Source organism: Coturnix japonica, chromosome 1, assembly GCF_001577835.2.
Source record: "Coturnix japonica isolate 7356 chromosome 1, Coturnix japonica 2.1, whole genome shotgun sequence".
Taxonomy (NCBI): Eukaryota; Metazoa; Chordata; class Aves; order Galliformes; family Phasianidae; genus Coturnix; species Coturnix japonica.
Window position 1 is genome coordinate 8,326,990 of NC_029516.1, and position 65,408 is coordinate 8,392,397.

Here is a 65,408-nt window from a genome sequence, read left to right on the forward strand (position 1 = left end):
TTCATTAGGCCTCTAAAAAATGAAGTTCTACTTTCTAAGAATTATCATTCTTAAGCACTGGCTGATGAGCAGATAATTCACATATTTGGTTGCTTAGGTCAGTTCCATGTGCACTTACTAGATTGTTGTCATAAGATGTACAGGGACTTGCAGTTAAGTCAGTCACTAACATGCTTTCTATTTGTTGACTCTATATGATAGGGAAGTAAAGTTGCAAAAGGGGAAAGAAATACCATACATGAAACACCTAGACTTCCAAGTCTCCTTCAAAAGAAATGACAGTGCACCATGGACATTACCGAAAGTGTGTAGTATTTTTTCTGCTGGTGGTTGATGATTCCTTGTTCAAGGGAATTTCAGTAACCAGGGAGACGGTGAAGAATCTGGAGCACTTATCAACTAAACAAGACAGTGTCTCCAATGCTTGTATTTACGTAATGGGAAACAAATGACTAAACTCAACCTACCAATTTGCAATGCACCTCTATGCGCAAGCAAAAACTATGAAGGGAAGCCTAGGAAAAAGCCTATGAAACAATTGCACACAAAGAAGGAAAGGATATGGTCCTATAGTATGAGATAGTGATCAATCCATTAATCTCAGCAAAGTTTTCAATTGCTTGATGAACTGAAATCAAAGCCCATGATTGTCATAAAATGAGTACCACCCACCTACAAATGCCAGGGAAACAGTTAACATAAGAACAAGGAAAGAAAAAAAAAAAAGCAACATCAGCCTGAAACACCAAGGAAAACAAGCCAAATTCTGCTTATTTATTATACCAATTGACAAAGACAGAGAGAGGGAAAAAAAGTTTTATCATTGCAATCTTGTCTTCATTGCAACAATCAGTCCCAGCATGCCATTATCCTCAGTCTCATGAGATTCATTGCCAACAAAAGGACCATGAAATTACAGAAAGAAATACATGGCTCTTTGGGGGTAGGTAGGAGAAAAGATAAACCTACAAGCTTTTCATCTGCAGAAGCTTCTATTTTAACCTTGTTCACATCATGAAAGTTATGAGCACAGTGGTTTCAATCAAATGCTCTTATCAGTGAAGTATCACAGAGACCTCAGAGTCACAGGCCAAGAATGAAAACACTAAAGTTCTCAACAGAATAACCAAAATGTTTTTATAAAGCTATCTGGGGAAACTCAGGGCTTTTGTATTGTGCTTTTTGTGTTGGTTTCAGATATGGGAATATACTTGTTGCCTGCTGATCTAACGTTGAATGAGTGCCTAGCCACAAAAGTTACATTGTATTTCTATGGGCAGTAACCAGTGTCACTACTTTGGAAGTTTGTCAGAAAAAATAATAATAATAATAAAAAAAATAAAATTACAGAATTCTGATGCTATAAATGCCATCTTACCAAAATAATGTGATTCTGTAACTTCAATCACAGTGTTTGCAGGCACAGTATTTTGTCCATCAGGATAAGAAGGAAAGGGCACAGGGAATTTTCTAAAGTTTTTGCAATTTTCCTAAGGTTTCCTTTATTTTTTTAGGTGTATGTTTATTTTATTTTTTTCTACAGTATTTTCCTTGCCTGCTGTCATTTAGCAAAACTACTAACAGAAGTAAGAATTTCCCTGAACAGTGTCTAAGAATTTTATTTAACGGCAGAAAGGGCAGTACGAAAAGACACTACTTGAAACTGTAATATTCCGTCAAGTGAAAATGATTGTACATCTCAATTAACAAAAGGAGTCAAACAACAAAAGGAGGATCTTTTTTTTTTCTTTTACCCCCCCACCATATCCTAACTATAAAATAAGACAAATACTGATGTAATACTGCAACATCAAACACTGTGATGAATTTACACTGGCAAAAGCCTGGTTATATGATGACAGCACTCCCCCAGTGAATAAGTGCACAGTGCATTGTCCCTTCTAGAGCTCAACTTCAAAGCCCTTGAAAATCTCCTTTGAGTTTTGAAACTTCCAGATCAAAGCTTTGGAGTTCATTTATACTTTTAGGATCAGATTAAGGCAGTCAGTAAGATAGCCATGATTTAAAGGATAAATCACTTCAGAACAATGTCTATGAACATTCTCTATAGCATTACACTTGAAATTAGGTTTAGAATGCAATGCCACACAGGCTCAGATTTTGTTTCAGGAAAAAAAAAAAAGAAGAAGAAGAAGAAAAATAATAACATTTTATTTTATTTTTAACCACCCCAGTGAAATTTACCTTTCAGTTGTGCAACTTTGTTTACAAAATGATTTTCAGTATACACTAAGTCCAATGTCTTGGTGGCTCAGTCTATAGATAATGCTTTCTTTGTTCTGTTTCAATTGCTGCTTAGGACAATAAAGATTTGAGTGTTTTATAAAAATCTAAATCTGAAGAATATAATTTCTACTATCAAACAAACACTCTCTAGACCAAGCTTGTGGTTTGATGTGTATGCAAACTTGATTAAAGTGTGCCTTGTCCAATCCTGCCACATGCATGGTTGAAAAGTAACAGTACTATGTACAGTAACCATGTTCACACAGAACAATTAAAGCGTAAGATATATCAAACACTTTAATTTCAATATTTATAGACTTCTTAAACATAGGAAAGCAATAACCAACTCAGTGTGCTCTCCAGACTCAGAAGCACTTATCAGATATGAAGGAGTAAGTGTTAGATTTTTTCTCCAGATTGAGAGAATGGAAGATTCAAGTTCAAGGCTGCTAATGAATTGTGATCTTGAAGACTTATACTTTAAGAGATTGTTTTAACCATCAGTAGTTTTAATGAAATAAAAATTATACATTGCAATATTAATTATTTCCAAATAATAATTTTGTTCCTTCTGTCACTCAGGCTGAAATTAGAAAACATTTCTCTATCAGTAATAAGTTTTAAATGTTTTTTGTTTGCCTAGAAAATAAGACAGTGTGTTCAAAAGATCTGTTTAATTGCTACATATCAAGAAGCACTGCTACAAGTAAAAAACTTCTGTTTATGATTTGCTTCCTGTTTAATAAAAACAAAACTTGGAAGTGTTGCAAGCTGATCAATGAAAACAGTATGCACAGTTTGTTTATATATAAACATGACAAGGATTTACAGAGGTTTGGTCTTTCAATTCGTTCAAAAGAAGTACTGAAAACAGATGATGTTTTTGCATTAGTTTTAAGGGCTTCCTTATTTCTTTCATAAATTTTAATTGCAGTAATAACCCTAATCAAAGATACTGGCCTTCTTATGTAAAGCAAGCTTTAGGTAGTCTCAGTCACAACCATAATAGTATGTGTACTCCTGTAGGACTCTTCTATCCTTAAGCAGATTAATGCTTCCCCCCACAGCTTGGAGTCACCTGCAGACTTACTAAGGGTGAACTCAATCTCCTGGTCAAGATCATGAATAAATATTTTAAGCAGGATTGGCCTCAGCATTGACCCCTAGAGAACACTACTCAGGACTGCTTGCCTGCTGGATTTAACTCCATTCACCACCAGTCACCTAGGACCTCTGTGGCTGGTCCTGTCTTCTGATAAATGATGGAAAGTGACTTTGCAATTAACTTCTACCAACTTCCTCAGTAAACTTGCTTGGACCTCATCCAGCCCCAGAGACTTAGAATAGTCTAGGTGGAGATGCAAGTACTATTTCCTCCTATATTATTGGGGGGTTACTCTATTTGCATCTCTGTCTTCCAGCTCATGGTGCTGAGTGTTCTGAGGATAACTGATGTAGCTCTTAAAGATAGAAGAAAAGAAGGCAAATAAGGATGACAAAATCTATATATAATCTCTTGAGCCAGAATTTCCTGAGCATGGCAATCATTTAAAAAAAAAAAAAAAATTAAAAAAAAAGTTTAATGGGAAAAGGTACATGCTGATCTTTTGCTGATAACTTTTTAAACAGGAATATCTAAAGTAGCCAAATACACTGTTTGGTGGGTGTGGCAACAAGCCATAAAAGGAGCTCTCTTCTTGAATACTTGCCTCCAAAACACCTTTCCTCATCTTAGTCATTTATTTATGTTCATATCTATAATTCCTTTTGCTATTTGTCCAACCTCAGGCCAGGTCTGAGAGCCAAAAACCCTGAGATTAGTGCCTGTAATTAAAAGTAACAGAATAAATAAAGAAAAATATGTGCCAATCATCTGAGAAAAATGTAAAAAAAAAAATAATCAAAATTTGCTACTTGACTCAGGACACGTGGACTTTACAGCAAGAGTCTTAATCAAGTGTTAAAATATAACTGCATTTGTTATCTACTGAAAATGTTGAAGACTAATTACTTGCAAGCAGTCAGAGATCTCCTTTATCTTTTTGCTTCTTATATATCAAAAAGGATGGAGCTTTTAAGTGAGAGATTTAAAAAATAAATCATTTGAAACAGACAAAGCTTCAACTGCTAATAGACTACATAAAAACAGCACATGAATTATCAAGCATAGAATCCCCATTCCACATGCTTTCTTTTGCATGTAGTTCATGATCCCTCTTTCATTGTGTTTTGTATTGTGTTTTGTTGGTTTGTTTTAGTTTTCCTCTGTGCACACTGAACAAAAAGCAAATCATGTACGATTTTCATGGATTATCTCCTTGTTTTTGTTTCAGCTGAGATGGAATTGTTTTCTTCAGAGTGCTTGGTATGATGTTGCGGTTTTGGTTCTAGGAGAAAAACAACACTGATAACACACCAGTGTTTACAGCTGCTGCTAAGCAGTGTTGTAAAGAGCCAAGGCCATTTGCAGCGAAGGGCCCAAGGAGCTGGGAGGGAACAGAATTAGGACAGCTTAAATTTGCCAAAGGGATATTCCATACTATATGATGTCATATGAAAGTTATTTTGAAGGGGTTTGTAGATTACACTGCTCTTTTCTGCTGCTCAGGGGACATGTTGGGCATCACTGGGAGGTGGCGAGCAACTGCCTGTGCACCACTTGTTATATACATTCATATATAAATTTATATAAAGCAGAACTACTATCATTTTCCATTTGTCTATCTTAATAAATAGTTTTATTTCAACCCACAAGTTCTACTTTGTTTTTGTTTTGGTTTTTTTTCCTTTTTTTCTCTCCCATCCCATTTGGGAAGAGGGGAGAGAGAGTCAATGACTGGGTAATGCTCAACCAGCTGCCACATTAAACCACAGTGCACCCTCTGTCTTTTGCAAATAAATTTATTCTTTCATTCTCATTCAGTATCCTGAGGCAGATGTGGCTGTAAAACACTAGTTTTATTAAATCATAACATGACTTCAAACCTAATTAAAAGATGGGATCCCAACCATTCTGTATATTCTCTCCACTGATACACTTATTTCAAAGTATTGATAAATAATAAGGTGAACTAACCAGTTTAGCAACTCAGTTTCTAACCAGCTTTCACAGATAACTGTAACTAAAAGCCAAGAAGATAAGGGTGTGTAACTAACTAGCTCAGAGCAACTTGTCCCTGCAGGGAATACAAAAGTCAGTAATGAAGTTTTCTATGCCTCGACTTCATCAACACATTCTAGTGCTGCTGCAGTAATGACTTCAAAGCAACCTTGACTTACAAAATAAATCTAACACAATGCTTGTGAGCTCCCAGAGGCCTGCTTCTTTCTACAGTCTGCTGATTAGTCACCACCCAGACCCCAATGGTTTAAAAAAAATAAAGCTTAGAGATCAGGGAACAAGACAACTGACCTCACAAAAGGTCAGTTCTTCCCAGAAAGATGAGGGTAATGAAGGCTTAAAACTGTCATTGATCAAATATCAGACATGAAAGTTAGAGATGCCATGACTTCTCACATTCAAATTAAGCAAGTAGACCTGAGAAGAATGCAAGCTCAACTCATAATTTGACCAATGGGTTCATTTTTATGATTCACAGACCTCAAGAAAATCCATGTTTGGTTATAGACACTGCAATAAATACATCTCATGTAGTTACACTCCAAGGAAAGTATTTTGATGTACCTGAGAACCATTGGGTTCTGTATCTGCTTGAACACAAAATGTTGACTAGATACAGTCAACACACTGCTGTGTTAAATGGTGAAATATTAGACTAACTCCATGACGAAGTTTTTAGGAAGGTATAGTTCTTCCTACGTCCAAAAGAAGTAAAAAACAGTGTGAGTAAATTGTGTAGTGACTTAAAAAGTAACTGCATGATTTTAAAGCGACTAGACATAATTCTGGAGGATTCAGAATCCTAGTGGGATTAAATCCTGCATTTGAGTTCAAAATTAGGATTATTGTACATATAATGTCACTATAAAAATATTTTCCAGCTTTCAAAGTCAGCTAAGTGTGGTGCTTCCTGTTTATATGTAAGCACTAGTGCCAGATGAGACACCATAAGGCATCTGAAATGGTGCTTGTAGGCAGGAGAAAATATCTTCAGAAACAACAACTGGGAGCCAGGTGAGTCAACATAGAGCCTCAAATAATGGCAGAAACTTACATTTGGGTAAGAAATTTGCACCCTGAATGCACTTCCACTCCATGCATGTTCATTAAACTGTAACCAGACAGTTAAAGAAAGTATATCGAAGTGCCACCAATTTGAAATAAGCACCTCACTGAAAAGCTGGCACTTCTTTGGTATTGTGAAGGAATCACTCTGACAGGAAAGCAGATGTCTTTTTTTTAATTTTCTCTAAGATATTTTAAATTTCATTAAATATGACAGTAGATAATTCTAAAATATTTAAAGTATTCTGAAGCATAAACAAAACATCTGTTCCTGAAATATCAACCAGCTCTAATCATAATGTTTATGTGCGTAGTGACTGAATTAATACCACAAAAACAACTGAGTCTGGCAAAGCCCAGCTTCCAAACACTTGCCTCTCCAAGTATATGACTTTAATGTGGTCTTTGTAATGAATATTACTTATCTTTATAGCATCAGTAGTGTGCTATGTACCTCATGAACAAGTTAAGTCATGACCCCTGACAGTTCCAGACTGTCAGTGGGAATGAGACCTGAAATATTAAATATCAAAAAGAACAGTTCTGTGCATAAAAATCCTCGTTATACTCTGAGATAAACAACAGATGTATGGCTGCTGAGATCAGCTGCCAATGCGTCACGACCACATGCTCATGTCTTTTTCTTACAGTCCTGCAATGTACAGAAAACGCGAGAAAAAAAACTTTAACACTGAAAAGTGACAATCTGAGTATTCTCTGCTGTTCTTTCATTAACTTAAAAATCCTTACATACATATACACACACACAAACATGTATGAGTGTAGTTGTCATCGGTCACCTTTGCTTGGGAAGACAATCCTACATAAATAGGTCTTTAGAAAGTTTGCAAATGTTTGCATCTTATTCCTATTCTAAGTCTTTCACTTTTCCTGCACTGGACATCTAGTAGCCCATGTTATGGGACATTCAGAACCACACAGCAAGCAGATGCTGTCCACAGACAGAGCAATTGCCCTGTACTACCAGCTGTGAGTAACCTGAGTACATCTGAAGGAAATCACCCAACCTGGAGTATTATCAATGACTTACAGAGAAAAAACAAATTTTTCTCCCATTTGACAATACAGAGAAAAATGTAGCATACCAGTAATATTACAACAACAGAAGATGGGTTTGGATTGCAAGAGCATCCGGTACAATAGTTATTTTCCAAAGCACTCACTCTGAGTACAATGTAGAATACTCTAAAACCAAATGTATCTTCAAAGAATAAAACTCATAATACAATGGCTTTACTTAGAGCTGCTCCTGTGCAGAATATTTGTTCCCTAGAAAAGATCACATTTATACTGTGAGCCCTTTCTTTTATAGAGAGAAACTGAATTTCTCTCCACTGCCTTTCTGTCAATATCTGCAAAACCTCTAGAAACTTAGTATACACTCCTGCTCCTCTAGAAAATGTGATCAAACCTGGTCAGTAGATTTAAGTTACTGGCAAGGATTGAGAGACAGAGAGAGGGAGGGAAGAGAAGACAGACAAAAACAGAGACACAGAGGAGATGATCTCACAGACCTCATCTCCTTGGGAAACCATGAAAGTATGAGTGGTACAGTTCATCTGTGACACAGAAAATCTGTATTAGAGTAATAGGTTTTGGTCATTCTTTCACACACCACAAATATGGGATACTCACTTCTGAAAAATCCTTATGATAGCCTCTGGAAAACATATGAAAAAATGTTAATCACTAGGATACATACATATGGTCTGCAGACCATAAAAAGCAGCCCACTCTCACCTTGCAGATTGTATCTGTCAGCTCAGAAAGCACAAATGAAAATCAACTCAGCTTACTTATAAGTGTGCACAGAATCAATGGAATGGCAAGTGATTTTTTGTGAAGACAAAGATCAAAGGACGGAAAAGTATAAGGAAGGTTGGTGAGCACACGAACTATTTTCATCAAACCCCAATAACAGTAATATAAACACAGACTTTCTGAAGATGTATGACTTGGGATATGTATGTATGTCCCTACAAAACAAAATATTTTGGGGTGAAATATATTTACAATAAACAAAAAGTCAACAAATAAGCATATATTTTGTATGCATATTATTATATACTATTGTGATTTTGTGATTTTTGTTGCTGGCATTCCACATTAGAACAACATGTGAAACAATGGGAGTTAAAGAGTTAATGTTCTGGTTCTGTTTACTGCCTTTTATGGGCATTTTGGGTCTCTGGATGGCAAGGGCGGCACTCCCAGAGGACCTGGTGAGCAGGGGAAGAAATGTGGTTCTCCTGGTCAGCCACTGGCCCTATCTTGGTTTGCATGGAGTAAAGCATGTGCTTCCCCTGCAGTCTACTTGAGTAAGACTACTTCATCTACTATTATCTCATTTGGGGTAATCTCATCTCTCTCACTTTCTTTGATTTTGTTAGATTTAGAAAATTACCGTTCCTCCTCAGATTGTTGCCATTGTTTTTTTTTTCAGACCCATCCTTTTCTCCCCCTCTCTCCCTCTGCCAGAGCGCATGGTCTGCATCAGGGCTAATATGAAAGAAAAAGAGAAGGTAGATTGTAGATTTCTTCTCTCTCCCTTTTTTTTTTTTTTCCCCCTGAGATTTTTGCCCCTTGTCATGGACCCAGATAACTCTATGACAGGTATTCATAACATGAGTAAGTAATCCTCTCACTTAAAAAGATAAATCTAAACAAGCCTAAGTTTTGGGAAATATTTCTTCCACGTATCAATAGAAAAGGGTAACTTCAACCAAAACGAAAATGTTGGCAAAGATATAAAAGTTTAGAAAACATAATCTAAGAATGAGAACTGTATTTATCTCTCCTCTAGGTGTTGCTCCTTGTGCCAACTCTAATTATGAGGGCATTTCCAAAGACAGAGTTTTTAAAAAGCCAACAAACAACAGCAAGAAACCTGGCACAGATAACTGGTGCTACTCTAAGTCAAATCTTACTCTTCAGAACAGAAAGCAACAGATTTCTCAGTGTTGGATGCTGATCAGATCTGAAAATCTGGCTTAAATTAATATAATAAAATGAGAGAGTTAAATAAGAAATTTAAGTAAGAAATCCATTTCAGTTTTGATCAAGACAGATTATGTAGCCTAAATTTAAGAGAAGAAAAGAACAAGACAGCTTCGATCATCACATGGGGATGACGAAGGACTGCAGAAAGAAGTCAGGAAATCTTAGGTCATGTACTATTAGGGAAACCCACATTTGGCCTTACGTATCCAAATGCACAAAAATATTTTTACTTTAAAGTATTACATGAGTTGAACTATTCATTTTTAGAAATATATTTTTCATAATTTTAGATACAGTAAACCTAAGAACTGGAATATTCTACGCATTATGAGTATTTTGGATTTGATTCTTAAAACACCATTTCACTGAGATCCAGAAAGCACTTTACCTGTAGTTAAGCTTTCACTCTGATAAACAAACAAAAAAAACCCCTGCCTTCTCCAGAAATGCAAATGAGCCCTACAAACACTGCTTGCATGCTATCTTGAGTTTAAATAACATAAAAAAATGGGATATTCATGTGATCAGATATACATCTTCACTTGAAGGTGTAACTGCTTGTTCAGTAATCTTAAATGCAAAATGCTGGATAATGTAGTTCAATGCACAGATTCTTTTGGTGTCCACATCCTTCGAGTTGCATATTGGTTTAAAGTTCTGTATTAAATATACTTCAATCCATTTTTTTCTTCTTGACAATCCCACTCAGACATAATCAATTTTTGCTTTACTCGTGAATGAAAGTTTTCATGATTTTAGCCCATCTACAAAGAGAAATAACTGCAAAGTGACATGGTGACAGTTCATGACACTGTTATACGGCAACGGCCTTCACGGTTTGTTGCTGATCTTAACACACAAGCTCGCATACGGAACAGCCAAGCAGAACAGAGATACAGAACAGCCAGAACTTGCACCTCAGCACACCAGCAGAAACCTTTTGGGGTCCAGTTGCCAGCTACTGATATTTCCTGTGTCCTATTTCAAAACAGAGTATGCCACAGAGCAACTATTAGCTGGTACAAGCCAGAAAGTTTTGCAATTTATTATTATTATTATTTTTATAAGATGACTTATCTACATGGCAAATAGACAGAAAAGCAGAAAGGCACCTACTATATAGACTACTTGGAAAATATTTCAGAAGTCACCATTCTGTTTACCTTGTGGGGGCTTTTGAGTGGGAGGTTTTGGTTGGTTGATGAGTTTTCTTGCTTTGTTTGTTTGACTGTTGGTGCTGTTGGCATTACTCCAGGTACTAACAGTATTAGCAATAATGCAGAAACTATAATTTCAGCATCAAATACAGACACGAAAGAATGATCAGTTACCACCAGAAAGGGCATGTTAAATCCAACAGGTTCAGTTTTTTCCTAAAAGGTCTTAGCTAGCCATAAAGAAGCACTAATAGAAAGAGAATTTGAGCATGCAGGATTTTATCAGAGTTCAAGAAGTAAAGAATGCAGTGAGAATCATAAAGTAACAGGACTGGTAACTTTAAACAACAAAATAAAGTGGACAGCTGGGATGATTTTAATCTACGTCAGTGATTTTATGTACTTCACATCAATTTCTAAGTATGTGACTTATTCCAAGAAATTCAGTCTCAGACTCTGGAAACTGCAGAAAAGGAACTAAGTTGCTGAGGATGACACACCAATTTTTCCTATTGAGATACACTCATAGTATGTATACACTAATCTATTTGACACAGCCATCATATCTGAAGCAGTTAAAAAAAAAAATTAAAAATCCATTTTGTGGTACTTTTGTAAGAAAACACTGTTAGCTGAAAGAAAAATGTCAAAAGGCTGTGTTCACAGCAGCTATGACATCAGAAGTTTTTCAGCCTCAGAAAGAAGTGTCTGATAAAAAGGAAAACATTTGCTCTAATACCTCACCTGCTGCTATTTACTTAGCATTTAGAAGACCAGACTCAGTGCACACACTGCCTACCATGAAGCCTCAGTTTCCTCCAGTCATATAGAATATCATTCTCTTTCCAGACACACAAAAAATTACTCATCAACATTATTCTAGACAACAAAACTACTGTATTTTACTTAGTCATCTAAAGTGCTTTTCTCTTGGAAAGAACTCTCTACTTTCTGTGCTCATCATCAACCTTACAGGTAAGTTATGCTTAAGATTCTCTCTTTTCAGGAGCACAACTTGTCATTCAGTTGGCTAATGTATTCTGCAGATCATGGTCCAGGAGATCCTGACACCATAATTAATGGAATAACAGCATTACATTTTGTTTCATCAACTACTTGGAAAATAAGAATTCTTTGTATAAACCTTTTAGTTCTCCTTTTAATGTAGCATTTATGTAAAATTAAACAGAGACTACAGAAAGGTAGATAAAAACAAAAACAAAACAAAACAAAAACAAAAGAGAAAGGAGATTTTTTTGCTATATTTTTAAAACTTATTTGTAGTTACCATATGAAATATAATGAGACCAGTAGATTGGGTACACTACAGAAATCTTATCCAGCTACTAGTATTTTCAGATTAGAGTCTTCCTTTACCAGCAAAATTTGGTGCTCTGCAGCCATTTCACTGCTTGTGTATCTGAGTCACAGTTCTGCTACAGAAAGCAGCACAGTTTTTAGATTCAGATCAAGTTTTGTGGGGAACTGAGGCACACACATGGAAATGAGGACTGGCTGGAGCAACTACAATTTAAATTCTTAATCAGCTACTTGAAACTACTTAAGCTACTTAAAACAGAAACTGAAGGCAAGGTTTGCCCACTGGACGAAAGCACTTAAGTTCCTTCTGTCTTTCTTCCCCCATATTATATCTCTCTTTTGATGTGGTGTGCCTTATTTTGAATCTCATTATTAGCTCTTAGAAGAAAGAACCATGTTTTCCTATAAGTTCATAAAGCACACAGTACAGCTGAACCTGCAGGGATGTTTCCAATAACAGTTCACTCACTTAGACAATACTCTTTTGAAATGATTGAGAGTGATGCCAGCCATGTGTTGAGCAACATGCTTTCTATCAGTAAATAAGGAGCCCAGAGGCTACATGAAATCAACTTCCTAGAAAGACCACAACAATCAAACTTGGTTTGTTGGCTCCAAGAAGGCAAAGACCTGACATTTGCACTATTAATACTGAAAAAATCCTCTTCCTGTTTCATCTTGGAGTGCCTGTGGTCCACTTACATTGCCACATTTCAAGAGGGCAATAAACAGCAAAGCTTAGTGATTTTACTACTGCTGTATGTTATGGTGGAAGAAATAGGTAATATGATAAGTTCCTAGTTGTAGTTTTTAGGGTACTGTTACACACAATTCAAAGCAATGGTGGCCCACGAAACATTACTAAACACATTTGCACTTTTTATTGTTGCGCTTACATGGAGATTTATGTAGGGTTTTTACTAACCTAAAATGGCTGTGATAATTTATATCCACAAGATATTGCTTACAGAACAATTTTGAAACTTCTAGTTACAGACTGCCAAAAACCGTAAAATCTAGCTCTGAAATCTTTAAGAAAAGAGCAAGAAGCTATTTGGTTCTTGTGCTAAACCACATCTGTGTGCAACATACAGTAGAGTACTTTAATACTGAATGATTCCAAGAACAATCTGTACCAAAACAAACAAAAAAAATCCCTTTCCAAACTTCTGCATCTCATGCATTATATCACATTACAAGGAGCCTGTTCCAATTCTATAATTATTATTTTAATAAATCCAAGAAAATTTATCTCAAAAAACCTCCTTCTTGAACACCCACATACAAGTTGTAGACTTTCCATATTTTAAGGCAATAACTCTGTTTTTGTCATAAGCTGAACTTTATATCAAAACACAGTATCACCTGAAAAGCACTCTCATAAATGGGAGCTGAGACTTAGGAAGTCACAATGCTTTACTGAACCATACACAAATTAGAATGACATGAGTTTCCAATGACAACATTCTTAAAAGCACAAAAAATTATGTGAAAGCTGCATACTGATTCTGACACTCCTGAACCACAACAATGATAGTCCACTAAAGATTTCAGGCTTCATGAAAAAGTAAATTGATATATTCCATCTTTTCCTGCCATTTGCAGGTACAGAGAGGGAAGTCATTGGGAAAAATATTTCTTATTCATAAGTATTAAAAAAACCCAAACAAACAAACAAAAAAAACCCACCCATAATTAATCAGATGAGTTATTTGTACATTATAACTTAATAAAGGATGGCAGATTTTACCTTGAAAATAATTATCTTAATTTATTTTTACCCCTTTTATCACCTTTTCCCTCAGTTGACCACACTCCTACCATATCACCTTGATCTCTTCCCTTTTCTGCATTTTGTTTTGCTCCGTTAAACATCCCACAATAAATTTTTCACAATCTCAAGATTATTTTTTCCTGCATCCCATTAAATGTTCTAGGCCCCCAAGGCAGTAACTCCTAGGAGTCTGCTAGGTGACCCAGACATACGTTCACATTGGCTCAGTTTGATGGATGTCACTGCTAGGTCACAGGGCTGATGCTCCCCCCTGATGCCCTGGGAAGAGCCCAGACTGGGGACTACTTTCTCTGCCTGGATAACTGGGATGCAACTGCAACTGTCCTTCTTGTTGTCTGTAGAGGTGTGCCTTTTTACCACATAACCAAACAGGTGGGAATGATTAGCAGCAATACCAGAAAATGGCTACAAATCACTCCTCAAAATGATAGGAGGCAAATGCCATAATTTTTAAAACAGCATGGAAATTGTAGAAGGGACTTTCAGTCATAGGCAGAAAGTCTCTCCTTCTCTCTCCTTTCCCCTTTCCTTTCCCTTTCTTTATCTTTTTCCTCTACTCAAGAGCTCCAGGAAGTAAGTAATCCTTTCTCAAGTCTCCCAGAGTGGTTTTAGCCCGCTTTTCTGCACACAGCTAATGAGCATATTTAAACCTTGAGCCTTACCTAGTCTGAAAGCTTGGAATTATAGAATATGTAAACTATCCCCCAATACAACCAGGTTCCACTGCTGAGCAGACTCAGTGTCCTAACACCAATACATTTACAGTTACTTGGTTTACCTATATTTGTCCTTAAGGATTTTTCCCACCAACATTCTTGATGAATTTAAAATCAAGAAAAAATGCAGGCAAAATCAGGACTTTTAGTGCATAGGAAGCCTAATGTCTCCTGATACACAACAGATCTTCCTTAAACTACAAAGGTTAGGTGCTATTTTTTTAAAAAGAATAAAACACCACAATAAGTCAAGATTTCCTGGATAATAAGAATCAACATAATATGCAGCCACAGTTGCGCTGTCAGCCTTTATGTGATGTTTGAGATCACTCTCAATAATATATGAGTCATGGCAATCAGGTGGAACCCCCAGTGACTGAAAAAAAGGTAACATCACTCTCATTATTAAAAAGGATAAAAAAGGACAACCCAGGGAAATACTGACCCACCAGCCTCACCTCTGTGCCAAAAAAATCCAGGAAACAACAGATCCTTCTGAAAGCTATGCCAAGGCACATGCAAGACAGTGATGTGATATGAAACAACCAACATGCCTCACTAAGAACAAGTCCTGCTTGACCAACATAGTGGCCTTCTATGATGGTGTAACTGCATCAATGGACAAGGCAAGAGACAGTGATGTCATCTATCTGGACTTTTGTAGGGTTTTGACATGGTACTTCACAAGATCCTTCTCTCCAAATAGTAAAGATAAGGATTAGATGGGTGGATTTGATGGATGAGAAACTGACTGCAGGATAGAAAGCAAAAAATGCTGGTCAGTGACTCACTGTATGGATGGACATCAGTGACAAGTGGTGTCCCACAGAGGTCAGTGCTGGGATCAGTAACTCTTTGCTATCTACACCAATGACATTGACAGTCAGATAGAACTCACCCTCCATAAGTTTGTCGATGACATCAAGCTTTGTGGAGCAGTGGATATGTCTGAAGAAAATAATGCCTTTCAGAGGGATCTAGGTAGGCTCAAGAAGCCAGCCCAGGTAAATTTTATGAGGTTCAACAAAGTCAAGTGCAGGGTCTTGCACCTGGATCGTGGCAATCCCTGCTATCAGTACAAGCTTAGGAATGTAAGGACAGAGCACGGCCCAGACTAAAAGGACTTGGTGGTACTAGTGTTCACTACATGTTCAGTGGCAAGCTGAACATGAGCCAGCAATGTGCCCTTGCAGCCCAGAAAGCCAATTGTATCCTAGGCTGCATCAAAAGAATTGTGGCCAACAGGTCAAAAGAGGTGCTCCTGCCCCCCTGCTCTGAGCCCTCACCTGGAGTGCTGCATCCAGATGTGGATTCTACAATACAAGAGAGACACGGACCTGCTGGAGTGCATCCAGAGGAGAGCCACAAAAGTAATCCAAGGGATGGAAAGCCTTTCCTATGAGAACAGGCCGTTCTGCCTGGAAAAGAAAAGGCTCCAGGGAGACCCAATAGCAGACTTTCAGTATCTAAAGGGGATCTACAAGAAAGTAAAAAAAGAAGGGAACAGACTCTTTAGCAAGATCTGTAGTGATAGGACAAGGGGAAATGGTTTCAGACTAAAAGAGGGAAGATTCAGGTCACAGATGGAAGAAAAAAATACAATTTGCTTCCACCTCAATAGTGCATGGAAGCACAGAGACAATACCAGCTTTTAGGTTTACTGACTTCCAATATGCCAGATCTGCACTTCCTGGCTCCACGTCTTCAGTTATCAGCGAGATGTTTGTACAAATGTTGTCCTTGCCTCCTCTGCCATCCCAGCTTTCCATCTTCCATGAATGTACCTAGCAACAGCATAAGAGCAAAATTGGAAAAAACAAAACCGTTACAATGAAAAAAACCCTCTGGCCCACATTCAGTAATTAAATATCCTCCAGGTTCTGCTCTAGTCAAGCCTGTTTTTTTTCCCCTGCTGTTGGTTATTCTGCCCTGCAGAAAAGGGCTGTTATTGTGCTCTGCACAGGTGCATAGAAAGGCTCCTAAAGAGAACTCCCAATGAACACAAGGCATAAACAAACTCAAGTGTGGTCTTCTCTTCGAGAAAATAATTCAGCCAATGTGAAACTCCCTCCTTGTAATAAATTAGCTCCTAAGAGTATTCAAAAGCTGACCTCTGACCTTCCCTCATATTATTCTCGTGACCACCAGTGGGAGTGGAGGTCAAGTTGGTCAGTTCTTCTCACCAGTCACTGATGCCTCTTTAGCAGAGGAGGGCTGGGGGAGGGTAGAGAAGAGAAAGAAAAGGAGCTTGGGGGTGGGGAGAAAAATCAAATTTTCTTCTCCATTGAAACAAAGGCTTAGTAAGTAAACCAAGGAGGCCTGAGCCTCTCCCGGCAGGCGTCCAATTTTACAACACATTTGTAAGTGTGCTGCTGTCTAAATACACTCTAACAGAGAAATTCCACACCACAGCTATAGCATTTGGGCCAGCCCACTACAGCCAGCTGCTGCAGGAGTTTTCAGTGGAGGTCTGGAAGCTAAAAGTATAGAAAGCTGATGGAAAGGCCACAACTAGCAACTTGTTTTGACTGCTTCACACACATAAAACTCATCTCCTAATTGAAAGAATATGAAGAAGGCTAGGGAGCTAAAAATAGAGCAGTTTGGTAAGTAGCACATTCCACCAACCCGTGGCTGGCACATGTTAAGCATGTAAAGTTCATTCATACTCACAGTACATTTCTTGCCAATTTGTTTTAACATTTTCCACTTAGTGACCAGTGAAATAACACAGAGCAAAAGATAACCTTTCTTAATAAAAATCAAATGCTAATTTGTTTCATAGGAAACCCTTATTTTGCTTGTTGGCATATGGAATTCTCTAGAAAGTATTTCAGCTATCTGTGGCCAGCCCTTGATTTATTTTGCCAGCATGTGCACAAGTGAAAAGAGCCCATTTTTATTTTTATTTGGAGTACAAAAGCTGTCCTGTAGTTTCAATACTTCCCATTGCCTGGATACTTCTGTCACCTTTGCACTTTGCATTGTTTAAGGGAAAGATTGGGAGTTTCAGCAGAGAAATACATTGCTTATTTGATTTGTGAGAACAATATTCATCTGGAAGATAATTTAATTAATTTGCAACAAAGACTAGTGCTTTTATATCTGTATTCAGTAACATACAAATACCTCTACTTGGCAAATCATGGCTGCTGTATCCTAACTTATCCTTGTAACTTCATGGAAAAATTTTCTGGGGAACAGTGTTACAAAATACTCCAAACAAACAATCTTTTTTCTTCCAGCAAATAAATCAAACTCATATCATTCAGCTCTATTTGAAATGATTGTGCAGCTGACTAGAGGGGGCACCTGAGCATACAGGAAGTAGAATAAGAAAGTAAGAAATCTACAAGAAGACAAAATGAATATAAAGGTGCTTTTCCCAATATTTCTAAAGTTTCCAAACATCTAATATGGAAATTCACATGCTGGGAACAGAAGAAAACAAACAAACAAACAACAACAAAAAAAACAACACCCCACAGAAGCCATCTTTTATTCCAGTTTTTAATCTATACAAATCTTGCAACGAGTTCATGTTAATTATAGGTGATAGCTGAGCCACTTTCCATCATCTATCAGCACTTCTTGTTGACTAGTGAGGTCCCAGAAGACTGGAGGCTTGCCAACGTGACTCCCATTTACAAGAAGGGTCATAAGGAAGATCCAGGGAACTACAGGCCTGTTAGCCTGACCTCGGTGCCAGGGAAGGTTATGGAGCAGATTGTCTTGAGGGAGATCATGCAGCATGTGCAGGATGACTGGGGGATCAGGCCTAGCCAGCATGGGTTCATGAAGGGCAGATCCTGCTTGACCAACCTGATCTCCTTTTATGATCTAGTGACCCATCAAGTGGATGAGGGAAAGGCTGTTGATGTGGTCTACCTAGACTTCAGAAAAGCCTTTGACACTGTATCCCACAGTATTCTCCTGCAGAAGCTGGCAGCCCGTGGCTTAGGGGTACACTCTTGGCTGGATAAGGAACTGGCTGGAGTGCCAGGCTCAGAGTGGTGATGAATGGAGTTAAATCCAATTGATGACTGGTTGCGAGCGGTGTCCCCCAGGGTTCGGTGCTGGGGCCTGTCCTCTTCAATATCTTTATTGATGACCTGGATGAGGGCATCAAGTGCACCCTCAGTAAGTTTGCAGATGACACCAAATTGTCTGGGAGTGTGGATCTGCCTGGGGGTAGCGAGGCCCTACAGAGGGATCTGGACAGGCTGGAGAGCTGGGCTGAAGCCAATGGGTTCAACAAGACCAAATGCCACGTCATGCTCTTTGGCTACAACAACCCCGGGCAATAATACAGGCTTGGGGCAGAGTGACTGGAAGACTGTGTAGAGGAAATGGACCTGATTGATGCTCAGCTGAACACGAGCCAACAGTGTAACCAGGTGGCCAAGAAGGCCAATGGCATGCTGGCTTGCATCAAAAACAGTGATGACACCAGGAGCAAAGAGGTGATTGCTCCCCTGTACTCAGCACTGGTGAGACCACACCTCGAGTACTGTGTCCAGTTTTGGGCATCTCACTACAAGAAAGACATTGAGGCCCTGGAACACGTTCAGAAGACAGCAACAAAGCTGGTGAGGGGTCTGGAGCACAGGCCATATAAGGAGAGGCTGAAGTAGCTGGGAATGTTCAGCCTGGAGAAGAAGAGGCTCAGGGGAGACCTTATCGCTCTCTATGATTTCCTGAGGGAAGGTCATAGTGAGCTGGGGGTTGGCCTCTTCTCTTGTGCCATTAGTGATAGGATCAGAGGGAATGGTTTTAAGCTACGGCAGGGGAGATTCAAGCTGGACATTAGGAGGTATTACTTCACAGAAAGGGTGGTCAGGCACTAGAATGGACTGCCCAGGGAGGTGATGGAGTCACCGACACTGGGGGTATTCAAGGAACGATTGGATGTTGTGTTGAGGGACATGGTTTAGTGGGAGCTATTGGTAATAGGTGAACGGTTGGACTGGATGATCTTTTAGGTCTTTTCCAACCTTGGTGACTCCATGATTCTATGATTATTTTTTTCTATCTTGCCTTATACTCCATGGCAGTTTTCAGTTTGAGTATGTTGTATGAATTGTTTAATATCACAAATTGATACTGTTGACCTAAACATGTGACTTGTCGTAAACAAAACTGATGACTTTTCCAGAACAGCTAAGAGAGAGTGACAGTTATATCATACCACCAGTTACCATTACTGATATGTTTGTTTGGTTAGTAGTAGCAATCAGTTAGCTTAAGTAAAACAACATAAGTCAACAACATAAGTAGCTGGATGCACTTAGGAACATGGCAAAGAATGTTTCTTCCAAGGGATGTCCATACACAGAATGATTTCTAAGCATTTCTTGCTGTCATTGTGGCTGAGGACAGACTTATATCCAAGTTCTTGAGTATATATGCAAGTTCTTGTCTCCACAACAAAGGGTATGAGATGAGGCAATGCACTGAGCTCAGAATGTGGTCATGCAATGCATTTCTCCTACACTTTCAACGCCAAACAGTGGATGACTGAGATACTGAAAGTATTCAGTACATGCTATCACCAGCAAGACAAACAGTGGCTCAGCTGTATGATCCAACTGCACCACACAAAGAATTTAACAGCATACATAAATGTATCTTGGCTGGAGAGAGAGCAGAAGACTCCTGTATTCAAAGAGTCATAGAACTGATTGAGTTGGGACATTTAAAGGTCATGTAGTTCTACCCCAGCTTTCTCAGCCTGTCCTCATACGAAAGATTTTCCATACCTTGGATTACTTTTTGGCCCTCCTCTGGATGTACTCCAACAGGTCCTTGTCTCCCTTATATTGAAGGCTCCACATCTAGATGCAGTACTCCAGGTGAGACCTCACCAGCACAGAGCAGGGGGGCAGGAACACCACCTTTAACCTGCTGGCCACACTTTTTTATTCAACCCAGGATACAATTGGCTTTCTGGGCTGCAAGGGCACATTGGCTCACATTCAGCTTGCCATCCACTAGTACCACCAAGTTTTTTTTAGCCTAGGCTGTGCTCCATCCTTACATTCTTAAGCTTGTACTGATAGCAGGGATTGCCATGACTCAGGTGCAAGACCCTGCACTTGACTTTGTTGAACCTCATAAAATTACCCTGAGACAACTGTTTGAGACAGTCTACGTCTCTCTGAATGGCATCCCACCCCTCAGGTATATCAACCACAATACACAGCTTGGTACTATCCATAAACTTGCTAAAGATGCAATCAACCCCACTGTAGATGTCACTGATGAAAATACTAAAGCACCAGACCCAGTAATGACCTCTGAGAATACCTCAAAGTCTCCTCACTTATTCACCCCTAGAAAACTTAGGAGAGGTACTAAGATTAATAAGGATAATGTGGGGAGTCCTCTGTCTCTCCTGCTTCATGGTAGATTGTATTTGTCACGACACATGTCCAGAACCCTGATGTTCTTGTCCCATTTAATAGCAATATAACCCAGCAAGTGCTCTAACAGGACTCTTCTTCCTTTCAGCCTGTGCCCTTCTATAGGAATTCTGCAATCACAACAGCCAGGATAGAACTGAGATATGAGCTAGTAGCTATCCCTTCTCTCTCTCACCTGATCTGAAACGTGCTTATAAAATATAGCTTAATAAAAAACAGGTGTAAAATAAATGCATCATCACCCATTAAATTAAAAGAGAAAAATTCTACCTTTTTTCACAAAAAAAGATGCATTCATAGAAGGTCCATGAATTAGGAAAGAAGTTAAAAAGAAGAAAATGAAGAGCTCCGATAAATTCTGAGAAAATACAGGGAAAAGCCTCACTGATATTTGAAAGATTTTTGGCAATACAGCTGAAGCAAAACTTGCCCACAAAAGAATGTATTATTAAAAAATATATATATTCCTGTAACTTTTTGAAAATTACATTTGGCTGTACAGTACAGTGCAAAGAATCACACACATATAGAGAGGTGTGTAGGTGAGCTAGATAATGTTCAGACAGAATTAAACCTACCCCTCTATGAAGAGGAACTATTATCTCCTCTTTACACCTCCACTTTCAAGCCTTCAAAACTAAATCTGTGCAGCACATACACACTTTACCCTATTGTAGACATATTTTTGCTGTATTCAGAATAATTTCTACAAATCTTTGGTATTCTGGCATGTGCAAACATTACAGGTGTAAGTTTTCAATATCCTTTACTTGTGTTGTGCTTTTCAGAAAGCCAACAGGATTTAAAACATCTAAAGAATTATCTGTTTTTTTTCCAGAGACCTGAGGCTCAAAGCAGAAGTACAATTTACATAGATTGCTGAGGATCGATTTCCATGCTCACTGCTATGTGAGATAGACACATTTTTTTATAAGTAGAGAGCGGAATTCATTGGGAATCTTTGTATAGGTCCTCTTACTCATGTTAAAAAAGAAAAAAAATTCATATTTAATCTTAACATATTTATTAAAAAGTTCTTACTAAAAACATTTGATCATTTTGCGTTGATAAGTTTATTTCAGCAGATTGTTATTTCTCAGAAGTTCCAATATTCAATAAGAAGTGGAGCATTATTTAAAATGGAATCACTGACAACTTCTCGGTGCTGGTAAAACAGCAAAGTAACTCTTAAAACTGAAGACTGATTTTTAAAACTTTGTTAAATCCACAGCACAGAAACTTGTATGTGGCTTTGGTGAACATGCTTGCTTCTAAAGCAAAAATAATTCAGTAAACACAAGGCTACCTGAAATACGCTCAATATTACACCATGTTATAACTGAAAGTATAAAAACAACTCTGATTGATGTATAGTTGGAATAATACAAGGGTATAGTTGCAATTACAGAGTAAATAGATATCCAGAGAGTATCTAAAAGTTAAGAGACTCACCAATCTCAATAGAGGCTTAATCAGTTTGAGATGGATGCGGCTCACCAGCATCGAGGCACACCACAAAAGCCACTAGAAAGGAGAACCTCCAAAAAGAAAAATTAATACCTTAAATGTCGGCGTCCAGCCCTTAAAATGGGGATCTTAGGAGAGGTGGGAGACAAAAGCTCCAAACCCCTACCAGCTAGACAAACTCAAGCTGAATTTACTTTCATACCTAGAATACATGCTATCCGCAGCTGAGCTCGCTGTAGCTAAATAGCTTCACGGTGACGTGCGTTAATCAAAGGTTCAGGCTGCTGACAACCATTTTCCCTTCATAACCTGGGTTGATCCCAGTCTAAATTAGCATCACTTTCAAATTAACCTTTTTCTTTTCTTTTTCTCTTTTCTTCTTCTAGTAGCTTTTCAAAATGAAAAAAAAAAAAATATTACAAATTTTAAATAATGCTGTGGCATGAATAATCACCTCTGACAGACAAACTACTTGTCAAATACATGTCTGAAGTCTGAACAGGTAGAGATTATTATTATTTATTTATTTATCTATTTATTCAGTTTTCTGAGAAAGTAGTCCCTATTACTAACAGACTAAGGCAGAACAGCACATTTTACCAAACACTGAAAATTTTCAGTATTTTTAATTGGAAGTGATCTAAGACTGAACAAAAGTACTAAAACTGTAAATTGTAACTGGGGAAAAAAAAAAAATTATTTAGATGTGTATTTTGTTTAACTGATCCAAAATTCCATCCTTAAAAGAAATAAAAGCACTTAAGAAACACAAAAAATGCTCAATATTTTGTGAAGAAAAAAAATAATTGTATATTACTTTCAAAATCCATATTCTAGGACTCACAATTGGTTTAAAAACAAACAAAACAGCAACAAAAAGACTAGATTTGCTTGATTTAATTCTCCTCTAGGTCACAACTGAATCATGCCACATTTACATAAATATTCTTGATGGAAGAATTTACATTTCTTCTTGATGGAAGAAACTGAATCACAAAGCTGATATCCTTCCTTCATTCACTCACCGAGCACAGATACTAAGAATAAAGGGCTGATCTTGTGTTTAAACCCATTTTGCTCAGCTAAGTCCAGCACTGTCGCTCATGGTCAGACATACTACTGCTCAACTGAAATAGCTAAACATCTTCTCCCCTGCATCATGTGGTACAGAGGCCCATGCCATGACAGCTTGTCTGATTAAAAGGCTTAAATCCTAGGTGATTTCTAGGTGAATTTAGACTTCCTTGTACACAGCTCTTTCACAGTCTCAGGCTCTATCTCATCCATTCATCTCAGACTTTGAACTAAATGTCTCTGACTTTTGAAGGAGATAGTGCTTCCTTTCTCAAACCTGTTATAGCTACCCAGTCCTTCCAGATTATCCACAGTGACATCATGGGAACTAACAGTAAATAATGCCATTTAGTGAATGAGCAAAAATAAAACAGTTTCTCAGAACCTCACAGAAATCTGTTCAGAAAAATTGATTAGCTGTTTCTGAAATTTGCATCATACTTGGCTTTGTCAGTGTGCAGTTACTAACAAAGAATTTTTATCTGTGTTTATAAGCAGTTGTCAACAGCCTCTGCAACAGGGAATCCGGGGCAAATATCTTCTGCTTTGAAGTAGCAGTGAAGCTAGGCAGCATCCTTATTTATGAAAGGGTATAGAATCCAGTGAACTAGAAAACAACTGTGCCGTAACAATCTGAACAAGAAAGAAGACAAATATTCTCTATGCTGAGTGACCATACTCTGCGTATAATGGTATGCAGTGTTTAACTCCAAATATCTGTTACAATTAACTACAAAGGCTGTTTTATTTTTCTAACTTCATTGGATTTTTATACATGCTTTTTTTCCCACTGTGGAGTTGTTCTTTTTAGAAGAGTTTGTAGGCAATTGGCTTTCAAAAGGCTCCAGGGGGCTTTTCCCTACTGTGTTAAGCTGTTTTGATATTCTTTTACAAGCACAGTCTTAAAGTTGTTCTCCCAGATGCATTGTCTTACTAATCAGCTTTATGAGGTTCAAGGTCACCATTCAGCATTAATTATTCATTGTACAATTCACAGCTGGTGATGATGCTTCAAATGGTAAATAATATACATGCTCAAAAATGCCCTGATAAAGCACCTTCTCCAAAATGCTTCAGAGTAGGAAAAAAAAGAAATTAGAAGGGAAAAAAAAGAGAGGTAAGAATAGCACAGCACTGTGGAAAGGAGATACTGAGATCACCCCAGAAACACCTGGGTTTTCTATATTTTCAGTGATCTTAAAGTTAACTACACTGGGAAAAGGGAATGTTGTGGCCACTGGTAATAAAATAAATAGTGCAATACTTAAGCTAAGGCAAGCCATAACAATATCGCAGAGAACAATCTTGAAAAGCATTGTTCAAAGATTTACAAAGTCAAAATGCTTGAGGAAAAAAAAAAAAAAAAAAGAAGCTATTCCCAAATGAAAACTCATAGCATGAAACAGGGTATAAATAGCTTTGTAGTAGTCCTTGTATGTGTTTTAAATCTATGTTGTGTCAAATTTAGAAAGGGTTTTTTCTTCCTTCAAGCAAGCCAAGACTTGTCACACTTTGACAGTGGCAGGAATGATGTCATCAGCAAAAAATAATCCTTATTTAAAGAGCTATTTAGATTTTGGCAAACTGGTATGGGCAAGCTGCTACAACAAATTCTGCCTGCTCCCTCCTCTCTTGTACTCATGCCTTGACTTATTAAGAATTCAAGAACAGTTGAGGATTTGAAACAGAGCAGAACCAGAGCCAAAACTCCTATTATAATTCTAATTATACTCTGTTCCTCCCATACACATTCTAACAAACACAGCACTTCTCTGTGTACAATATACTTTCTTATCTGAATCTTTTTTAATGATAGTGCCATATTAAAGACCTTCTGTTTTCTCTTCTGATGTCCTATTCTACAGTTAAAATAGCAAATGCTTGCTGCCTCCAGTCAATCACACTTCTGCAGTATTTTGTGCCTCCTGATAGTACTTCAGCAATTATTTTTATCTGCAGCTGGAATGCTTTTTTTTCCTCTGCATGCTAATTTCTTGACTTGTTTAGACAAAATATGTTAAGCTGATTTCAAAAATCTGATTTACAAAGTGCAGGTCACTACCAGATGTTATTTAACACTTTCAGGCTGACACTGTATTTGGGAAAGTAGGCCCTGTGATGATTCTCTTCCCAGTATTTGCTGAGTCGACATTTTAAAAATGGCTCTGAATCAACAAATATTGAAATTGATGTCTTAATTCTAACACAATGTATTGTTTAGACTCATTTCAAAAGTGAGAGAAAGCTTAGTCAAGATTTTACATATTACCAGTATTTAAACACTTCCACATGCATATATATGTTAATAAGGGTGTTCATATACAAAAACCTTATTCAATTGCATTCCCTTTGTCTTCATTAAGAATTGTTAATGATAACTTCCAAGAACGTAAAGCGAGCTTTAACTATACACTTTACGCTGGCCACATTCTGTGTTTCTTTTTCTAAGAGCTGAACATCTGAACCACAGTTTTTAAATGCCAGCAAAATTGGCACTGAAATTAACAACATGAATACATTTCTAAAAGACAAACCCACTGTTATTTCCATCTTTCTTTTATGCAGGAATGAAGCTAGGGAAAACATATTTTCTCTGTGTGGACAGAAAGTAATTGTTAAACCATTAAGAATGTGAAACACTATTTGTTTTATATTCTTTGCAAAGCACAATAATTTTGCATTTCCCCACCAACTTCCTTTAATTTGCTGGCAAAACTATGTTACTTCCCTCTCTGTTTCTGAAATATGCATACATCCAAGACTCTTTGTAAAAGACAATAAGACAGCCTGCAAGATAACCACCTTAAAATTGGAATTACCCAGTCTGCTTGTTTTCTTTTCTTATTTATAGTTCTTTTATTGCCTTGCAAACTGAAAGCATCACTGACACTTGTGCTCCTGCTATCAAGAAAGTATCACTTGCATCTTAATTATAGAGTATGGATGAATAATAAATGATGCACCAGCATCTATTTTGAATGTAAACAATATTAACAACACTGAAGTGTAAGATAATGACAATGACTTGGTTTCAGGAGACCACATCCCTACCTCCAAGTCTGCCACCACTTTTCACTTAGCAGATTTAAGAAAATCGATGTCTCCCTCTACTCACCAAATTATGCATTACTCTTTGAATAGTTTCTGACCTTTGAGCACTAGTGATCAGTTCCTCTTACACATTAAATCAGAAAGGATAAAAAGAAGCATTAAGTTATAGCCTATAGCAAGAATCTTTGTTCAGGTAGCCACTCAGCAAAATTCTGCTTCATTAAAGAGTCACAACAACAACAACATCAAAAAACACTTGAAAATTATTTTTTGTTTTTTATACACTTGTCACATATACAGGACTACGCCATGACCAATGTGCAACTTAACCTTTCTAGTTCAGTTCTTCAGCTTTCCCTTTGATATCTGTTGACATGACATAAAAGGCATTAAGTGTCTGACTTCAAAGAACAGCCAGTGTGGATATTTGTTGTACAGCATGGTGGTCTTTGTTCAAATGGCTGCTGCTTTTGTATAGCTTCTTTTTTTTCCCCTTTGATTGACTTACTATATAAACATTTTGATCTTGGCCTCCCTGTCACAGTATTCTCTATTTCCAAAAAAATTATATAACTTTGTATAAATTATTCTGATAGCCAAAAGTAATATATACCAAGAATGAATTCTATTTATATAAAGTTGTAAATTTGTGTTTCCAGAATTATCTACACTTATGTCAGATTTTATTCTAAAAACTGGCAAATTATTAAGGCTTTATAGTTGTACTAACAATTTCACTCAGACTTACAAGTGATAAGTATTAAAAGGCTAATTTCCTTTCCAATTTTCATATGATGCTACCTATCTAGAAATGAAAACAGCCATTCTCTACTCAAATTCTTCTTACTACTTTTTTAACCATAGTGATTTTCTCCAATATTTATCATCCTCATATTAGTTGCATCTAGGATATGCATATCTAAAGTATTGTTCCTTTGTGTAAAACAAAGAGAAAGAAAGGCAGAAGTAACGTGACTGCAAAGGCTGAGAGGTAACATAGCAGCAGCAACCCCTGCTCCTGCTGACAGAAATCTACGCTGCCATGCACTCTCATGCTGGACCAGCTGGTGCAAAGAACTCCCAAAGCTAATAAGGATGTATTAATTATGTCAGTTGTGAATCTTAGATTTTTGGACAAAGTAATTCCTCTGCAAAAACTATGGATGAAACACTCCAGTCTGAATTCAGAATGAAAGTGTTTCATTTATCATAAATAACATTTCTTGTGACTCCCTTCCATAAAATCAATGTATTGCACATTCACAGCACAGGAATACACATCAAGTTAGCTGCTCTCGGTTTAGATTGATGTTTTGGTGCTGTACTGCAACCACATTGCATAGTGTTTGTCGGTGCACTGTCTCAAAGATCACTTCCTAACTGAAAATGCGCATATATGCCTACTTTAAAACAAACAAACAAAAAGAATCATGCAACAAAAATAACAACAAAATGCTGTTCTACTTCACTGCTGCCTCCTCTTGGTTTTATAAATGAAAAATAAATTTCCACTAAATTATCAAGCAAGCCTAGCAAGAGAAAACAAAAACTCTTCCTTAATTTTATAAGTTTCCAGTCAGCTAGGAAGCGGAAAAAAACACCTTTTAAAAATTATTATTCTGAAATATTGTTGGGATGGTAACAGGGAAACAGATTAATATGAATTTCTTGCAATTCTGTCCTCACCTGCATTGAAGTAAATTGTAACTTTCCATAATTTACACATGCATTTGTGAACTGTGATTTTATTTTTCCTTGTGAGAAAGACAAGAAATAGGGCAGCAGAATTAGCAGCCATACAACACCAATCTACAAAATCTGGCAAAGAAACTCCTGATCTTACTCCCACTGGACTGCTACATGAGTCATACATGCTGTCTGAAAAGAAAATAATTACTGTTTGTAAGCTGGTGTGACTCTATCTGGCAAGAATGTTTCTTGGATGGCATAAGACAAATGGGGATGAAGATAACATGTGCATGACATTGCATGAGCCTAATTACTTCTAGTTCCAACAGTTTTAGATCAATTTATAAGCAAAAGATACAGACCTACTTCTAAAAATTAGAAAGGATATAAACTCTCTCATAATTTCTTCAACTGCTCTTTCAGAGATGGGAGGAAAATGGGAGAAAAGTAGAGGAATAAACATGGGAGAAGGTGCACACATTGAATAAATAAGCCCCTGTATCATAGCCTAGTGAGCTGGTAACACGGGAAAGATTGCATCCCATTTCCAGACCCTCCTTGGGGTAAGCTATAGAGAACATCACCTCTTTCTGCACCAGATTCCATCAGCAAAATGGTAATAAGAACAGAATGCTCTTCTGTAAAGTGTTTTAAGTTCTACTAGTAGACAAACAAACAAACAAACAAAAAAAAAAAAGTATAGTTCCTTCGTAGATGTTTCATGAAGACAGTGCTTGTAAATTTTGTGAATAATATTTCTAACCATTAAGAAAATACTACTCCTAGTCAAGTTGGACTACAATATTGACTAGTGGGTTTTTTGTGTACCTTTGTAGTCTGTAAATAGCAAAATACAAAAGAGACTCTTGATGTTATTTCCATTATAACTCTTTAATGCTGTGCTCAATCTTGTGTAAACAGAAAGGGCGGAGTAAGAAATGCCCTCAAGACAAGACAAATCAATACCAAATCCAGGTCCAGAGTATAGGAACTTATTGGCTAGTTTTGTGCTCTAACCAGAAGAGGAAATGTTTCTCAAATTAAAAATTAGTATGACTTTTCCCCTACTCCCCTCTACAAACCAAAGCAGTAAAACAGGCTTGTGTTAGTCCCTGGGAACTTTTCTTGTTCCAAGTCAGTTTTACACTAGTATTTGTTAGGTGCAGCTGTTCTATAAAAGGATAATATTCAACACCAGTTCCTATGGGGCTCTTATTTTTAGTTGAAATTTAAATGTTATGTCTGTGTTCATGACAGCAGAATAGGGAAGAAAGTGGAAAAACAAATTGAAATTTAGATGAGTGAAAAGAACTATTACCTACTGCCCATGTAGAGTGTGACACAGTAAATATAGAGTTGCAGCCCATGAAAGGAGTTTGCTCATTGAGTAATATTATAACTGTTCTAATTATTGAAGGAAGTGAAAAACCAACAAATTAAACACATTCAATCTACTATATTTACACATCAACTCTGATGTGACATGATACAGCTTCTTTTTAAAGCTTTATTGGAAAAAGAAGGAGTAAAAATAAACAAAACAAACAAACAAACAAAACCCCATTGATTTCCTCTGTTTATTTTGTCTTCCTTTCGTATTTCAGAAAAGTCTCTCTAATTCATGGCAGCAGATGTGATCCACAGAAAAGAAAGACTTTACCAACAGTGGATTTTTGTTGATTTGATTGCTGGAAAAATAAAACCCTTTGAATATTACTGTTTTCATGCATTTTTAAGCCAGGATTTTTTCTTCAGAGAATAATCACATCATTTAATTACTATTGCTGTTATATAACAAATCTAGATCTACTTTTTACTTAAAGTTAAGCCTTAAACTGAATCCATTTCATTTATCACGTAAGAATGGAAACTCATATGGTATCTGTTATCTCACAAGAACTAGGATCATCTGTAGTAGGTCTTCTAATGTTTAAAATGCTGTAGCAGTGAGAGTAGAATTTTCTTGTGCAGCCTTATTGAAAAAGGATTTAATGGACAGCATGGTTGCCAAGTGGGACTAGATTGTAAAACAGATTCCAGTGTGCTTTTTTACTGCTTTAAGTTTAATATAAAATATGCATACATATATATAAATGAAGCTGCTATTTTTTGTGCAGGTTCTTGGCCAGGAGGTGTTGCCCCTTAATGCATAAAGCCATTTCAGTGGCTAATTTAAAATAAACTGCAACAATCAAGTCTGTCATGCTCTAGAACTCCAGCTAGCAGAAGAGAGACTCATCAATTTTCATTAAGACAAGCCATGCAGAAGAAAAACAAACCAAACCAAAACAATTTGTAAGAAATGAAGGATCACTTAAAAGAATAAGTACTGCATTGGAAAGAACAATGACAAACAGTTTACTGTATTATTTGAGTTCTGACATACTTTCTTCAATGCATGAAAAATGATGTCATCTTTCCAAGTCCTTTGACATGGAAAACCTTCTTAGAATGGACAAAAGAACAGTAGATTACTTGTAGTTGCTATACCCAGTTTTACAACATAAGTAAGACTACTATTGCTCTCTGGCTAAGACAGGCAAATCACTCTGGTTATCTTTCTTTCCCCTCCCCAAAAAGCTACTGATCACAGATCTTCCTTGTGAAATTTCCCAATTTTCTGAACCAGCGTTCTTTTCTCCAAAATTCACATGAATTAAAAGGAAAACCTCACAGTCAGAGAATTTGGAGAGTTAAAAGTGAATGCATAAAAGACACTTACCTAAATTTATATGTTAACAGTGATAAGCCAGAAAGAGGCTCCACACAGTACTCCTATAGCATGTTGATTCCCCCAAGAAACTCAGCATTTTATTCCATTTTTTTGCCAATAAAATCAGTTAGCTTGTGTGTCACCTACCCCAAGGAAAACAAGATGTTCATTTATTACAGTGAACAAGCAATATAAATACACAGATACTGCACTTGCCACTTGGAGACTGGGAAGCACATACACTGGTAAGCACTCATTAAACCCCCTCATCTTTTGGAACTACAACAGTACATCAAGCTTCACAGGCTTCACAGTATACAAGAAGACCTGCAGTCACTACACAAAGTCTGCCAGGAAAACATGTTCAAATCTCAACAACATTGTCTTTGGGGACAAAGATTCTATTTTGACACAAACACTCCTTATTCAAAAGCCTGTCTGTAAGGCCTGTAGCTGTTATGAGTGCTAAGTACAGACCATAATTTACTTCACCCATTGTTTGGCTCCCTACTTTTTGAATAGACCAGTAACCAGTTTCTATTTTTGCTGGGACGCTCAGTTTATGCTTTTTGTAGAAAACTGAAGGAAGTCATGCTTTGAATTATTTGTTACTATTGTGAGTCTACAGAGTAAAATTGCCTTTCTCCACACACATGCTCAGTACCTCTCTGCATTGTTTGCAGAAATCCCTCCTGATCTCCCAGCTCATAAAACACTGCAGACTCTTCCCCAGAGAAGGACTCAGTATGGTTTCCTGCAAAGCTGCTGCCCACAGAGGGGCAGGATTTATCAAACCAGGCACCAGTACCAATTTTACAATTTTACATTCAATACAAACATTACAGTTCCTGTGAAACCTAATGTAGGAAGCGTGTATGAATACACTGTGCTTCCACACAAAGACAAACGATTTGAAGTTAAAGAAAATCTTGCCATGAAAGCTTCAGATACTAATGGAGTTTGAAAAGTCTGTGTCTTACTTTCAGCTGGGATGGAACAGTTTTTTCTTCAGAGTGTCTAGGATGGTTCTAGGACAAAAAAAAAAAAAGAAAGGCAATAACACACCGTTGTTTACAGTTGCTGCTAAGCATTGTTGTACAGAACTGACACTGTTCTCAGGGAAAAGCCCAAGGAGCTGGGAGGGACCATGACCAGGACATCTGACTTAAACCGGCCAAGAGCATATCATACCCATAATACCCATATAATACCATATAATGTCATTGTAGAAGGAGTTCTGAAGGGGGTGAGAGTTTATCCTGCTCTCTACAGATGCTCAAGGAGCTAGCTGGTCATCAGTCAGGGGATGGTGAACAAATTGCTTGTGCATCACTTGCTAGTTATAATAGCTCTTGAGTATTTTGAATATCTGGTGGATGTTCAAACCAGTATGTCCCTACTGCTACATGTCATGAATGTATTTCAATCTATGTTTAAGATCAAATGAATATTTAAGAATATCACCCAGAGATCTGTCCCAAGGCGGGATAGTTCTGAGTGGCAGGGAGTGTGGGATGGTATGGGCAGATGCCTAGAGCAGTGGGCACCCCCAGTGGTTTGGAACTTCATCTCCGAGCAACTGCAGGATCCTGAGAAACTGGTAGAATATTGGAGACAGGTCTGCTGTGGCACTGGTAATCCTAAAAAGGCCCAAATGACTGCAGTGTGCCAGGGCCTGGCCCACACCTACTGAGCTGTGTTCAACACTATTCAGCATCTTCAAGGGGAAGAAAATATCTCTGGATCTGATGACAATACAACAAGCCCTGTGGTTGCTCCAACTTCTCTGACAAGTCCTGCAGTTGCTCCAACTCCTGCAACAAGCCCTGTGGCTGCTTCAGCTCCTGTGATGGAGCTTGAAGCTGCTCCAGATCCTGCAGCAGGTCCCACAGTAGCTCTGACGTTTTTGACAGACCCAGCAGTTACTTTAACCCTTCTGATGTGCTCTGCAATTGCCATGATCTTCACAACCAGTCCCATGGTCACTCCAATCCCTGTGACAAACCCCACAGTTCAATCAGAGAATCTATTAGTGCCAGTAACAGTTAACCATATAAGAAAGATGGAAAAATAAGTATATAAAAGTCATAATGTTTGCCGAAGAGATGAGCTTGTAAGTTCAGAAAAGATGATGAAGATCGAGCAAGGCCATCACAAAAGCAGATGAAGAGGGAGAGACAGAAACCATCTGATTCCTAACACTGTGTGAGCTGCATGGTTTGGGAAAAGATTACAGCCATCAGCCAGGTTAGCACATTGCCACCTGGCTTTTCTGGCTCTGGGATGGTGAAGCCAGTAGCCTGGATGTAGTGGGCAGTGAAGCCAATCAGTTGAGAACTCTTTCTTGGAAAAGTGGCATTGACAAACAACTGGAAGAGACACAGTTTTTCACTCTATGGTGGTGACTCTTTTCAGCCATGAGGGAAAGATATCCTATAAGGAAGACCTGTCATTTAACCCAGGCAAATGGATCACCATGGAGAAAGGTATCCAGTACTTGTAAGAAATGGCTATAGTAGAGATGGTATACAGAGTTAACCTGGATGATAATAACAACTCCCAAGATCAAGATGACAGGAAATGTATGTGGCCTATGTGGCAGAGATTTGTATGGAATGTGCCAGTATTGTATGTCAGCACTCTGGCAGGCATGAACTGAAAATATAATGAAAGACCAACAGTGGATGAAGTAGCTAGCCTTGACAATATAAAGATAGTCTTTCTTCCTCCCTACAGGCCTGTGTTTCAGGTGTGGGGAAAGTGTCCCAGAAGTTAATGCAATTCAAAGACAGTGTGTCTTTCTTTCCACCTTTTAGAACACAAATTTAATCCCTTAGAAGTAAGTATTCTCTACTTGAGAGAGAGAAGATAATGTGGGTACACACCACAAAACATTCCATTTTCACCTGTATCACTGTGGAGAAGAAATAAAGAAGTGAAACCCACCTCAGCCCTACAGGCATGGGTAAACCATCACAAGAGGGAGTCCTTCCAGGAAAATGGTGGCTCCAGTTTCCAGCAGGCAGTTCTCCAGACAGAGAAGATGGTCTGATCTTATCTCTGAGGTTGACAATGAGCCTTCTGGTTCTCACACATGAGAGATGAGTAATGAATACAATAACCAGAACTAGAGGGGCCCAGCCTCCAAAAATTGGAGAAAATAAACAATTGGATTTATAGGACTGTGGGGATTCAATGGCCTGGCACATCAAAAAAAAAAAAAAACAGAAATATGAGGTTCTAGTGAATGTTGGTGTACAATATACTCTAATGCCATGAAGTTATAGAGAGGTAAAACCCACCCATGTTTCTTGTGTGAGAGGGGTATCTTCAGAGTTAACTGTATTAGAAGTGAAAGTGAGACTAACCAGAAATGTAACCCATTGTGTCTGCCCCAGAGTTTCTGTGCATCCTTGGCATAGATTATCACACACACGAAAAGAAGCACAGAGTTAAACATCAAAACAAAACAGCAATGTGAGTTTACAGACATACTGAACTACAGCAAACACAATTCAGCAGCAAGGATGGTTGAATGCACAGTGATATATGAGAGCTGGAGGGGTCCGTACTTTAGAGAAAAGTTAACAGTGCACATTACTGTCTAATAACAGTTAGCTCAAGACTTATGTAACATCTCTGGTTTTAATATCTGCACTAGACACTGCCTGTATCAGAGCTGCATATCTTTAAGATATACTAAAAAAAAATGAATGACTCACCAGCCCAGTGTCATTCCTGAACTAAAACAACAAAGATTTCTGTTAATGAAAAGGTGCCCAGACTGTAACAGTTTGAGTGCTGATGCAAAGACAGAAACAACTGTCTGCAGACATATTAGAAAATATTAAATCATTGACAACTACTTTTGAAAAACTGATGTTTTTGTAAATTTGCATTTCAAGGGCTACAAGAAGAAACAAGTAATGTTTTCATGCATGTCAGACATCTACTGGTATAAACACAGTGCCTGCTTCTGCTTATTAGTGTAAAAATTGTTTAACTTTCATGGCAGAGACAGGAGAAAGAGGAATCCTGAATCCTTAGATTTGCTCTAATAGAACAATCCCTATTCTCTCAAACACTTCTCTTGTTTTGTTTGTTTGCTCTGGATTTTATCAGTCTTATTCATGCTGGTCAATCATGTCTCTGTCACAGCTGATTCCATTTATCTATCCTGAGAGAAAACAAAAGCTAAAAATAACTCTTTTGGGGTTTCTGCTGGGTTTTTGCATGAGAAGGAACAGAGTTTGTTCATTCCAAGCTTCTGCATTGCTTTGTCTTTTTACCAGGACTGAGTTAACCAGTACCATGTTAGAATGAAAAAAAAAAAAAAAAAAAGGCTTTGCTTTCTATAAAATTGCAAGTTGGCTAAAATTTAGCAACATCTGTGGCAAATGAAAAATAAAATATTCTTAACACACAAGTTTGTCCTATAATATTTTATTTGCAATGAGAGTTTTTGTTTCCCTTAAGTGCTTTGCCATGTCTCAGAGCTGTGGGAGTGGGTTCAGAAGAGAGCAGTGGGGATGATGAAAGTGTTGGAGTGCCTCTCCAATGAAGATAGCATGAGGGAATTGGGCTTCTTTAGCTTGGAGAAGAGAAGGCTCCAGGGAGACCTCACTGTTGCCTTACAGTACTTGAAGGGAGCTAAAAAGCAGGAGGGGGACCATCTTTTTACATGCTTAGTGATAGGAAAAGGAGGAATGTCTTTAAATTAAAAGATGAGAGATCTAGGTTAGATATAAGGAAGAAGTTCTTTTTACTCAGAGGGTAGTGAGGCACAGGAACAGATTGCCCAGAGAGGTTTTGGATGCCTTCGGCAACCTAATTTAGTGGCTGGCAACTCTGCCCATGGCAGGGATGTTGGAACTATCACAGATCACAGAATCACAGAATGAGGTCTTCCAACCAGGTTGGAAGGGACCTCAAGGATCATGAGGTTCCAACCGTCTGCCTGGCAGGGCCACCAAACTTCTACAATTACTAGATCAGGTTGCCCAGGACTCCATCCAACCTGGCCTTGAACACCTCCAAGGACGGGGCATCCACAGCCTCCCTGTTCCAGGACCTCACCACTCTCCTAGTAAAGAACTTGCCCCTAACATCCAACCTAAATCTATCCTCTTTCAACTTATATCCATTTCCCCTTGTTCTGGTATTATAAGCCCTTTCAAAGAGTTTACTCCCCTCCTGAATATAGGTTCCCTTCAGGTACTGAAAGACTGCAATGAGGTCACCCCACAGACTTCTTTTCTCCTGGCTGAACAAGCCCAACTCCCTCAGCCTGTCCTCATAGGGGAGGTGCTCCAGTCCCCTGATCATCTTTGTTGCTCTTCTCTAAACCCTTTCCAACAGCTCCACGTCTTTCTTGTACTGAAGGCTCCATATCTGGACCCAGTACTCCACGTGGGGCCTCACAAGAGCAGAGTAGAAAGGGAGAATCACTTCCCTGTCCCTGCTGGCCACCCCTCTCCTGATGGAGCCCAGGGTAGCATTTGTCTTCTGAGCTGCAAGAGCGCACTGCTGGCTCATGTTAAGTTTCTTGTCCATCAGTACCCCCAGGTCCTTCTCTGCCGAGCTGCTCTCAAGGATCACTCCTCCCAGTCTGTACAGGTGCCTGGGGTTCTTCCAGCCCAAGTGCAAAACCTTGCACTTTGCCATGTTGAACCTCATTAGGTTCAACCGGGCCCGCCTTTCAAGTCTGTCAAGGTCCCTCTGAATGGCATCCCTACCTCCCTCCATATCAACCGCACAACTCAGCTTGGTGTCATCAGCAAACTTGCTGAGGGTGCACTCGATTCCATCATCGATGTCACTGATAAAGATGTTAAAGACAGACCCCTGGGGGGCACCGCTTGTTACCGGCCTCCACCCGGACATAGAGCCAACTATATGATCATTAATGTTCCTTCCAATTGAAGTCATTCTACATTTCTATGATTTTATGATAATGTACAACCATGAAATGCACAGCTCCTATCAGGCTGGGATATTTATTTTTTTTTCCCCACTTAAAAATAGTTCCCTGATTTAGAAGACCATTTCAAGCAATAATAAGCCTCATAGAATGAAAATCATTTAGTCTGGGCTGGAATGGAAGTCTTGCAGGAATATTTTTTTTTATGATTCCCAGTGCTTCTCTCTCCCACATATTCCAGACACACCTGACTGCCTCACCATGAACGCAACCCCATAAGAAGCTTTTTGATATCTGTGTCATTCAGTGACATGCACTGGATATATCCATTTCTGGACTGCAGGAAGTTTTGAGGTGAAGTCTACCAGGTATGCAGGGGAACATTCAGGTCATGATAGTTGTATTCTATTATATCCTAAAAACAAACAAACAAAAAGTGATGTTTGAATGTTTGAAGTCAAAAGACTGAAGGAATATGAACAATATATTCAGATGGTTTATGTAAGCTAGTCTGAATCATTGAAGCATGATCACTGAGACACATGAAGAGACCAGATGATTAATGGTACCAGGAGCTCAGAGACCAGATGAATAATGGTGCCAGGAGCTCAGAGACCAGATGAATAACAGTGCCAGGAGCTCAGTCCCAGTGTATCAGCCAAATTACTTTATCCTGGTTTTGACTATTCTATTGCAGTTGTTCATCCCAAGCTCTGTTAGCTTGAGATGGAATCCGTGATGGAGGCAGTATATATTTCTATAGGGCCTGCAGACACAGCCTATGAGGATGAAAACATTTGAGCCAGTAGTTACATTAACATTTCTGGTATCACTGAAGCACTGTGTACAGTCTTCTGGTTTCAAGTTACCTCACAATGTGATCCAAATTACAGTTGTTGGCAAGCTTGCTGTAAAAGATGAATAAACCATCAGTGTGACAGAAAGTATCCAAAATATTTTTCTGTAGATTTTTAAACACATTTGTGAGATGCAGAAGAAAAATGTTGGAGAAAAATTAAAATAAATTCAAAAAAAAAAAAAAAGTGAGTGTAATTTTCTTTTTGGAAGTTTAGTAAGATTAGTGACTGCATCTTAAGTAGTCACTTGCCAAAATAAGAGATGAGGTCTCAAGAACCAGCAGGGAATACGTTCCCTAGCGCTAAAACAGTTCATAGATAAGAGACACGTTTTTAAAGATCATAAATAAATAAATGAGCAGAAGATTAGGGCTTCAATTATTATACGGCTGGATGTTCTCTGATTTTTCTGTTTCCAGATGCATCAAAAAAATTCAGACCGAAAGTCATAGGCAGTGAACCACATCAAATCAAGTGAACCATCTTGAACCTTAGAAAGAAATACTGGAATGGAAGCACTTCCACGTTCTACAAATGAAATCTTCAGTGTTCTTCTGTGCTGAACACTTCCAAATGCAATGTCATGAAGTATGAAAGAATTTCTGAAAACAATATTCATCAAACAACAAAAAGTTATTTCTGTAAGTCACTTGGCAAAATCGCCCATGATATCACCACATTCCAAGCTTCTTACACTGAGTGAGCTGGAAGCATTTAAGTTCATGAACTCCAATCTCTCTTAGCCGCTCCTAGTACAGTTATTCTAAGTGAGGCCACAATGTGCTTCACAAAATGTTCCTAACCTATCCTTGAAGTGAATGTACATTTCCCCTTGAGGAGGAATTGCTTATTCTTCCTGCCATCACCCAGTACCACTACTGCTCTGTTCTGCATTACATATTAAACAGCAGATTTTTTACATGCATCCTTGAACATGTGAAGATGTAGTGACTACAGCTTCACTGGGCTGTGATTGTTGTTGTTGCTCAGCTGCAAGCCATTTTTTCTTTCAAGATCAAAACCAACAGCAGAGGAAAAGAAAGAACAAAGTGTTGCCTTGTAGAAACAACAGTAGCAAAATACTGAAAAAAAAAATATTAATTTTATCACCATAAGGAAAGTGATTTGCAACCCAAGAACATTTAAAATGTATGCTTATGGAAACACAAATACTGTATAATGCTGTACTGAGGGACACGGTTTAGTGGGAAATGTTGGTGTTTAGCTGACGATTGATCTTACAGGTCTTTTCAAACCTTGGTGATTCTATGAGCCTAACATGTAACTTCCCATTTCATTTGTTCAAACATAGGTCACTATGGGTATTGAAAGAATTTGCTGTTGCATCACTGAATGCAACAAGGCAAAATATGATACTACTACTGATTTTTTTTTAAGAAACATTTACAAGATTGATCTAAAAAGTTATTCAGTGGGAATATTTAAATTGCTACTGAAGCCAGGAATTATTCTTGGTTCCAAATGCCAAAATAGAAAGATTGCTACCTTGAAGCATAGCTGATCTGCAAGCTGTCTGAATTTAAAATATTTGACATATTTTTCTTGTAGTTTTTAAGCTTTTGCCCATCAGACTTTTACAATAGATCTGTGGAGGAGATATAGGTGCTCATTCATTGTGTAGCATTTGGAACAAGCACAGCTGGTCTATCACAAGTGTGACATAGGAAGCAACATTCCAACACTAGCATTGTATTTAGCTTTCAAAGTGAAAAAGATACTTATGCACTTGCAGTGCATAGTACAGGAAGAAAATAAACATTTTTATTTCAACCTGACTTTAAAAATACCAGCTTACTGCAAGAATAAAGGCTCCTACTTCCAGTCCTGAAATTCCCAACATCCTAAAAATGAATGTTTATTATGCTGCAGCCTCCCTCTCTCTCTCTCATAGTGGAAAGCATCTGGTGCAATGAAAGTATTAATAGGGCCAAGACGGCAAGTTCAAGTAGCATAGAATCACCTGAGCCTGCAAAGGTTCAAAAGGCACGTGATGGGGCAGAACTGCATCTTAAAGCTCAGTAGAACACAAAGAATAATTCAAGAAGAAAGTTAGTACTTTCTGAGGTGAGACTGAAATATCTTTAAATTGAACTGGAAAAATGACATATCTTATTTTCACTTATGTTTCCACCGAAAAACAGAAGGGTGCTGAGAACGAGAGGGCATTTTAAGTCTGTTAAACACTCAGATTTTTCCTTGTTACTCAATGCACTGTGCATGCAGCTCCTGTCTAATGCCTGGCTCTCCTGTACGCATACTGTTCCATATTTTTGGCTCCCTGTTCTGCCAATCTCAGAACATCCCTATTTGTTCTCTTCCTCTTCTGAATCATGTTTTGGCCAAATGTCTGAATTAAATCTCAGAAGCTGAAGTTCTTTATTATCCTGGATTATTCACTTTAAAATAGCCTAGCTTTTGAATTCATAAAAAGGTCTCATCACTAGTGAAAGTGGACAAGTGTTCCCAGAAATACATTGCCCCACATTCTGGAGATCACACAACAATACTGCTCTTTTTCCTGGAGAAACTTGTTTTCTTGAGCCACACTGTAAGGTTGAATGATATGAAGAAGTTAACAAAGATGATAGCAAATATCCAAAAGGTTATTTGTAAAGGAAAAACTCACCAATGTCAATGCCTTAGCTGTAAAAACTGGGGCAATCTCCACCAGGGAGCAATCTCCAAGAGACACTGCCTTTGTGGTGGTCAGCCCTTAGATGAGGTCTTAGAGGAAGTGGAGTTGAGCTCCACCCCTTCAGGGAGCACAGCTAAATTACTCTCACCTGTGCTCCCAACAGCTGACCCAACACTTGCCTCAGCTAATTAATCAAAGGTTCAGGCTGTGATTTCCCATACACACACATTCCCTAAAACTAGTTATGGAAAAAAACTGTGGTTTTTTTTTTCTTCTAAAGGAAGAAATAAAGAGAAAAAAAAATGTTTCTGATTAATCACTCTTAAGTGTGTTATGTATAAAAATGCTGAGTTGAAAAATCAAATTTCAGTACACCTGTGGCTTTTAATTACTTTTTTTATCTGAAGTGTACTACCTTTCACTTATTGGTACTATGATTTACTTGCCGTTGCACTCCTCACTCCTTTCGTTTATTGACAGTTGACAAAAATTTCACAAAAACTTTTTGCTACGTGTCAGTTTATTTTTAAAAGACAATTTTACTCCTCTATTCCCATTTTAGGCCACTTCTACCATATTCTTAATTCAGTTGTAAAAAGAGAGTAGCAATATTAAAACGGATTTGGAAGTTACACTGGGTTATGTTTTATTTCAACAGTTATCATTGTTAATTTAAAAATTCCAGACCAAGACCAAGCTTTTGCTACAAAGGATAGATCAGCTTATGTTATCAGTCTTCCTTTGAAATAGAAAGAATTCATCTTTACACAGATAAATAGTCATTTCTATACCATCAGTTGAAGAAGAGCTTGTTTGCATTTTCTTAGGAATATTACTAGATAAATATTTACTTTAAGGCGTAATTTTTCATCTGAAAATCTCAGACTATCTTAAAGGAATCTATGAGCTTGCAGTAACCTTATTGTAATTCCACAAGGTACTTGTTCTGTGTGCTTTTATGAATGGGTAGAATGAAGGAGAATGACTTTCCCACCATAGAATAATAACTAATCAATAATAAGTAGTGTCTTAGCAAAAAGTATGCTACCCTTTTACGAGGGTTACAAAAACTGTTGCACTTTTTAAACTATTTGACATTATCATTTATTGATCTGGTCCAAATGAGCATAGTAAGGTCTGACATACTTACATAGAGGAACATTAATTACTATGGTAGATCATAGCAATTGACTTTCCTCCTTTGGCATGGCTAAGATCGCTATGTCATCTGGCTGTGAATCTCACTAATTATTTCTGTATTTTTTCTTCAATTACATAATCAATTTTCCATTGGGATTTATCAACCTAAGTGAAGATAAGGAATGTCTAAAGGGAATTTCTTTATATAGAATCATAGAATCATAGAATTATCCAGGCTGGAAAAGACCTTGAAGATCATCAAGTCCAACCACAGCCTAACCACAGTACCATAACTCTAAAAACCATCTGCTAAATCATATCTCTGACCTCCACATCCAAATGGCTCTTAAACACATCCAGGGACGGTGACTCAACCACCTCCCTGGGGAGCCTATTCCAGGGAGTGTTTAACTGCTCTTACTGTAAAGAAGTGTTTCCTGACGTCCAACCTAAACTTACCTTGTCGTAACTTGAGGCCATTTCCCCTCATCCTGTCACTTGTCACCAGTGACAATAGACCTGCCTCACTCTCACTGTAAGCACCCTTCAGATACTGGAAGAGAGTGACAAGGTCTCCCCTCAGCCTCCTTTTCCCCAGACTAAACCCCAGTCTGGGTTTAGCCCCAGCTTCCTCAGCCTCTCTTCATAAGGAAATATAGGAATACAGGGAAATAAGAAAACACAAAAAATATCAGACTGAAATTTTCATCCGGGTGGTCATATGTTCCTGTAGTTCACCAAGTTCAGGTGTCATTTTTGCAAATTAACTACAAACATTTACCCTTTTACCATCATTTACTTCAATGTTTACCAAATCTTAAAACATTTTTCCCCCCAAGGAAAACACATCATCAGCATAATTTAATACGCACCCAGAAGTACTTATAGTTCAACTTTATATGCAAACTTTAGACTACTGTTCTTTCAGAAAACACCATTCCCTATAGCAGTGAGACACTTAAATACATGTTACTGACTAAAAGCAGACAGACATAAACAAGAACCTTCCTTAAGATGCTCATTTCTAGTCTTCAAAATCATAAAACATTTTCTATACAGTAGTATGGATCTAGATAATTCTATAATCAACTAGTGAAAGACACAGGTCAAATGGCAATGATTAATACCATAGCAATATTTGCCCCTGTTTGCTATTAACAATAAATTTCCTTTGACTTTGCATTACAGATTCTATGCAAAATGGAACACACATAAGAGAAAAAAATATGGCATCTGCAGAAAATGCAAACTAACAGAAACATCAAAACAAACATGTAAGCATTGCTTTGCTAACTAACAATCAGACACTATGTTTATATGCCAATAATCATTGGGAGGAAATGAAAACCTGTTAGTTTGTTAGTCAAAACTAACAGATTGATTTTAAGACAGATATAATTAATGTTATCTAACACACTATTTTCCTAAATGAAACATATATCTTAAATTCACAAATCTCAACCTCAGCAGTGTTACAGAATGTATAAATTGCAGCAATATCAAAGTAGATACTTCATGGCCTCACACCTATTTCTTATCTCTGATGTGAAATTTCTGGGTTTTATTTTTACAAAAGTTGTCTTCCCACAGATCATTGTACGATAGTCCCAGACCCTTTGCACAGCTTCTTTGATGTCATACCTTCATAGGGATTCAGGGCCCCTCAGAAGCTGACCATGTAGTATCTGAAATCAGATGGACTGCAGCTTAGAGCAGCTTGGCACAAGCTCATGTTTAAGCAGTGTGGTTTATAATTTTTTAACAATTTGGGTGCAGAGCCTACATGGTGAAGTTTCGCCGTTGCACTCAGAAAGAGCTTTAGGGTTGACCTAACATCCTGTGTCAAGTAGTTCCATGAGTTTCTTCCTGATGCCACAGACTGGCTTGAACAGTAGAATGACAGAAATCACTCCCCAGGTTGCTAGTAGCTTTTATTTAAGCACTCAAATCAGAACAGTGAGAGCCAAAATATCTTGAACTTAAAATGCTCCCTTCAGTGCTACCATGTCACCTTCTTGAATAAACAAAGCATTTTTAAACAAGCAGATAAGGAGACTGTGGTTAGCATAATCAAAAATATTTGCGAAATAAGGATGAGTGAGGTAAGCCATCTGAATTGTCAGACAGTTATGTGCTATTTCTTTGTTATCAAACAAAAAGAATACAGAAAGTACTAAACAAACAGGAATCCCTTAACCAGAATAAAACAGAAAGCTCTTATCTAGGCAAGGATGTAACTGTTGTCAAGCATTGATAGTTCAATTTATCATGTTCAGCCACTGTTAGAAGAAATGCCATTTCAGAAAAGTTCTTAGGGGAACAGAACAGAACCTTGAACAGAAAATTCTGTAATGAGCTCATGCCTCTTCTATTCGTGAAAGAGGTAAGAACTTACTGAACAAGGAACAGCTAAAGATACAATTAAACAACTTTAGCCACAACTTCAGGTCTTCTTTAGCTCATACATGAGAGCACTGGTCTAAAATCTCTGAAATCGGAGATCTTAGAAATGTACATTATGTCTGCTCAAACAGAAAGAGGACAACAAAAGAGTAATCACTCTTAAGCAGTAGGTAAGGACTTCTTTTTTTCTTGTTATTAATTCATTGTGGAATACTTACTTTTGAAGACTAAATGAGTAAGGAGAGGACTTAACATTTTGTTTTGTTATTTTTTTTATTTAGTTACAAAGATTTGAGCTTGTGGCAAAATCTTTAATCCAAGCATCCGAAATACTTTGCTCAGATATAAGTTCTGAACAATGAAGGACTCAAAAAAATTTTACAATATTGCCTGTGAGCACCAAAAAAGGTTTTACATTCAGCTGTTGGAATATTTGTTTGTCATGTCAAATAAACCAACTGGTAAAATCTACTAGACCATGGCTAGGTGTTTATGTATTGAAAGTGAAGAAAGCTGCCTTTGCAAACAAGCACTTAAATTTTATTTTACCCTAGGCCACCCACAGTCTGTTTGCTCATCACACACACAGACTTGCTGCAAAGTAAGCAGGAAAGTAACTTGGTCTTAATTTTTGTATTCAAATACTATGAGTAAGTAATAAAAGTAAATTTAGACACCAAGTATGCAGATGTTCAAGTATATATGTTAAATAAGAGCTTTTGCAAGCAGGACAACAAACAACAAAGGAACACATGAAGGTTTCACATAGTATCACAGATAAGAGGGACCTCAATAAGACATTCATATGTTCTTTCACAGAAATCTATTGGCTGCATACACGATTCTGACTCTAAAGGTATCTTTAATCTACTATACACCAGTCTGTTCATTGTAGTAGCTGACGAAATTCAAAAGGGATGGGGATACTGTAAACATTCTGGCTTATTGACAACATCTGCTCAGCTGGGAGCTGCTGCAGTGATACTAAAGAGATACATTGATAAAGAAAGATAAAGGCATCTGGTTTTCCTCCAGTTTTTCAGAATCAAGTCACTTTTCCCAGAAAAAGTCCAAAGACCTGTGCTGCTGTCCAAACTCACACACTTGATTAGCTGAAGAAAGCCATAAAATTCGGGCACCTGACTATTTAAATAGATGTCAGATCTCAAGATCAAGAAATTTGCAGGATGAGTAAAACTGAATTTTCTATTCCATGGCTTTCTCTAGATGTATTCATAAACATTACTCCAACTGCACAAAGAAGAAAAGGGAGAGATTTATGGGAAATTTATGTGGTTGTGAATGGAGAAGGGAAGTGAGAGGGGCCAGACCAAATTCTGGATTTGTCAGCAAGATCTGCAATGGAGCTCTGTGTGCAAGTGCCTTTAATCTTCATCCAGAATGCAGGCGTTTCCCCTGCAAATTTTCTCTTTTCAGGTATGAGCTCCCCATCTCCACTCCATTACCTCCCTCTCACAACCCTCAGATGCTGTCCTCTCCACTCTACTTGACTAATCCCTATTTCTCAGGAGGATCCATCACTGCTGTGCCTATAGTTCTGCAAGGGATGAGAGGGAAATAAGAAAGTCACAAAAGCTCAGCCCATTTCTGCTGCTGAGACAAAGTTCATGTCACAGAACAATTCTCCCTAGCTAGCAGCAGCAGTATGGAATATAAGCAGCAGGGATAACTACTTAAATACATCCTACCTTATTTTAATTAAAGCTGACTCTGGCTTTCCCTGCAAGAGAGATTAAAAGAATGGCTTGCAGCCCAAACCCTTAAGGTACCATAGCAGTTCCTAAGCTAGCAAGTTTTTCTCCTTTACACTCTTTTATTTCACCCTAACAGGCTCATTTTCTGAATTAAAATTTAAACAGAGCTTGGCAGGTGGGGATCATGACATCAGTGAAAACCTCCTGTTCACAGTTAGACATAAAATATTACACATATAAATCAAATTGAAACTGTTCTACTTAAAAAAAAAAAAAAAAAAAAAAAAAAAAAAAAAAAAGTCAGAATGAGAAAGTATATCAGATTAAGATCATAGCTGAAATTCACTGCAGCGATAGGCAAGAAAGAGTAAGAAAATAATTAAATATGGGAAGAATACATGTTCTGCTCATCTGAAATGCCTACACGATGCTGCAGGTTCCATGCATTTCAGTATGGGAGTGTTTATTTTAAGCAGCGCAGAATAGCTAAGCAGGAAAAGGAACAGGTGGAAGCCTGAAGCATTACTGCAAGAAAGAAGATACAGTTTACATTGTATTATTCGATATGCACTGCTACAGTAGCATGTCATATAGCTCACCAGTAAGGACCCTTCAGAAGCATGTCCTGTGGAAAAAACAATCAGCATAGAATCAGCTTCATTAGATTTTTTAGATTCTTTTTTAAACAAATTTTATACTAATTGGCACCAAGCATATTGCAGACACCTGACTCAATAAAAAAAGGCCAGCAAGATTATTCTTGATATTGTTTGTGTGTAGGCACTAATTTAAACATGAGGAGATAAATAACTTAAGAAAAATGACATTACAGCGTACTAGAAGCAAAACAGTAATGCAAAATGAGAGGAACAGAACTCAATATAGCATGCAAATACTATAAGCTTCAGTGCTCACATACTAAGCTTTCTGTACTGTAATGGTCTGATACATTCATTTTGACCCAGAGACCAGAGATAAATTGTCTTAGCAGTATAAACAAATAGCTAAGCAATTAGGGCAAAGTTTTTGGAGAACATAGTAACAAAATCTAAAAGCATTGTTGGGTGATGAAAACAGTCCTGGAGGTGGGGGGTTTAATCTGAAGAAAAAGAGAGAATATAATTGCTTCTCCAAATTGCAGAGTAATAAAGGAAAAAAAGTAGTTAAGCAGCTGGCACTCGTACTTGTCTGGCATCTGTTTTAGTATATTCAACTGAGAAGTTACTTTCACTGTTTTATTTAGCGTTAATCAAGTTTTGTCAATTAAAAAAAAAAAAAAAGAAAGAAAAAGAATTATTTTTATATGCAACAGTATAAGTGTCAGAGACAAGAAACTCAAGAGAAATTGCCAGGTTTCAAAGGATTTCTATCACTTAAATTTCCTTAGAGTAATTTATTAAAATATCTCCAAGCACTAAGATTAACACAGTAGTGTTAATAACCAAAGCAGTAACTTTATCAGCTTTTATGCCACAGACCTATTCAGAGGATCAAACACAAGTGTAAACCAGTTGCAACGCACAACATCACCTACAATGTGTACTGCCTCTCTGGCACAGAAATAGGGGAAACAAGTGCTCACACACTGATTTGACAAGTATTCAGTTATGGCTGTAATCTTCGTCCAAAATATTAGTTATAAAAAAAGAAAGTTTTACAGAGTTTTAGAAGTAAGTGATACATCAGGCCTAGAGTACATTACTTCAAATTGGGTAGTTTCCCAACAAAGAAGAAATAAATTAACCATAACAGACGGGAAAATCTCCCAAATAGATTATTTTTATCACTGTTTTTGTGGAAAGCCTCGTATATAACACAGCTTTACAAGATGGAGAATTATGCTTATTACACAATATATTAATCCGAAATCAATTGAAAATGAAGTGCAGTACTAGAAAGACAGGCATATACTGTACTCTCGCTGCGATCAAATTATCAGTGGTTTCATAGTATTCACCTAAGTAAGAAAATTGATATTTCTAAATGCTCAGTGAAATGAAGATGCATACAGCTTATTATTATTATTATTATTATTATTATTATTATTATTATCATTATCATTATCATTATCATTATTATTGTTATATTGTCTTCTGTTTGCTGAAAAAATTATTTTTCCATATAACATTTTCCTTTGAAAGCTACAAAAACTGGCTTTCAAGAAGAGATTTTGAAAGAGATATGATTTAAACATTTATAACATAAACGGCTTTGGAACTTACACAAATAACTACATCTCACATACGAAGAAGCTTCAATAACTTGACCACATAATCTGAACTCCAATTCAATGCACTGAAAATAGGCATCCATTTTGCTCTGTTATGTACTGTGTTGTAGCATGGAAGACAGTATACGAAAATCATCTGAATTAAATACATAATCATTTTTATTTCAACAAGGAAATCTTACCAGAGTAAGATTAACACTTAGTTAATAAGACGAAGCTGCAGCACTGCTTGGTAAATGTCAAATTAATGCTTAATGAACACATAAAATGTTATCATTCATGTGTCTTAGGATAAGTGAATAGTCTGCTTGCTTTTTAGAAAGAAATAAAATCTAATTCTTTTTATTTTTTTTTATCGAATTGCACTATTAAGAATCATAGCCAAATTAAGTAATTTTTTTTATTGTTGATATACTGTTTTAATTTATTTTGAAAGTGATTTTATTTATTTTACTTTCATAATATTTTTAAATAATCCTGAAATACAGAAAGATAGTGTTCCCTCATTATACAACCGTTCTCTGCATCTGCAACAAAATTTTATCTCCTTGTCTCTCTTCTTCCTCTAATCCATTCATCATGACATATTGATTAGCAACAGCGAGCTCCCTTTACCTTTACTTCTAATTTCTGTACTGTATTCTGTTTGATACTGCCTTAGAAATAACATCATGCAACATGTTAAATAGTCAATATAACTTCTTATGAAGTCAGGCTGGGGAGACGAAAAGTCATTCTTCCAACTGGAAGGCACGATTCTGGCCTGCAATGGATGTGCTGTCAACACAGTGCTCAGAAGAATAACAGTAGAATGCCCAGATACAAATAAGGTATTTGCCCCAATTAGGTTTATTTCAGCCCTTTCCTTCAAAGCCACAACCTGAAGTTTTACTAAAGTGTTGACCTCATTCCTTCAGGTTCTTCAGTACTCTTTCCCTTTGATTGCTTGTGAAGCCCACCAGTGGGTTTGGGCTTTTGATGAGATAGCAGGGCTGCCTTGCATTCTGCCAAAGTAGACCAAGAAAGACACTGCAGAAAGAAAAAGGAAGGACAACTGGCATGTACAGCTTCTAAAACACTTTTTCTGTTGAATGCTACCAATATAAGACATACAGTGTGATGTGGCTTGTGGATAAAGTTAGATCAAGTCAGGAATCACTTATGCAATTTAAATGCAGATATCCTGAAGTCCTGTCACTGTGATTTTTCTTTCCCTCAATGTACGTTATACAAACGAATATTACGTACACAATAGACATGTGTTTGTTACTATAATACATTTATACACATGCTTCATATGCATGAAATTTGGTCTCAACACAAAAAAGCATTGCAGCTGAAACTGTTAAAAAGCCATAAAACCAATGTCAGGAGAAATTAAATGCTCATTTCTTACTTTATCACTGTGAAGAACAAAGCCATACTTTTGGCCAGATGCATTGCCATCATCATGTGTTTCTACCTCTTGGGGAAGACTGCAGGGAGAAAAATAGAGAGGGGATGTCTTGCTTTATTTCATTTTTGTGACAATAAGAACATGAAGTGATCTGGCAAGAAGGGCTGTGCAGCATTATTTTCATCACAGAGCACACTCTTAATGTTACATCCTTCAAACTTTCACCACTGTAAAATGTTATGGAGCAGTGTAATATGAATCTTTAACTCAAAACCTCAATATGAAACTAAAAAAAAAAGCTGTTATAAAGTGATTCTCCCCTTTACTAGCTTTATTGACTTGCACACAGACAAAACACGCCAATATCAAAGACTATGAACCCAGCACTTCTCATTCTTTCAATAATAAATATTTGATAAATGAATTGGAGTTGTATTATTTCCGTCCTCTACCTGGCTAGTGAGATCCATATTATTCATCGCTGCGTAAACAAAAGCCACAAATACGTATCTTCCTTTGATGTGGGGGAAAAATAAAATAAAATAAAATAAAAAAATAAAATAAAAAAATTAAAAAAAATCCTTTGTAACTTATTTCTTACAACCTGCTTTCCAAAAAAGAAGAAAGTACAACTGCAATACGAAGTTCAGTTTTCAGGGGTTCATTAGGTTTCTCATTAAACTCTTGTTCAGGCACCTGTAGCATGTTTTCCTAGCATGGCTTGTTGCCAGATTAACATGGAAGAAATTCAGACACTCCTAAATTAATTTTATACGAAAGTTTGTTGAAGTAACGTATCAGATTTTAACTCAGAAATGGATTATGTTATAGCGCAGTGCCCTCTGCTGGGCAAACGTCCTCACTTAAAAATAGAGCTAAAAGTGAAAAGTTACTCTCCAGGTAAAAAGTCAACGACAAACCACAACAGAGCAGTGTCAAATCCTTAGGAAAAGATACCTACATGTCAGCATCAGTTTACACTTAGGCCAGCCTTGTTTTCATGTTACTTGACAATATAAATATTTCACTGCTGAATAAATCTTCAAACAGCCTCTTTAGAGAGGTCAAAAACAGGAGTTACTAAAAAATGTAACTTTATATCTGACACAATAATAATGGCAAAAAAACATATAATCAGATTATTAACTACTACTGCTTGCTGAACTTTTTAATATTCTACCTTCTCCAGTTCAGAAATGAAAGATCCTCATCTAAATTTCTCTTTGAAATAACTGATAACACAGTGGACAGAAGTAGTTACATCAGTACTACTCAGATTAACTTGAATGTAAAGATTAATAAATGCAAACAGAAAAATGAGAGAGCTGTAAGCAAGAAATAAATGCCCTCTTGTAATTGTTATTGTGGATTTCTCACCTATCAGCTTTTATCTCTGTTTCTTGCAAAAACACAGATGAAAGGTTTCTGTGGTGCAGGTAATCGAACAGTAAGATCTTCAGGAATATTCTGCACTTTGTCCAAGCCTGATGTTGTCCTTAAGCCAACTCACTCCATTTTGGGTGATTTTGGCCCTTATGATGACACTTTAGATGCTGGTTGATAGCCAGTATTGTGTAACAATTACCTCAGAAGTGATATGGGCAATATTTACATGATATATCAAGTGATTGATCATGTATTCCAAAGTGAAGAACATCAATATTTTATAAAAACTAGTGAGCAATTACAAAAGGTGGTACATGATGGATCTAACTGTTGATTAAGGACCCTAAATTATCTCATTCTAGCAGTAGACTTATTATTAATGCCTTTCAATAGATTCACTTATCATACATAAGATTACCATGGTTTCTAGATTTGATAGCATTCATAGACTCATAGGATGGCCTGGGTTGAAATGAACCACAATGACCATCTCGTTTCAACCCCCTGCTATGTGTAGGACCACCAGAACAGGCTGCCCAGAGCCACATCCAGCCTGGCCTTGAATGACTCTAGGGGTGGAGCACCCACAACCTCCTTGGGCAACCTGTTCCAGTGCGTCACCACCCTCTGGGTGAAAAAACTTCCTCCTAATATCTAACCTAAACCTCCCCTGTCTCAGTTTAAAACCATTCCCCCTTGCCCTATCACTGTCCACTCTCATAAATAGCCATTCCCCCTCCTCCTGTTTTTATGTTCCTTTCAGGTACTGGAAGGCCATATTCAGTGAAACAGATTCACTGGTGAAAGCATGAACTGGAACCATTTCCTTAGGGACATTAAAAGTGGTAAGCTGTATAAGCTATATAAGAAAATTATGATAAAGACACAAACCAAAATGGTATTTGCAAAGGTAGACTAAAAACACAGTAAGACTTGAAATACACTTTGTTTAAAGGGATATATATTTCTGGATTAACAAGCAGATTGGCACAAGAATATTCTTAGTCTCTGATTAAAATGTTCATTGACATCTACAAATAGAGATAAGAAAGGAAGATGGAAATAAAGCTGAAAGAACAATGCAACACTCTTATTTTCACAGGTGACCACTAACTTATGAAGGAACACACAGCATGTTCTTATCTGAGTACACATAATATGAGCTCTAAAACCACAAGTTTTCAGATTGTTCCATTCTATAAAATTTCTGTGCAGGTGGGCAATGAGGGAAGTCTTTTAGTTATATTTTTCAATCCTGTGATTATTTTATTACACTAAAAAAGCAAAGAAGACACTGCTCCTAAGTTAGTTTTTAAGAGGAAAGCCAAACGTCAAGACTATATCTTCACTTGACTATAGTGATATGGATTACAAAAAAAGGTGGTATTTTCCTCTCCAGTGAACAGCATGGCAAAGTCCACCATTATTTCTGTAGATCCCAGTTCTGGTGAAGTATGGAACAGCTTGGTTTGTCAGCGTATCCTGGAGCGTCCACAAACACAAATAAAAGGGTGCCTTCCTTGTCCCCAGTTAAGTGCCCATCCTCACAGAAACTCTTCACTGATAGCTCATTTGCCTTGTTCTCCCCTTCTGTGTCAGTATTTACCAATCCTGAGACATAGTGGCATGCAGCCATCAACACCCTTGGCGCCACAGTGTGCCCCTGTAGCCAAGAAGGCCAATGGTATACTGGGTGCATTAAAAAGAGAGTGTCCAGCAGGTGAGGTGTGATCCTTCCCCCTCCTCACTCTGCCATGATGGAGGCGTCTACCTCTGGAATATGTGTCCCATCTGTGTCCCCAGCTACAAAAACACACGAGGTTCTTAGCAAAAGTCAGTGACGTCCAAAGACATGGTAAGGGCCTGGAGCATCACCGCTATGAGTGAGAGACCTAAGTGAACTGGGGTCTGTAGTACTCTTGATAAAAGAAAAAGCTGAGAGGGACTTGATCAGGTTGTATAAATAGCTGAGGGTGGGAGCCCTAGTGGCAAGGCTGGTCTCTTTTCAGCTAGTGCGTGGGTACAAGGACTCAGGGCTGAATAGGGAGTGAAACTCAAGCATGAGAGGTTTCCACATGAATGTGAAGAACTTCTTTACAGTGAGGGGACGTACACTGGAACAGCTGCCCAGGAGGTGATGAAGTCTCCCTCGAGATATTCAAGACCCACTTGGACGCCTACCGTGTGTGACTGGTGTAGGAACTGCTTTGGCATGGCGTTTGAACCCAATGATTCTAGAGGACCTTCCAACCCCGGTAACAAGTGTGTGATTCCTGTGATTGCTGGTGTATCAATTCTTCCGTGTGTGGGTAGATTTCAAGGTTTTGAAACCACAACCATATCTCAGGCTTATATATCATGTCTCCTCAAAGTTGTTCTTATGGCAGTCAACCATTTTCCAAAAAGATATTCCCACTTCTGTTGATTGTGTAATAATCACATACTGCAGCTGGATTGTTCTGCTAATCATTTTTCAGATGAAATCCCTCTCAGACAACCTAGGAGACATTTTTCATGCTATGAGCTCAAGAGCAAACAGGAAAAAAAAAAAAAGAAAAAAGGGGTGAGAACAGTGGATATCTGATTGCTTCCACATTCAAATTTCTATGCTTCTATTACACCATTTCAAGATCCCAAACTGAAATAATTCACAGCCATATTACACAGATCAATCTTTTGCATAGAATTGTTTTAGCGAGTATTGTATTAAACCCATAATTCCTTAACATGATTTGACTTTGTTATTTACAAGGCCTCAGAAAGAAGAGCAACTACTTGTTCTCACTCACATTCCATGAAAGTAATTAAGACCCCACTTTCCTGTGTGGAACAGGTGTAGCCATCACCTCCCTAGCTGTTTGTTTCAGCTAAAGAGTTATTACTACAGCTGTTCAGCTGACAGCAATTACCACTGGCAATGGTGGTTGTACATGGATCTCACCTTCTAAAGATTTCCTCCCAAGAGAGTTGATGTGCTGACTGCTGAACTGCAGCATTACACCACTTTCTGCTAAAAGAGACCAACTGATACTTATCTTTACATGACCTTAACCAGCTACAAAACACACACTCAATCACAGTTGCTTAGCCATGCTGACACATACGATTTTTAACTTTTTCTTTTCCTTATAATGCAAAGAACTCTAAAACCATAGCATTAAACCACAATACTTTAAAAAACAAAAACAGGATGTCTGCTTTCAATGCTGGTGCTCTGTGTATTTTTCCAGAGATCACATTATCTGGGACCAGACTGATGCAGTCTTTCAATGCAGTCTATTGTCAAAACTCTCTTTCCTGCTGGAAGTTTAACCATGGCGTATATCACAGGACATATTTTCATGGACAAAGGTTGTTGTCATCACAATTTGTATAAATTAGGAGCATTGCTGGAGACAAAAAAATCAAGGCTGAGATAGAAATATGCTCAGGGGATTCATCTGGCTCCAGTGCAGCTAGGACAAATCCAGAAAGGGACAAATATCATTTGGACAACTTCAGCGTGGGAACAACAGTAAAATAGTGGGTGCCTTCCCATCCACAAAAGGATATACTCACAGCTCCTTAGTAAAGCTTTTCTCATCAGATTTCTGATGTCAATAGAATTTTTGCTCCTTTTGTTCCAGAATCCAACTCCCTCTTTGATAATCAATACACTCAGGATTTAAACTTCTGACAGCTGCACTTAGTGCACAATTTAATAACCCATGCCTCCTCTGTTTTATTGTAGTTTGAAACACAGAATCATAGATCAATATTCACTCCCTTGTAAAGACAATAAACAAGAGAATATCAAAGAAAATTAATGAAGCAAGCAGAGGGTTCAAAACCATCTGAAATAGAATATTTCATCAAACTCCATGTAAATAATCACTAAAAGGCCTCACAAATCTACATCTCCCTACAGGCTTTAATCTTGGTGGCAGTGGTGTTTTGTGTCTCAGTTCTGTTCTGTCCTTTTGGGAAGTATTCATTGAAACACAGAAGCACAGCATCCTCAGAGTTGGAAGGGACATCTGAGGGCCATCTAGTCCAATTCCCCTACAGTATATATGGGTATCACAGCTAGATTGGGTTGTCCAGGGCCTTATTCACCTTGAAAGCCTCCAGAGACAGAGCATCAACCACATCAGTAGGCAACCTGTTCTAATGCCTCACCACTCTCAATTTAAAGGATGTTTATTTTTTATATCTAACCTCAATCTACCCTCCCCAAGTTTGAAAACATTTCCCCTTGTTCTATCACCACAGACCCCACTAAAGAATCTGTCTCCTTCTTTCCTATAGCTCCTCTTTAGATACTGAAAGGCTACTATCACCTCACAGCCTTCTCTTATCCAGGCAGAACAGCTCCAGCTCTCTCAGCCTGTCCCTACGGGAGAGGTGTTTTTTCCGTGCATCATTTTTTGTGGCCCTCCCCTGGACATGTTCCAACAGATCAGTTTGTCCTGTATTAAGGACACCACTGTTGATGTCACTGATGAAGATATTAAAGAGTATCAGTCCCAGCACTGACCCCTGGGGGACACCACTCATCACTGATCTCCATCCAGACACTGAGCCACTGACCACCACTCTGTGGACTCAGTTCTGCAACCAGTCCATCAAACAGTCCACTCATCAGATCCACACCTTTCAAATTTGGAGAAGGTTGTTGTAGAGTACCATCTCAAAAACCTACTGAAGCCCAGATAGACAACATCAGTTGCTCTTCCCTTATTTATTGATGCAGTAATAAAAGGCCACTAGGTTGGTCAAACAGGATTTGCCCTTCATGAAGCCATGCTGGTTCTCCCATATCAACTCCCTGCCTTCCATGTGCTTTAGCAAAACTTCCAGGAGGATACATTCCATGATCTTTCCTGGCACAGAGGTGAGACTGACAGGTCAGTAGTTCCCAGGGTCATCCTTTTTACCCTTTTTAAAAATGGGTGTGATGTTACCTTTTTTTCAGTCATCAGAAACTTCACCTGACTGACATGACTTTTGAAATATCATGAAGAGTGGCTTGGAAACCACATCAGCGAATTCCCTTAGGACTCTGGGATGCATTTCGTTGAGACCAATAGACTTGTGGATATTGAGGTTCCTCAGATGGTCACAAACTTGAGCTTACCTTACAGTGGGAGGGACATTGCTTCCACAATCCCCTCTAACCAAACCAAATGTTTGAAGGTTGTGTGGAGAGCAATTATCATCAAAGACGGAGGCAAAAAGTTGTTAAGTACCTCAGCTTTCTCCTAGTCTGTTGTTACCAGCCTGCATGTATCACTCACTAGGGGATACACCACCTTGGACTTTCCTTTTCTGGTTGAGGAACCTGTAGAAGCCTTTCTTGTTGTTTTTGGCATCCCTTGCCAAGCTCAGTTCAAGCTGTGCCTCAGCTTCCTGACTCCATACAAACAGCTTCCTTATACTCTTCCCATTATACCTTTCCTTGTTTACACCACCTGTGCATTTTCTTCTTATTCATCCAACAGGTCCCAGTTCAACCACACCAAATCTCTTGCCTTTCTTTCCCTGCTTGCTACAGCTTCCCAAGCAAATGAGCTATCAGTTGCCACAGGCTGCAGCCTCCTGGCAGCTTGTCCATAATCACCTGTAACTTACAGGTCTTCACTAGTAGGCAGCTCTCTCCCTTCCCAGATCTGTTTCCATATTACTCTGTATTCCATTTACACAGATGTGTTTTTTTTCAGATTACACTGGAGCTCCACTGGCTGCTCACTTTTCCCCATCATTTCAAACTCTACTATTCCTTCATTCTCAATAAGGAGTTCTGATACTGCAAGAGTACCAGTCAGTATGGGCATACAGTAACTGCAGTTGACTGTCTTGTTGTCATTCTAAATCTAACATGAACTAAAAATACTAGTAGTTTACACTGTACAGAATACCATATACCCCCACCATATTTTCCTTGGACTAAACAGTAGAAATAAGTTTACAAATGTTTTCCAAATGCAAAATCATTTGCTTGCACTGTGTTGATACTACTATAACAGGCGGTCACACCACGGATTAGAGCAAGACTGCTTTCAGATTAGTTGTGATTAGAATTGTGTATAATTTTCTGTCTGAAAATAAGTGAAATTTTTATTATTATTATTTATATATATATATATATATATATTTAGAGAATCTTCATTTCTTAGTGCATACTTCAATATAAGCTGGATATTACTGGGACTCCTAAAATGTGATGTCACAAATCCTGTTATCAGTTCATGACATTTCTACCATTCATCAGCAGTGCTTTTCAAATAATGTGTCTCGGAAAGGTATTGTATTAATAAACAGTCAACACTGGCAAAACACTCATTAAAATCACAAAAACGGGACTCATAAACAGCATGCCTCATTTCATTTGCTTTCATTTCTATCTTGCAAACCTAGGTCTGTCTTTCTGTTAAAGGCTAATGCAGATGGCTTCGTCTGTGTACACATCTCACAGAGGGCCACAGAACAAGACAAGGGTCCCCATGCTGTATATAACTAGTAAGCATACTCCTGTGCTCCAGCCAGGATCTCTAGGAGCATTACAGATGTAAAGCAAACTAAGGAACTCTCTGTCATCAAGTCACTTCCTATACTTGACATATTATTTGCCAGTGATGAAGAAACCTAAATATGTCCTTAAACAATGAAAATAACATAAAAAATTAACAGAAATTTAATGGACTCTCAAACATTCCTATTGTTCTCCAGGAAATATACATTTCACTGTTTCCTTTACATCCTTCCATTGCTTCTTAGATAAAAAGCAGACCACATTCTGCTTTCCCTCTCATGTGCATTCATATGGTAAACAGTTAACATAGGCTTTATGTTCACAGAAAAATTGTTCTTAGCGGCTTCTTTCCTTTAAGGTCCCCTGAAAGCACACAGTATTAATTATTAAAGCATCCTGCTCCTAAACACCTTTTTTTTTTTTTTTTTTTTTAACCCAGGGAAAATCCCTTCAGTCTGTTTCAAACTAGAAACAAATCTACTGAATTTTAACCTGATGACAAGCCTGCCATAAAGCATGCTTCACTCATTTTTCACGTGCAAAGAGCTTTCACCATATATCTATCCTAAGGAATTAATAGGTAAAAAAAAAAAAAAGTCAGAAAATCTTGCCCTCAGTGGATAGACAAAGTAGGAAACTGAAGTAGATGAAAAAAAAATGGAGTAAATATAATGAAAAATATTTGAAAGTTCTCCCTCTTAAATTGTAGAGTAACCACTTCAGAATATCAGAGCTACAACTGGAAATCAATTATTGACAGCACACAACAACTACATTTAGTTTCACATCCACATAAAGCTGTCTCCTCTGCATCTTGAGTTGAAGTTCACAATCTTGTCTTGTTTGGATAAATTTGCAACTATAGTCTTAAAAACAGTACCTGTTTTCCAGATTTGTTCTGAAGCTTTCAAGCTTTTTATACTGTATGGGAAATTGGTAATCACAGCCTGAATCTCTGATTAATCAGCTGAGGCAAGTGTCAGTTCAGCTGTGGGAGCACAGGTGAGAGTAATTTAGCTGTGCTCCCAGAAAGGGTGGAGCTTGACTCCACCTCCTCTATGACCTCATTTAAGGGCTGACCACCACTGAGGCAGCATCTCTTGGAGACTGCTCTTTGGTGGAAGTTGCCTCAGAGGTTTCCAGCAGACTGAAGGCTTCCATACAAGTGAGCTTTTCCTGTAAATAACCTTTTGGCTATTTCCCACGATCATCTTTTCATTATTGTTACTGTACACACATATATATAAAAATATTAAAAATTTGCCTTTAGCCATGGAATCATCTGTTTGATTTAACTAGCTTCTAAAATGCCCATATAAATTATCTAGTAACTCCAGGGCTAAAAAGCATTCAACTCTGTTTTTTAGGTTTTTTTTTTATTTTTATATTTAAAAAAATTCATCATCTTTCCTTCAGTGTTTTTAAGTCAAAATAACAGTTCATGGTATGTACTGAATCCTTACAAGGTATGCAAATGTCTTTAATAGCTTTGACTTAACATCCTATCCTTCTACAGTCCCTATTTTCTTACTTGTGCAGTATTCTTATTGTGAAGAAAAAAATCAAATGAAATAGGACTGCAAATTTACTGTATGATATTATTTCTCTTGTGTTTTTTTTAATGTGCTAAATATACTGTTAGACTGACCAATATATTTTACATATATATATATTAATTATTATTTTGGGGATAACTTTTAACTAAAATAAGGTTAGCATTTTCCAGCAAGAGAATATCCTTCAAATAGTTGTTAGCTCAGTGATATGTGGAATAGGTGCATTAATCTAATGCACCAAACTGTAGCTCCCTTTATGGTGGGGATGAGAGCTGATATGCAAGGTCTTTGCTAACTTTGAAGTAACTCATTCAAAGCTTGCATTAATATTTAAGAAGTAATGTTGTATTAAAATATTTACTAAAAGGTTTTCCCAGTGACCGTGCATTTTATTGGAAGCACGAACTCAAGACAGCTTTTTTTCACCAACATTAACATAACACCTGAAAAATAATTATATCTTCATGAAGTGTGTTATCTCTTCTGTGCCTTTAGGTCACATATTGTGGCTAATATGAGTTATGTTCATCAGTATCTCCTTAATAATTCTACTTCAGCATTTTTGGAACATCATTTCCTTGTAAGCATGCCTGCTTTATCAAATTATTACACATAATGTAGCCTTTCTATTTTTAGGTTTCATTTACATGTTACTATTTCATTTTTGTTTCCCACAAATTTATATATTAAACTGACTAGGAGTACTTCCAAAGTCAAACTGATTCAGACTTCTAAAAAATGTGATCCTGTCTGTGAAACAGTCTCAGGAGCTGTGTTATTGGCCTTAAAAATATTAATTGATTACAAATTAAAGCAACAAAGACAACAGGACTGTAAGTTACCTGTTGCAGGGTAATTCCTCTTGTTCTAAATGGCTGATTACTTCCATTAAGCTTAAAGCTAAACTTGTAGATATATTTGCATACATTTACTCAGTGAAAAATCTTCCTCGTGGTGAACATGCATTATATTATCAATTAAAAAGCTATTGTTACATCTACTGTACCAGATCAGATATACATGTTAGTGGCTTTTCTGATATAAGGTCAGAGTTGTGTGATTGTATTGCATGAAACAGGAACATTAAGAAGTTCATTTAGTGCCAGGGAAGGGAGATGTGGAGGAGAAGGAGACAGGAAAAAAAGAGAGCATCTGAGGTCTCCTTAATAAGGCTAACTACAAATAGTTGTAAACTTAAACAGAAATATGCTCAAGTTCATCTTTTTTAGGAAGTACTACTGACACACAGGCTCTGGAGACCCCAACCAAATTGCCTTGCTACCTGTTTATGAGAGAATTTCAAGCATTTTTCCCCTCCTGCTGTTTCCACGCAAGTCAGTCCATGCCCGAGTTTGACACATACTAATGCATTTATTTAGTGAAGAACATCTTTATTCCTTTAAGGAGACTTAAGCAGAAGACAGCAACTAATGAAAATAGAGAATCTTTACCATGGAAGATGATCCCTTTGTAAAAACCATCACTCTTTTATCCAAGAAAATCCTTACCAATTAAACTTAATATTCATTTAACATATGAATAGGCCTACTGTTTTTTGAATGAAATTTTACTTTACTGGAAACAGTAAACCTTAGAACTGGTATCCATTGATAGAATTTCCCCAGAATGGAAGAGTCTTATTTAACGCTGATAAACATTTTATTACACTAAGACAAGTTTGCATGTACTTTTTAAGTATACTTTCTAAAGCATACAGCTGTCTAAATTCATCCCTGTAAATCTGCTGGGCTGCTATGCAGACTGAAATCTAGTGCTTGCACACTCTCTCAAGGTTATGGAAACAAAAGCCAACCTGAGCCCTTCAAATAAACAGTAACAGAAGTTTGTAGACTTCTATGTAGGGCTGCCGGCACACACCATGCTTCATGATGGCTCACTCAGCACAAACTAATCTAGGATAGATTCGGGTCAATCTGACCTGAAATGAGTCTTAATTGAGTTAGTACAACTAGGTCTAGAGTATCCCATTGCCATGGTCTGATTCACTCCATTAAAAACAGAATGAAAAAGCCACTGGCAACAAATACTGGCATTATGCAGCTTATGATTTTCTTTTTTGAAACTGGAATCAAGTTATGAGGAGTCAGCATAATATAATATTTAAAGGAATACAAATGGATTCAAAGGGTCAGAACAGTGTCACAGTTTACATATCCATGAAGTAGATTCGGGACTATGTTATATGTAAGCCAGAATTTCTGGAATTAGTTACCAGAATTGTATTACAGATGCCCTTTCCCATAATTCCTCTTATTCAGAATTGGAAAACTATTCTTCCTCTACAAATGGTTTTCTCACTTTATGCCAACTACAAGTAATTTTCATGCTAGTTGAACCACATACTGCAGACCACAGCAAGAACAAAATGAGGAAATCTAGACATGTTTTTCCCTTAATAGTGGATTGCCACTGAATGAAAATGCTTAATACTCATTGCAAAGACAATACATATTTTAAAAGGCATGGCCGCTGCCCATGCTTTTTGGATTTTCAAGCTTTGCTGCTGCATTGGTCTGCACTGTTTACATTTGTACTGTTTCATAACAAAAGGCAGGAAAATGTCCTGCAGGAATTTTACCCACATTAGCATGAAAGGAAAAGCAAGAGATAACATTAACAGAGGGGCAAAACAAGAAGAAAGGACATTCAAAACAATTCATCACCCAAAAACAGCTTTTGTTTGCATATTTAAATATAAGTGCTTCCCTGAAAATGAACAGGAGTTATATAAAAATGTTCATATTTTTTATTTTTGCCAACTTTCCTTGTAAGAAATGAATGTATCACCCAGAGAAAACGTAATGCTTAAGTGCATCTTTTTCTGTATAGATTCCTAAGAAGCTTTCTAACAATGTTTAGCATTTTCCTCAGTATTATTATCCAACTCAGTGATTCTTTTAGTTTCATTTAATAGAAAAGCCACCTGGATAACAGATATTAATCACTAAGTAAGCTCAACAAACCTAAATCTACAAGAAAGCTTTTAAGTATTTTAACCAAATTCACTCACAGATCATGGGCAGAAGCTTTTTATGTTCTCTGTTTATATGTTGAATTTTATTAAGAATTAATAACAAAGCCAGATTGCATTCAAGCAATGCTAAAAAGTTCAGAATTTGGCCCAAGTTTAATCAATACAAATACTCAGTGATCTTACACACTTGGAAATGTATTAATTCTAATCTGTGAGTTTCATACAACAGCTGCACAAAAATCAATCAACAATGCAGGCTATAGAAAGCATTGCAAATATTTACTCATTATGAAATTTCTGCTTATTCTTCTTTTTTTCCAAAAGATAACAATATTTCAGAATATTGTTTCGCCAAGTATTCCAGTGGTAAAGGTGCACCGGCTTTATGTACACAGTGATTACTGGACACTCTAAATGGAAGGAGAATCAGTTCCAGATGTTTTCCCACTGATTAAATTCAGCACAACCAAGGTTAAGTAAATGACAAGCAGCTGTATTTCTCTCTCTCCCTCTTCCTTTTTTCTTTTTTTTTCCCTGCAACAGTCATGAAAAAGTACTTCTTGACTACATTTAACAGACAGATGCACGGTGCCATATATATATTCCTAGGATTTCATGACTAGTAGAGAACATGGACAGTCTTCAACTATGAATTTTTTTTTTCTCCACTCTGTTCAGCTCTGAGCTTCTTCCAGCTAAATCTGATCTGCACAATAAAAAAAGATAATTTCTTTTTGGAATACGCCAGTTACATACAACATTAAGGCATGGCCACCTCATCCCAGAAACTACTTTCAATTCAAGAAAGTAGAATAAAACAGGAAAATGTTGACCTACATTCCAGTTCAAAAAGGGCAGCCAAGTGCATTGTTTTTTGGCCATCAGACATGACACTTACCAGAAGAGTGGAAGGAAAACCACCTCTAGAAACAGAAGCAGCAGGTAAACTCAAAATTATTCAAGTGAAGACTTGCAACTAAATAACAAACAAGACCACTGAGATGTTAGCATTGCCTACAGCCTAGCCATCCCCCTTTGATGTGTTCTTAAATCTTTGCTTCCAAACAAACAAAAACAAACATAAGGAGGGGGTTTGCATTACAACCCGGCCAGCACCGGCCACACGCTTTGGGAAAGGGGGAAGGGCAGAGAGCCAACAGATAGTTTTAACAAAGAGAAAACACAATGGCAACGATCTGAGCAGGAAAGGTAATTTACTAAATGTAACCAAATCAAACAAAATGAGAGAGAGAAGAGTACCCAAAGTAGGAGTCAAACCATGATAGTGCGAGAGCAGCACGTGCTTTTCTCTGTGGGGAGCTGAGAAGGCCACAGGCAGAGAGCAGCTGGGGTCTAGTCCGGAGTCTCACCCCACTCTCTCTTTGCACCAAGGCCTCTGGGGATGCAGCCCCTCCCAAGATGGCAGTAACATGGAACAAGGATATTAACTCTTCACTTTTGCTGTTCTGCATGATGTTCTGAATTGGAATACCGACAACAGAAATCACAAAACCACAACATCTGAGATTGCTACATGGAAACATATCAAGAAAACAGTTTAGAAATCTGCCAACAGCAGGATATCTGAACAGGGAACAAAACTAAAAATAGTGAGAAAACCCTAAACAACTTCTTTTTCTCTCAGTTTTTAAGAAATGGTCAGGGCTGAAAACATGCATTTATATATGTGTGAACTATGTATTTATACAACCTTTATATAGAACTGAACCTCTTTATAAAAGTTACTTTACTGTACATTGCAGTTACTTCTAATTCTGGGATCTTTACAGCTTTTCCAGATGACACACAATGTAAAAGACAGGTTTTTTGAGCCACATTAAGCCCAGCTTTCAAGATGAGAATTGTACTTCCTGGCACCTGCTCTTCCATTTAAGTAGAAACAATTTAAAACACAGATTTTTAACATGGTGCCCCAAATATCCTGCAATAATGTGTTGTTATTCCCAACAGAAAGAACAGAGTTTTTATGGATAAGAAATAGATTTACATTTTCAATTAAGTTACAGCTTATTTCCCTGGCAGAGCATACATTACTTTTTTTTTTTTTTTTTTTTTTTAATAAATCAGCTTCTATTATTAAAAAAGCTGGCTCTCTAGATTGCTACTGCTTGCTTATGATAACAATAAATAAATGAATGGGCCTACGTTTAATACTGTATTGACTAATAGCGTTCTTCACTTTAGTAATGCTGTGTCAGTCTATAAACACTTCATAAACAATTAAGACTATAATATCTCTGTGACAGAGACAAGACTTAAATTCATTTAACAGGTGATACAACTAAAGCACAATGAGTAAATTGTCTTCTCAAAGTCACATAGCTAGACAGTAACAGTGCTTGGGTCAGAATCCACAAGCACAGACTCAGGGCTTCCTCCTCAACTCCAGCTGAGCCTTTTGCATACTGCCTTAACACCAAAATTGGGTTTTGCCTTGTAGGTACCATGCACTGGATTTCTGTTAAAATGAGATAGAAGAAATGACAGTCTCGTTAACTGTCTCTTCTTCTTCCACAGAATAGAAACTTTGAAGCAGAACTTCACAATTCTTGGTTTGGGGTTGTTTTTGTTTTAAATAACAAAGAAAATTACACAGAGGAAAAAAAAACGATTAAGTTCAAAAAGCTTTCTTACATCGTCTTGCAAGACGAAGCATATGATTTTCACTTTGGGTCAGAAGGCTCTCAGATGTCTCAAAAGATCTTCACATTCACTCAGTCAGGAATGAACTACAAAGAAAATTCTTACAGCCTGTAGTACTGTAATTGCTTTGCTACCACTTATCTGCGTTTTTGTTGTGTTTTTGTTCTCCTTTTCTCATTTACTTGATCCCATAGAGGTGTAATTCACTTGTGGAAAAATACAAATCACAGCCTGAATATGTGACTAGCCTGTGAGAAAAGACTCATGCTTGGGAACAGTGTCAAGCTTCTATGTCCAGCTAGAAACTTGTCTGTGAGAAGCTGCTCTGTAGCTGTAACTAAGTATCCTTGCTTTCTTTGAGTGATCTTGATCCTGATGAGCTATACTGTACTGTTAACTGTTGTTATCTCCATGGCTAAGGGGTGTAGACATCTTTCCAGACAGCAGCCACTGGTCAGCAGCCACTGGGAGAAACCTCAGGATGGGCACTCTACTGGCCAGCCTCCACAAGCACTGAGGACCTGGTGGAGAATGTACTGGCCAGATGCACCCAGTAATGTGAGCACCTCTCTATTATACTGATGAATGTTAACTTGCCTCCCTCCACTTACTTCCTTTGCAGAAGTGCTGGTGCTTTTGCATTACATTCACATTTTGGAATTAAATCATTTCTGCACACTCTCAGCTGTGGAACACTACACAACATAGTCTTCATTCAGGGATGGAAAAACTTTCTAAAGTAGCAGTACTGAGAAAAACAAACATCAGCAGGAGGAAGGAGGAGCCAGTTGCCTTAGTGTCATTGCATCTGTGTGAGGCTGGCAGGCCCATATGCTGTCTTCCAAAACACTTTCAATCATTTTCAAGTTGACACAAACTGCGTATTTAGTAGAAATTCCACCCTAGTCCATGATCTAACCCATTGAAAGATCTATTTGAGAGCACTAGGCTCAGAAACCTCTTCAAATACTTTTCTTCAGTGGTCTGTTAAATTGAAATGCAGAAAAGGAGCTGGGTAAAGCTGATTTTAACAGGTAAGAAATAAATAGCATCCTATATAAATAAGTGGACCATAATACAGTAAATCCAGATTAAACAAACATTTATACATGATGTCAAGT

The 65,408-nt window shown here is 37.6% G+C and overlaps 1 long non-coding RNA gene across 1 annotated transcript; it reads right to left on the reverse strand.

Annotated features, from left to right (window-relative positions):
* Positions 1–48,623: 48,623 nt before the first annotated feature.
* LOC107320531 lies at positions 48,624–58,059 on the reverse strand. The gene is made up of 3 exons (XR_001558312.2): positions 57,953–58,059; positions 49,176–49,254; positions 48,624–48,808 (listed from the first exon to the last, which is right to left on the reverse strand). It is a non-coding gene; the product is annotated as an uncharacterized LOC107320531 (long non-coding RNA).
* Positions 58,060–65,408: the final 7,349 nt, after the last annotated feature.